This window comes from Xiphophorus maculatus, chromosome 3 (assembly GCF_002775205.1).
Source record: "Xiphophorus maculatus strain JP 163 A chromosome 3, X_maculatus-5.0-male, whole genome shotgun sequence".
NCBI classification, from domain to species: Eukaryota; Metazoa; Chordata; class Actinopteri; order Cyprinodontiformes; family Poeciliidae; genus Xiphophorus; species Xiphophorus maculatus.
In genome coordinates this window covers 4,213,402-4,265,104 of record NC_036445.1, presented here as the reverse complement: position 1 = coordinate 4,265,104, position 51,703 = coordinate 4,213,402, and the positions used below count along the sequence as shown (strand labels likewise).

The 51,703-nt window shown below is 37.5% G+C and overlaps 2 protein-coding genes across 4 annotated transcripts in view; one reads left to right on the top strand and one right to left on the bottom strand.

Moving 5' to 3' along the window:
• The first annotated feature begins 3,111 nt into the window (after positions 1 to 3,111).
• Positions 3,112 to 36,774, top strand: LOC102231083 (protein argonaute-3). Of its 3 annotated transcripts, none has more exons than XM_005806480.2 (19): positions 3,112 to 3,891; positions 15,443 to 15,614; positions 18,203 to 18,323; positions 18,430 to 18,638; positions 19,543 to 19,679; positions 22,783 to 22,917; positions 23,089 to 23,176; positions 23,568 to 23,715; positions 23,876 to 23,995; positions 25,732 to 25,854; positions 26,870 to 27,003; positions 27,160 to 27,344; positions 28,085 to 28,244; positions 28,335 to 28,425; positions 28,536 to 28,730; positions 29,642 to 29,776; positions 30,447 to 30,548; positions 31,630 to 31,829; positions 31,928 to 36,774. In XM_005806480.2, exons 1-19 carry the CDS (start codon positions 3,873 to 3,875, stop codon positions 32,034 to 32,036), a joined length of 2,583 nt encoding a protein of 860 aa, XP_005806537.1. In that variant the 5' UTR covers positions 3,112 to 3,872; the 3' UTR covers positions 32,037 to 36,774. The 3 variants fall into 3 exon arrangements, with proteins under 3 accessions (XP_005806537.1, XP_023186694.1, XP_023186695.1); XM_023330926.1 differs by having other exon boundaries at positions 25,732 to 25,875; XM_023330927.1 differs by lacking the exon at positions 31,928 to 36,774 and having other exon boundaries at positions 25,732 to 25,875; positions 31,630 to 31,833.
• Positions 36,775 to 49,547: 12,773 nt separating this feature from the next.
• LOC111608021 overlaps positions 49,548 to 51,703 on the bottom strand; it is a 6,045-nt gene continuing 3,889 nt past the window's right edge. The window contains exons 5-6 of the mRNA XM_023330182.1: positions 51,036 to 51,135; positions 49,548 to 50,734 (exon numbers count right to left, since the gene is read on the bottom strand). Of these exons, the coding sequence (XP_023185950.1) occupies positions 50,674 to 50,734; positions 51,036 to 51,135 (161 nt within the window). The 3' untranslated portion in view covers positions 49,548 to 50,673. The remainder of the gene's footprint in view (positions 50,735 to 51,035; positions 51,136 to 51,703) is intronic.

Below are 51,703 nucleotides of genomic sequence, written 5' to 3'. Positions count from 1 at the left end.
AGAAATGTATCGTGGACACAGGAGAGTCCGTTCCTCTCTACACAGCCTCACGGTCTGTCAAAGCAATATTGAAGCCACTGATCAAGAACAGTCCTTCTCATAGACTTCCCAATAGATATGAATGAAATGACATGGAAGCATATTATGTTGGCTCTGTGTGTGATAGTATTGGAACTCTGTTGGGGAGGGTTATTTTTTAATGAAAATAAAATTTGTTTTTTTAATTTTTTGTGATTTTATGTCTTTATTTTAATTTAGACTAAAAGGTAAATAGATTTCTTCATTTTGCTGGGAAAGTTTTAGTTTTATTCTATTGTATTGCAGTTGTCATTATCACTCTTCTGGAGTGAGACTCAAACGTTTTCCTCAATTTCTTACTCTAGTCCAGGGGTATCAAACTCCAGTCCTCGAGGGCCACAGTCCTGCAACTTTTAGATGTGCCTCTACTGCACCACGCCTGAATAGAATAAATAGGTCATTAGCAAGGCTCGGAGAACTGATCCACACAAGGAGGAGGTAATTAAGCCATTTCATTCCAGTGTTTTGTACCTGTGGCACATCTAAAAACTGTAGGTCTGCTGCCCTCGAGGACTGGAGTTTGAGACCCCTGCTAGCCAATTGAATCTCAATCCACTCTTTCACCCCCACACATTTTCCCCACATTAGTCCAAAATAAATCTCCTTGGTTTCAATGTTTCAGCAAAAGAAGTTTCACACATGCTTCCATTTGGGATCAGAAGAGTCACTTCAGTTACACCTAAATTTTCCTGGATGATTTTGTCAGACAACTGTCTGATTGGACATGTATTTTATTTTAGTAATTCAGTTAAAAAATGGGAGATTTATATTTTTGAAGACTTGGCACACAAGCTGAAATATTTCTGGTGTTAATTTTTATGAATTATCGCTAACGAAATAAGAAATTCAGTCACTCAAAAAAATTAAAATATTAGATGAATTGGAAGCTGTCATTTTTAGAACAGAAATGTCAGCCAGTGAAAGGTTTGTTCATGTATGCACTGAAAACAAAGTTGGTGCTCCTCTTTGAATTAATTACTGCATACCCTTTAAAATAAGAACGGTTGCTGGACAATTAAACAAGCATTTGTATTTTTGACAGTGTGGACAGCTGCCACATTGTCCTGGAAAATAAAATCAGCATTTCCATAAAGTTTGTCAAGAGAGGGAAACGGCAAATGTATTAAAATGTCCTAGTACACAACAGTACTGACTGAACCTGATATCGCAGCAACTCAGCTCCAGTGAAATCTTTTCTATAGACTGTGGGAGTTTGATTTCCAAGACACTTGCAAAATATGGACCACTGACCAATAATCTCTTTAATACTTGGTGCATGCAAATGATATAATTTGTTGGCTGCCCATGTTATGATATAAGTTAGTTTGGTGATTATTGAAGTACTGGCTCTATCCATGCTTTGTGAAGCTTCTTCAAGTCTCTTGAATGGGAGAGATATTAGGTACACCCTTCAATCAAAATTTATGACAGGTTATGAATATAAATATTAAAAATAGGGGATGGAAGGGGTTATATGTTAATGAATTTCACACCTCTCATTGCAGCGGGTGGTAGCTATTGATGTCATTGATGAGATAGAGCCGATGTTAATGGCTTATTGTAATTCTTTATCACTGCCCTGTACTGTTCTTGGTGAGTCTGAAAGGCACCCCCCTTTTGTTTGTTCGTGGGATAAACAATCTGCTTCCTCTCCCCCCATTCTTTGTACTTGGTCTAAAAGATGGCTGTCCTAGTGGTCTGAACGACTTGCCTCCTGTCTCTGTTTGTACTCAGTCTGAAAGACACCTCTCTTTGTTTGTATGTGGTCCAAAACATGGCTGTCCTAGTGGTCTAGACCAGTGGTCCCCAACCTTTTTAGTACCGCGGACCGGTTAAGACTTCGCAAATTTGCTGCGGCCCGGGGGTGGGTGGGTGGGGGGGGGTTGATAAGATTAAAGTAACTCTGCAAATAAAACCTTGTTTTTCAGGTTGAGTACAGACAAATGGAGCTGAGGAGATGAGTCTAAACGATTAGACATTTAGACTCGTTTATCCCACGAAAGAGCAGGAGATAGGTGTCTTTCAGGTTGAGTACAGACAAAGGGAGCTGAGGAGAGAAGTTGTCTAGACCACTAGGACAGCCATGTTTTAGACCAAATACAAACAAAGAGAGGTGTCTTTCAGACTGAGTACAAGCAGAGACAGGAGGCAAGTCGTTCAGACCACTAGTACAGCCATCTTTTAGACCAAGTACAAAGTTTGGGGGGAGAGGATGCAGATTGAGGAACGAATAGTAGGGGTGTGTCTTTCAGACTCACCAAGAACAGTACAGGGCAGTGATAAAGAATTACAGTAAGTCATTAACATCTGCTCTATCTCATGACATACAGTATATAGCTACCACCTGCTGTGAAATTCCTTAACATATAACCCCCCTCACCCTATTTTTAATATTCATATTCATAAATTTTGATTGAAGGGTGTACCTAATATCTCTAATGGGCTTTGCTTCACAATCCGCTTAATGTTGAAGTTATTCTTGCTACTTGTGCACCTTTTTCGACTACATTTTTATCCTTTCCAATTAACCTTTCATTAATTTTATTGGATGCTGCATTCAGTGAACAAGCAGACCTTTCAATGGTGTATACATCCTCTGTGTAGTGGCATAAGGTGACATTTGCCTCAATTATAAATGCCTTAAAATTGTTTCCTACTTTAGAAATCCTTGTGAATCTCTTTCAGTCTTTTTGAATGGACTTTGCTTCACAATCCTCTCAAGGTTGTAGTGCCCTCCCTTTTCATTAGCTATAATTTTCTCTACTAAATTTCCTATGAAAATGCTTGGAGAAAGCATTTAGTGAAGAGTTTGTGTGGCTTATGTTGACTTTATTTAGTGGTTTTCACTATGTGTAATAAAGCTATACATTTCGAGTTTTCCTTTTTAAATTGTGTTGGTAAAATAGAATTTAAACTCGATATTCAAATGCACCTGTAATGTTCCACTGATTTATTCATAAACGTAGGATTACCTCTAGCTGAAGGCGGAGTTTCTTGGTTCTGACGTCTGGCAACACTGAGCCCACCTCTTCCTGTCGGTGTCAGAAAGGCAACTTCACCATATTTAGCTGGCTTGCCGAAGCCCTGCAGAGTTGTTCTGTCAACCAGCCTGGAAATCCCGACACTTATCGGCGGATACACAGCGGGGTTGACAGCTTCGTTTCGACGCTTGGACACTACTTCCAGACGACGACGTCTGCGGAAGACCGAGACTGGGATAAGCGACCCGCCTGAAAGCAGCTGTTTTTAACGCGACAAAAAGTGGCCGTCGTCTGTCAGAATTCCAACTATTAGTAGAGCTAGCCTGCGAGCTAACCACTTTAGCTGCTCCTACGACTCCTTGTCCCGTGGTTAAATATTTATGTCGTCCCTGGGGACGGCCATACATCGGTGGGGATTTAGTTGGACTCAATGACCCCGCTGTGATGATCTCCTGACAGCTCCTCTAGTCTGCTCCAGCCACTTTCCCCCAAAGCCTGGCTAGCAAGCTAACTTGGCTAACTAGCAGATTTTCATTCCCCACAGTAGCCACTATCCTTCGCCGTGGCAGTGAGATCCGATTTTAGTAGTCGGCGTGCGGAGAAGGTGGTTTGTGGAGCCAACGGAAAACCATAGCGAGGGTTGCCTTTTCAAAGTGGGAGTGAAAGAGGAGGATATCGGGGGTTAGGACACGCTGTTACTCAGCGGAGGAGGCAGAGGCGCTGCACTCCCGAAGGAGACACCGGACTTAACGGAGGAGTCCCGAACGTTTGACGTCTGTGATCCGGGAAGCGAACCGGGCAGAGACCTCATGAATGGAAATCGGAACTACAGGTGATTAATCTTGCAACATTTCTTTTCTTGGCTGTTTCGCAAGTAGGGGTGAGATGGAACTTAGGTGTAATAGATTCATTATTCTCGATCGTAGGTTTTCGATCACTAGAATGACTCGCACCACAGGATCATACATTGTGTAGAAGGAGTGGATGGACAAGATGTGTATTTTGGATCTCATGGGGAAATAATTTAGCTATTCTCTATTTCGTATTCCTTTGATGATACTGAGGAAGTGGTTCTGCTGATTTTACATCATCAGGCAGGTCAAGTGTGGGCTTCAAACACAAGCCTGGTATTCCCCTTGCTGGTCATCTCAGAACATGTGACCCTAGCTGAACTCTGTCAGGAACTGACCCCTCCTAACTGACCTCAACATATTTAGCAGCTGCCTTTCAGCCTAACATCTTTACTATGGTACATATGTTTGGTGCTCAAAACTGTTAGGCAGCACAGTTAAACAATAATAAATAAATAAAAAGAATGTAGTGACCAGACTTGGAATTTGATGTTTTTGTAAAAAGGTTATAAAGAGGTGTGATAGGAAAATGGATTTATATGTAAAAACATTTTTATCTGAAATGACTGTAAAGTAACTTAAATGATATCAAGATCATGTATGTAGGTGAATAAATAAGATAAGTATTTTGGATATTTTGGATTAATTCTGGTCCCTCATATTGGAAAGATGTGATCCAAAATCACAAAAAGTGCTTAATTTCAAAAAATGTTTGAGAATTTGCTTTGAAATATTTGACTAACGACCTCAGATCAATATTTTGCCTATTTAGTTGCAAAAATAAATGTGTGTGTGGGGGATTTCCAGTCCAGAGGTTACTTTTAATAGTATAGAAAACTGTCACATAATCTGACTGGAAACAAGTTAAATTCTTGCATTATTTCCAAAATAAATCCTGAAATTATATAAAATGCATATATATAAAAATGTCATGATATTCGAACATTGTGCGGGATAATCAAGCATGTGTACACGCATCAAATCAGTACATTTTTGATAAAGAACATTAAGACTATTTTGGTAATTCTTCCAACAAAATTTTGCTGGACCAAAAAATACACAATAACCACTGATTGTGTCTTGAACAGAAATTTATAGTAATAACAATAGTAATAAGTATAATAAATTCTTTCATTTTTTTACTTTATAATCAGAAATTCTCTACTTATAAAATATTTTGTCCCAGAAACTGAAATAGATTGCTTCTAACTTAAAAAACCCCAAAAAACTTCTATTTTTAAAAAAAAAGTCATTTTAGTTACCGTAATGTTTAATTTAGATTTTTACTCATCTCTGTCCAGACCTGGTGAGAACCAAACAGCGGCCACCTTGATCATGGTAGCCGTTAAACAGTTCTGAACCACCTGGCTTTGTCTCAATGTAACGGAAGCTTTCCTCTTATGTGACCATAAACTGAATGCAAGGTTCTCTTGATTAGCCAGTGATACATGATACTGGAGCTGGTCCGTTGCCCACTCCCGCCTCCTTCGAGAGGAGATCCCTCTCTGTTGCCTGTTCTCCTGTTAGTGCCTCAGCCTCCTTCAGCTTCCCAGCATTAACAGCAAAAGGGACTGCAAGGTGTTTTCCCACCAACATATGGTTTACAGACTGATGCCTCAAACAAATGCAGAAGTGAATGAATGTTATCCAAATCCTAGAAACAACTTGGTGTCTCATATTGAAATTCTGTTACTTTTATCTAAGTTTTAACATTCTGGCAGGCGCACTAAAAGCCTTACACAGTAGAATGCTTGAAAACGATTACTGGGAAAATTTTAACCCAATATCCTAATAAACTCCTGGCTTGTTTATTGTAGTTTACCCCTCCAGCTCTACTATCAGCATGGTTGCCATAAAAGTAGACCTGGAGACCTGCCAGTAGTGGATGTGTTTGCTCAGGGCTCTGAGAACACAACACATGGAGTTTCACTAACTATACCACTATCCAACTTGACATTTAGTTAGTTAAAAACATTGCTGGTGTTTTCATTTTGAAATACATTAATACAGATGCAAGTTTGTGTTGATAATATGCTGTGTGTTTGTTAATTGGTCATCTTGTGTTTCTGCATGCTGACCGTTGAGGTCTGTTATTGGGTGAATGATTAAAAGGGGGGCCTTCTACTGGTCAGTCTGTGGTCTGGAGAATGGTGTGAGGAAAATGCTTATTGATCACTTTGCCCGTTTAGATGCTTCTCAATGGTACCAAACATATTTACCATGGGGGCCATCGTTCCCAAGAACTTAGCATGATGGCTGTATGAAGTAAAGGCTATTGAAGCTTTAAAAAAATGAAATTAATTTAACAGCATTGATGTTAACACAGCGCGTCAGATGGTGAACATTATTTTGCCATGGCATAAAACAAGCCCTGTCATATTAAGAAAAGTGTGAAGGCCCATCCCTTTTTGTTTTGTATTTTCTGTAAACCTTCTAATTTATATAATCCTCTTACTTGAAACAAGATGTGAAAAGGAAATACCTTAATCCTACTTTTGCTGTAATTAATTGAAATTTGGCACATTTCTGGTGGGGCTGTTTTAATAATTGTTCCAAGTTTGAAAGAAATTTCTGTTTCAGATGATCACAAAGAATATAATCTACAAAATTATACTACAGTAACTGTCATATTTCAACTTCAGCAACACATGACTGAATCCTGTTTAAAATGCAAATATTTTGGCACTATATTCAGTAGGGATTCAGTAGGGAATCGGTAAGCAGTGTTTCCCAACTTTGGTCCTCAGGGCCCACTGTCCTGCATGTTTTAGGCATTTTCCTGCTTCCACACAACTGGCTTCATTAAGAGGCTCATGCACACCAGGGTTGAGAACCACCAATAATGAATCTGTCTCACCCCCAACAAAACACTTTTCCAACCTTTGCTATGATAATCGTATTTGGGGGGGAAAGATAGCATTAGATGCTTTGGTTTTATTCTTCTGCTTTGTTTGGAAGGACAGCTATTTGTTCCTGAAAAAAACAATGTGTGAAGCAAAGCTGTTAAATTTATGAGGTGGGGGAAACAAATTGTGACAAATAACCTTGATTTAATTTTTGACTAAATCAAGGTTATTTGATTGGGATATTTAGCCCTTACTCTCAGATATGCAAAATTACAAAAACCCAATTTTGACTCTGGTCTGGCAGAATAATATTTAACCAAAGAAATGAATTTGATTTGTTGATGTTTATCAGTCAAAAACCTCATGAGGTAAGATATCTTGCCTAGAAATTATCTTCCATCTAAAGATTTCTGTCTGATTCTTCTGGCTGGTTGTTTGTACTGAACAGAATCCATTCGCAAGTCTTCAAAGTTAAGATGGAAACTATCTTGCTTCTGGTTAAAACCTTTGATTCCATATTATTTTTCATTTACTGGAAAGACAATGAGATGGCTTTTCACAGCACAGCAGGCAGAGGGGGGGATCCCCACCTTCAACTATCCACCTGTCACATTTTACCCAGGTGGGATTTGAGTTGGCTAGAGATGACTCAGCTCAATATGAGCTGAAGCTTGAGGTGGACTTTGTAGAAAACACCGAAGTGAAATGTATTTATTGGACGCCTAAAATAAGAAATCTGTTGATGTTTTTAAGCATGCTCTCATTTTCCTGCAACTTTCTTTTCCTGTTTTATAGCTGCCTTTGTTCAGTCCTCTCATTCCCGCTCTTTTTTTTTTTTTCTTTTTTTCACAGACGGTTCCGACCCCCCACCCCCAACCCAACTCCTCTTTCTCTTCCTTGGTTACTGCTTCTGTTTCCCTCTCTGTGCCCCAGTGGGAAACTCTGCCTTCCCTGTCATTCTCCTTGTAGGTCGATTCTCTGTGGATTTTGTACAGACAGTAGGGTCGGCTTTGAGGGAGGGCTTAGCACTTGATTTGCAGTCTCTCCTCATAATACTCAGTTCATTCAAGCTGCCTGTTGACAATGGGCTACCCCCTCCCCTCATCTGCGGTCCCAACCACCCATAAGGCTAACTATCGGCATATTGTTGTTGGTTTCTATGGAGAAAGCAGTTAAACCTTATAGTCTTTAAGGGGGGTGTTCATTGCTGTGCTAAACAAAAATGTATCATTGATAATAAAGACATTGGATCTAACCAATTCTTTTTAATAAGGGTAACTGCTGTTGGATGTTTTTCATTCAGATTAACGGTTTTGCATAAGATTGGTAAAAACTCAAATAGTGCTTACTTAAATGCTTAATCTATTTTTTAAAGAGTTTTTTCATTATCCTTTTCATATAAAATTGGGGTTAAAACATAACATTTTTGTATTGCATTGCTAGCATAATTTTTTCAAAATATTTACAAATAATTAGATTAGCTTTATTACAAAATCTAATTACATTTATATGAAAAGAGAAAAGTAACAATTACTCATACTGTTTCTACACTAACAGAATGCATAGAAAAGTTATGGACAGGAAAATTGGACCTTGAAGTGAAAGCCTGCATTTTCTGCTTTGAGCCTCACTGAATGATAGAAATCACTCTGTTGATCATTTGAATTTATTCAGTGCATCAGACGTTAGTTGACATGTTGATTAGAAACCACTCTCTTAAATTCTGTTAAATGTTAACTTAGGCTCCTTCTGCAATATGTTAATGTATTCAATATGGTGTAAAGAATGCAAATAAAAACTTCATGGAAGTAAAATTCATGCAGGTAATTCATGCACATTTTTATTTTCAGATACAAAACATGTTCAAAGTTAATTATTCAAGGAATGGCTCAGACTACTTGTTACTCCAAATGTAGTTTTTTTCCCTCCTCACTAACAAGAATCTTGCAATTTTTTAATGTGCCTCTTAAAATGTTAAGATGATTATTAGCATCTTAGCATCCACATGTTGCCTAGGTTTAATTTGACTTTTATTAATCACAAAAACCTTTGTGATACTGTTGCTAAATTATCTGTTATCATAAAGCAACAGTTTCCTGTTATTTACAATTTTCTGTCCATTTTCTTGCCGGCATCTCAGGCGTTACAGATGAATATATTTTTGTCAATCATAATGGTTCTGCTTTAAACTGTAATTCAGTTTAAAGCCATAACTGAATTACAGATTCAAATAATTCCCCTGGTGTAGTACCTATGTACTTTAATCACACATAAGTCAAGATTATAAGTAAACGAGCCCTGACCTGTGTCTGCTCAGCCTGTCAGGTTGGAACAGCAATACAGAAGGCCTCATTTAGGCCACTGGTTATTGAAGGTCTCAAAATGGGTCTCAAATATTTGCCTTAATAAATATAAATAACAAAAATATTCAATTTAAGATGACATACGAAGCGGTCATCTGCAGCAACTCCATTTCCTGGAGGACCTAATTTGTTTCATTCTTCATCTGTGGTTTGGAGCCAAACTAAATTTTGCCATTGCCACAATAGACCCTGTGTCACACTTTTAATATCCCTCATTTATTTATTTTTTGTCAGTTTTCACCTATTACTGTCAAACTGTCACAAATTCCCTTTTGGGACCTTCTCAGGTCTGGCAGTAGGCTCACTAACTCCTCCCTCACACACTTTCTGAAAATATTTGTGTAAAATACTTGTTTGCACTCTTTAAGCCCAGGTTTTGCCTTGAAGGTGGTGGAGAAGGGATTTCAACATATTTGCATGTTGTTGTGACCGAGTATACCCTTCTCAGCCTGTCGGTACGTGACGGCCGACTGGTGTTTATCTGTAGCTAAGAGTGGCAGTGACTCCCCCGGGTGCGAGATGCAGCACGCTCTCTCTCTGAGGTTGATGGAGGGAGCGAGAAGGAGGAGTAGTGATGTGTAGGACAGGCATCAGTCCTCCCAGAAGCTTTCAGTCTTTCTATGAGCAAGCGCGTCTCTAGGTTCGGCCGGCTGTGACTGACGCCATTGTGCCTGGTTACTGAGCTCTCGTCCTGTTCCTAACGTTCAGGCCTCTCAGGATTAGAAGTACAACAGCTGTATTGTGTGTGTGTGTGTGTTGCGTTGTGGACTTGCGTGTTGGTGTCAGCAGTGTGAGAGTGGCCGTTTGTGTACGGGAGGGACGTGGCGGAGGGGGTTTGCAGTGAGTGGATGTCAGCCTGGCTTCTCACCATGCAGTTTCCCTGGCTCCTGGCCCACTGTTTACAGTGTGACTGTGTTGTGTTACAAGGCAACCAAGTGGAATGAGTTCACATTGCTGAGATGTTTCTGCAACATTTTTCAAGGAAAAATGTGTCTCGATTACTGCTACACTATAAAGTTGAGAACTGAATTATTTTTGCCACATGCGTGCAATTTTTAGTTTCGTTGTTGTTCTTGCTACATGATAATCATTTGATAAAACCTAAAGTAATTATTTGGTAGTGTTGAAGGTAACTTTTTATTCAGTGCGTCTTGACGTTTCTACTAAAGAATTTATTCCGTCAGGTTAACTTTTGGTGTTAAGTGGGCACTTGTGTTGCAGCCAGACTCGGCTCATGTTCAACACAATTAGTTTGATGAGCTATCTCATTGACTTGCACCAAACAGAAGTTTGAGAAATACATCGAGATTACGCGTTGTGTATGAAAATACTGAGATTTAATACATTAAAGATACTATTAAAGTGCATTCACACCTGCTTTGTTAAACTTGCTTTAATAAAACTAGTTTTTTTGCCTAGAAAGTCTGGTTCATTTGCATACGTAAGAATGTGTACTCTAACTATAATGCGTACCAAAAAGGTGAACTAGTCCAACTAAAAACTGTGGTCTCTGTTTGATGAAAGTGAACTCTAGTGTGGTTCGAATGCATATATGAATGTCAAACGGACTGGTGTTCACTCCAAAACCAGGAAAGGAACAATATTGCAAGGTATCTTGGATAATTTCAACCAAAACAAACACATGAGTCTAGAACTAGCAGGAGAAATGGCTTGAGATCTTCTGCCAAAGACAAAAGAGAAATCCTACAACCTGTGTTTACATTTTGTGGAGAAGGAAGTAGCTCTGTGTCGTCTTCAGAGGTTTTTGCGTTGTTTCTTTAGTGGTTCTTGGCTCAGCGCCACCACAGGCGAGGGGATGAACAAGTTGCTTTAAGGTTTTGTTGGTTTGACACAGTGCAGTGTGAAAACAAATTGTACCAGCTGAATATGTAACAAATGCTGCAACATTGGTCCCCAATAGAACAGAGTAGCCTGAATATCAGGTGTGAAAACTCCCTTAAAAGCTTTGGAATCAGTATAGTTGTTGTAAGAGCACAAAATGATCGCATAATGCCAGCTGACTATATTAAACAGCAGCATGAAACTTTACATGCTGATTGTGGTTAAATGTTCTCTCACTTTTTTGTATGCATGTCTAAATGCACAGACCCAGGAAATGAAACCACACTGATGTACAGTAGGAAGATCTGATCTACCTCGACCTATGCCTTTGTTTATTAAGTCATATCCTTCTGGTAATTAACCTAAAGTACATCTGAGTTTTCACAGTTGATTTCTAAAGCAGAAACATGGGGTGTAGCATTTTTGGTTAAACTTCTGATTTCTCTAAAGTCATTCATGGAGATTACTAATAATCAGTAGGAGTAAAGGAGTGAATTTGTGGCTGAAACTTAACATTTGTTCTAGGAAACTGCATCATGTCACAAACAATAGGTCTTTTTTCTTTTCTTTTTATTTTTTGTAATCAAAATATGCCTGATTTTGTAATATAAGCATGGAGATTTGGTAACCTTATGATGGCATGTTTGGATGTCTTCATAGGTGTGCAGCATCTTGTTCACTAATGTTCCATCATATTGATCATAATGAGATGCTTTAGAAACTACCATAGTTTTCTCTGGCTTTTTGAAGCATTGTGCAATGCAACATCTGTTGCTGCACACTGTCTGTCAACTGACTGCACTTTTTTGTTGCTTACAAGTAAGACAAATTTCCAGTTGCCAAAATCACATCGTTGAACACTGCTGGACTTGCATAAATTAACAAACGCTTTCATCAAAAGTGAACTTTCCTATTGCTGGGGTAGACATAATTCCTCCTTTCAGAGCAACTAGTCTTGCTGTTTATTTTACTTTTAGAAGATCACGTTGTTATGTCTCCCTGAAGGAAGACTTGAAGCTGTACATAGCAATCCTGTTATCAACTTTGTTTTGTTGAGTCACTACTGCCAGGTTCATAAATGCTTCAATAAACATCTGTGTGACATGCTTGTTAGATTTTCAGGCTCTCAGCTTGTTGCCTCTCATATGTGTATTATTAAGCACTTCTGTGTGTTCACAGGTGAATGAGTGCTTTGACTAAAATGGGTTTTCTCAAGCTCTTGGTATTTTGGAACAGTGTGAACTACTGTGCTGCTTGTTCTCTGTAGAGATTTGGGTTTTAAATAATAACCCCTCTGCAGGATAGAAGCTCACTATTTTTAGACAACAGCAACTCACAGGAAAAAAAAATCTTTCCCCCCCCAAAAAAGAGAAAATAAGTTACAATTAAATAAGTAAAAGTCAAATATTTGTCTTTGCTGTAGTCGGGTGAAACGGAAGTCAAATTCCTTGGTGGTTGTTTCTTTGTTCACAAACCTGGCCAATAGAGCTGACTCTGATTATTACTCAAGAACACATGAAAATGCTTGACTACAAAAGTAAGCCCACTACTATAAATTGGGTTTCTTAGATGTAAAAGGGAAATAAGAATGAATAAAATTACAAAGCTGATACACAAAAATGGGGGGTGCAAATTGGTTAAAGAGATTTTGTTTTGAATCTGATCACGTCACCTCAGCTTGTAGTAAGTTTCCATTTACAAATAGGCAAGTTTTTGAACATTTAATGAGTAATTCTGCAATATAAAAAGGAGTTTGTTTGAAGCTGAAAATCATGTGGTTGAGTTTGTGTAAAATGCCCAAAAAGTACCACTCTGACTGTATCATTCTCTGTAAAAACAAAAACTGAATTTCCTGCAGTCTTGCTGTTTAATACCACTTCTATAAATTACTGTATGTGTGGGTTTCAGGCTGAAGACAAACCAACTGGTGGCAGTAGGAGGAGATTTCTAAAGATTTAAGATGCTATCATTACTTCTTGGGCAAATCTATTGATGAGTTCAAAAGCTGGGTGCTTTAGCGCATTTCTTCTTCTGTGGTGGCCCTGTGACTCACATCGAGTAGAGGCCAGTTCCAAGACGCCGATAAAAACCACAGAACATCAACCCCGCCTCTTCTATAATCATGCCACTCCCAACTATACTGGGAGAACATTTTTAGTGAGCTAGAAAATCAAGAACAGCATCTTATTTCTATAAATACCTCTTAATAGATGCCTGTTTTCAGAGGTTTTGTGTGGGCTCACTACACAAGTTTCACAAATTACCAAACAGTTAAACTGCACTTAGTTGTGAGTAACAGATTTTCCAGCCTTCCCCCATGCTTTTTTTTTGCACATTTTATTCAAGTAATTTTAAGTCTTTACCCTTTCATCAACCTAGTCATTTTTCACAGGAAAAATAAAACGCGTACGTCTCGACTGTAAATAAACAATCTCATGTTGTGTGCTGTTACCTCACTTCAGGTTTCTTTTTTGTTGTGGGGAGATTTTCTATGAACTTCCCCCTGAGAGCAGCTTTCAACTGCAGCCTACACATGTGGGACCCGTGAGTCAAATCGGAGATGAGTCACATGCTCAAACATGACTCTTATTTTTCAATGACACATAACAGGCAGCTTTTTTTGGTCAGGAGCGCTGAAGCTGTGGGGAAAGTTGAAATGAAAGCACCATAGGTTGATGGGGAGGGAGAGTAAACAAAGCAGCACCAGCCAGGCAAATAAGCGAGCCTTCAATGAGTTCCTGTACAAAGATGTACGTTTCATAACAATAGCAGAATGAGACAATCGTTGGAGCAGTACAAACAGTACAGTAAGTTGTGATGTCAGCAAAAAGCTAGTGTTCTCAGCTTTGATGAGGCTTTGCAAGCCTCAGCAGAGCCTAAATATCCTCAACAAGATTGTTGCGGATTAAAGTGGAAAATAACAGTTTAAGGATCAAAGTGACTCATGCCTCAGACATTCACGTCTCTTTTTCTATTGCTCTGAAAGCAGCCATGTGTCATGTTTTTGTTTTTAGTCATTATGTGCTTGAATTCTGTTCTTTAGAGCTTAGAAGTTTTAAAACCTTTTACACACTTTAATCATATATTTACATCTTTGAGGCATATACTTTCTGTCTGCATAACTGTCTGAAATGGCAGAGGGAAGAGCTCTTTGCAAACATTTTGATTGTGTCTCTTACTGCTGATTCATCCAAGTCTCGATTAGCATATTCAAATAAACCAAAGCTGGAAGTTGACAGGGTTTCCTTCAGGGTTGATGTGCCTAGAAATGCCAGAATTTCTCCTCTTTGTTTTCAATTTTCAGCATTGATCATGTTTGATATTAAAGTTGCAAAGATGTGGTTTTGTGAAGGGTGCAGTGTGTTTGTGTGTGTTTTGTGATTAGAAATGTCAGCATGTGATGTGTCGGATTTGTTGGCATTTCCCCCATACACATAACCTTATGGTGACATTTTCAGTTTCTCTGCTTTAGTTTGTCATTACAGCAAGATAGTCATTCAGTTTTAATTGAAATTTTAAAATACTTCATTTCTTTTTTAAAAAGTATTTTATTAAATCATCGGTAACCTCGTTAATATATAATGTCTTCCAACCAGTGCAGTATTTCTGTTTTTAATAATTTGGTATGTTATTGTATTTTGGTTTTTTTTCTAGTAACTTTTCATTATTTTAATGTGATTTTATTAATGCACATTTATTTGATTTTCAGCAAAAAACTGTAGAATTGAATATTAACTGAACATCTACACAGTCAACGAAAGGAACTAATACGCCTAAAAATGTTACAGTTTTCATTAAAATCACAAACCGCAGCAAATTATTTTGTAATTTTTTAAAAGATAAACCAACACATAGTACCTCCTTAAAAAGTGGAAGAAAAAAACTATATTTTTACAAACAAAACCCTAAAAGTTATTATTTTCCAGTCAGCTTTAGTCTGATACCGAGAAGTAAAATCCAGGGCAGCCCGTTGTATTCAGTCACCAAATTAGAAAATAGTCCACTGGTGTGTAATTTAATCCGAGTCTAAATACAGATGTTTACATTTGTTTCTATATTAAGGCCTCAGTGGTTTGCTAGAAAACATTGTTGGGCAAATGGCTCATTCAATTCAACAACCACACCAGACACCCGAGTGTCTGGTGTGGTTGTTGTGAAGAGGAGCATCAGATTATAAAAATAATATCTATAGTCAGTAGATGGATGGATCAATAGATACACAATGCTTCTTTGCTTCTCTTCATGAAGAACAGGGATGGTTAGAGTTGATTTTTTAAAAAAAGCAATTCTGGAAGAAAATCTTTTGGAGACTGCAAGAAAAACATAAAATTGAGGCAGCCGCTCACCAGTTTCAATTGGTCGGATGTTTTATGAGTTATGTTTTTTATGTTTCTGGCCTGAGTGATTTGAATCTGATCCACACAAAGACTTTTTATTAAGACGTTTTTATTATATTCCTTATATTTTTGTTCTCCTCTCAGGAGCCGTTGGGCCCCAGGCCCTGTTCTCCATGCCTCGGCGGCCTGGCTATGGCACCATGGGGAAGCCAATCAAGCTGCTGGCCAATTGCTTCCAGGTGGAAATCCCAAAGATGGATGTCTACCTCTACGAGGTCGACATCAAGCCTGACAAGTGCCCACGTCGAGTGAACAGGTAAGATCTGGCTCTGCTAATTTAAATCACTTCACATCTGTTTAAAACAAGGCATTTTACTGATGTCTAATGCTGCACAGCTGGCAGTAAGTGGGTACATTTGTTTGTATTATCTAGTTAACATATAAATCTAGGTACTGGTGACCTCTTCTTGTCAGAAACGTCTTTAGAGCTAGAGTCCAACTCAAAATCACTTCCAGCTAAACAGATGTTCCTGAACATGACTCACATCATTGGTTTGTTCTTCTCTGAGTGATGAACATTAGAAACATCCACCACTGTTCCAGAGCCAGAAGGTTTGTCTATTCTTCAATTCAGCTTTCAACTTGTCAACTACTTGTTTGACCCTCTGCCCTGTTAAAGGCGCCACATGCCGGTTAAAATGTGTGACTACTAGACGCATGAATAGCTTTTTCCAAAAGCCATCAACACTCTGAGTCAGTGCACACCATGACACACACCACATCCTGCATTTTAAATTTGCAGTATTTTTATTATATATTTGTTGCAATGACTAAAGCGGCACTAAAAAAAACAAGGCGTCCCGACCTGGATTCAGCTAAGCAGAAATGGGTTAGTCTGCTTTTGGCAAAGTAGCGCCATGATTCATCAAGGGATTTAACCTTAACTGCTGCTAGGAGTAGCTTTTTTTCTCAAGTACTCTTTTAACTCCACTTACATTTGTGGAAAATTTGTCCTGAGGGTTCAGTTATTAGTGAAGCAACAAACACTAAAGAAGAGATTGCTGGAATGACTAAAACTGTGAACCGCATTAGTAAATCTGGAAGGATATTGGTGAACAATAATTTTTGAAGAAACCAAAAAAAGAAGAAAATGTTCTAATTGTTTGTGACAATCACTTTCAGGGAAATACATTTAAACTATATGTTTTTTGTGAACCTTGGCAGATTTTCTAATACAAAAATGTGTGTTTAAAGTTTTTCTTTCTTGATGGCGGAAGTTGGATTGGAGAGTAGCCAAGATACAAATTGTGAGAGTAGCCCAGATGTTTTCACACATTAACTGACTTCTTTAAAGACGATTGCAAACTTTTCATCTCAAAATGTTTTCATAATTTCTGTGAACCACAGGGTCCTTGTAATATCTTGTCCGCTGTCATTTTTTTTCATTGACTTACCTTCCATTAATTTGTTCTTATTGTTGAAATCTAGCTTACCTAAACTTTTTCCTGCCGGGCTTTAGTTCAGCCAGTGACGGCATCCTTTTCCTCTTCACCAGACTTAAATATTTCCACCTTCCAAGTAGAGCACTAAGTGTAGATACAAGAAAGCAGGTGTTGTCACAGTCCGTCTGTCACAGGCTCTCTGGAATATTCAGAACATATTACTGCTAATACTACTATGTCCTCTACTTTTTTGTCCTTTTGCCTTTCCCACGTTAGTATTTTAATGCTGAGGCTGTCGGTTTTACTTCAAGTTTATCTTGTTCTGGTCTCCTCTTCTTTTTTTTTGACATCTGCTCATTTTTTATGCAGTAATGTTTTATTGCCTTGTTTATTTTGAGTTTTACGACTTAATGGAGTTATTTAAAAAAAGCAAATAAAAAATTGTTACTGAATCAATGTATTGAGTCGGCCTGAAGCGATAAGTCAGATTAATTATGATGAATTGAATATTGAAATAATCAGTTAAGTATATACAGTATACAGATTCTAGTCAATGGAAAAATGGCTAATTGCTGAGATATCTACATATCCAGAGCAGTAACAAAATTAAAACTGTGCCAAAAATACACAGTTCATGTTCATAACATAAAAAAATATTTTTTTGTCGATAAATATGTTCTACCCAGAATTCAAGTGGAATAGTCGTAGCTAAAGGTATGCTGTCATTGCACTTTAGACAAACATTTTTTGTCGAAAGTGAATTGAATTGTTAGCATTTTTAACTTATTTCTAGTATTATCCAAAATATGCTTAAGTGGAAGAATAAAAAAAATATCTGCAGAATGTGCAAACTTTTTTTATCCGATTAATAATCGGAATAATTTATAGTTTAATCAATTACTAAAATAGTTGTTGGTTGCAGTGTTACATTGGAGCAAGTTGCACCTTTATTAGGCCTCTGTTTTGTAGAGAGTGAGTCCCACACAGCAATGCATTTCAGAAAATACCACTATGCAGCAATAATGGCTGTAGAACTAACAGGAACGAATGAAGGCTGTCATGTTTAAACTTGGATTTGCACGACACACCATATTTGCAGCAGCTTTAAATAATTGCATTTAAATCAATAGTTACTAATTTTAGATACCTGGGTAAACCTTAATACCACATATCACCCAACTGCTGTGGTCTGTCCTTTAAATTATCAATACAAGAAGCAACTGGGGAGAAATAAGTGCTGTAGTTTCTTATGTGCTTCTCAAAATTATGTTCCAAGCATATCCAATAAACCAAATCTAACATTAGATTATTATACAACAGTAAATTATAAAAAAATGTATCTTTAATTTTTTAGTGTGCTTTTTGCATCTGAAGCAGCCTGTGTTTGTGTTGTTCATTGTTTGAGGATCTCCCATCTTGCTGAAAACAGCGATAAAACCTTGCGTTTTTTCATGCCATGCAGGGAGGTGGTCGACTCCATGGTGCAGCACTTCAAGGTCACAATTTTTGGAGATCGGAGGCCGGTCTATGATGGAAAGAAGAGCTTGTACACAGCCAACCCACTGCCTGTGGCACCGACGGGGGTGAGCCAAAATATAATCATACAAATGTTCATTGAATGAAAACAATCGATTGAATATCCACACTTTTTTTTTGGTCTTTCTTGACTGTTTTTGCTTCGTCCCACAGGTGGACCTTGATGTCACCCTTCCAGGCGAGGGAGGCAAAGACCGTCCCTTTAAAGTTTCCATCAAGTTCGTGTCTCTGGTCAGTTGGCACATGCTGCATGAGGTGCTGACGGGCCGCAGCATGCCTGAACCGCTTGAGCTGGACAAGCCCATCAGCACCAACCCTGTGCATGCCGTGGATGTAGTCCTGCGACACCTGCCCTCCATGAAGTGAGCTGCTACAGTTTTTTTTTGGTTAAATTAATATTATAATTTTTTTACCTGTATTTTTCTGGAAAGATCTATTTCCCCTACTGACTTTTTTCCTAATTAAGGTTTTAATCTTCAATAACTTACAAGCAGTCTTAGATAATTAACTTTTATTGAAGAATTTACCCTCAAGGGACTAGAGCATCTATCCCAAGTTTTCTCCACTGAACTTCTTCTATCACAACTTCTTAAAATAGAAAATGTAATAAAACCTGTCCCCTTAGATATTCTTAGTAAATGGCATGTGTTTGTGTCGCCATAGTGGCTCTAGTATCAGCACTCTGATCCAAACGGAAATCAAACACATCTTTTATGAACGCTCACAAAACAACATACTATCTTCCAGTCAATACCTTTTTCCTGAGGCTCAGCACAAGACGGAGTCCTACACAATATTGCCAAAGCTGTAATAAAAAACTCTTTCAAAGGGTTATTAAAAGGTTGTTTTTATCAGCACCTTTCATTTAGCTCTGCTCACAGGTGCTGGAGGCTGAAGGTATTACTTTGGCATCTCCACACACCATCAGTGCAGGAGTCACAGAATAAAATGTGGCCTACATGCAGTATTTAATGTGTCTTTTGTGCAAAGTAATGAGAGGTGGATGCGCTGAGGCTGTGTCATCAGCTTCTCATTTCACTGATGCTGTCTGAGATTATATTCAAGATAAGGTGAATGTGACACCGTAACAAAACATTCTGATGTATGCTCTCAAATTAGGATGTCATTTTCCTCTTACCTCCTGATTGTATTTATAGTCTGCTGATTAGTTCACTTTCTCGTCTGTGTTAAGATTCCTTCAACATTTTCTAAGCCGTCTTCAATCTTTTTGCTCTTTTCTAATAATTCTTCCCTCTCTTTGTTCAGGTACACTCCAGTTGGCCGATCTTTCTTCTCAGCCCCAGAGGGCTATGACCATCCTCTGGGAGGAGGAAGGGAAGTTTGGTTTGGCTTTCACCAGTCTGTGCGCCCTGCCATGTGGAAGATGATGCTAAACATTGATGGTGAGAGATCACTTCTACTTTTCGTTTTGTTTACTTACCCAGATTTCATAAAACACATCCATGCTTATGTGAAGTCATGTAAATATTGATTTTTTTTTATTCCATTTCTTCTGTTATTGGGAATTGAGATTCTAATAAACAAGATCACTTTCAAGCAACTTTTGCTATCCAATTTTTAATCACTTGCCTGGAAAAATAGTCAACATCATCACAGTGTAGGTCTAATCTGTTAAGTCAAGCAGAAAGACCGGTCCTTTTTACATGTCGATAAAGTATTTATTTAGCTGCAGAAGCATATTTGCTGCAAATGTTTAAACTTGCACTAAGAGAATGCTGTTATTTCATTTTAGGCAGAAAAATGCATTCAATTCATTTTTGAAAAAAAATTATTTTAATTATTTTATGTATTTTTATATTGTATAAAATAATTTTATGTGGTTAAATGAAAAATCTGCAGAATGCCAATGTTTGTATCAAATTAAAAACATTGGTAATAAAATAAAATTATCAATAAAATAATAATTTACTAAAACAATTCTTAGCTGGCTCCCCTTTTTGCCCTAAAACCCTATTTATAAGCACAATTCTTATGTGAGTAATTTCATAAAACGGAGAGAAATTGGCTCGTACTGTTCATAGTAATAGGCATCATACAATATTGTAATTTCTTTTAGCAAAACACACTTAACTTGTGTGTGATATCGTTCCAGCACCCAAAGTCTAACTTTCCAAAAAATGCAACTTGAACTCTTATTCTTCTTTCTTTGTATTTATACTGTTTGATGCTTGCAGGATTAGTACCTCCTAGATTTGCACAAGTTCCCATAGAGTTTTTAGTTAACACCTGAACAAAGCCTTTTATCATTAAAGAAGAAAATATATTAGTTCAATACAATATCCTAAGGAATCTAGCATTAGTTACAGCTTTCTTTGTTTAGCTTTTCATCTCAGAAATTTACTTTTCGGGTTAAAGACTCTGCTAGGGGCAAATAACCAGTTACTTTAGGGAATTAAGTTAGTTTTATGGAGTCCCTGAAAATGCTAAATTTAAAATGTGGTTTTTGCACCTGCTGCTTTGGTCAGAGAGCTCGGAAAAGGAACGGTGGTTTTCAAGATGGTTGCCGTGACAGTTGATGGAAACTGAGGGAAGCTTGTGTATAAAATGTGTTGGTGTTCGCTTCAGTTGCTGAGACTTGTGGGTGGTCGTGGGTTGTTGGAGTTTAGCTATGTGCGGTATTTCCTTAACACAACTTTTGTATTGATGTGAGTGCCTAAAACCCCTGGTTGAATTTAGGTCTTTGCCTCTTATCGCTGGATCCCCTCTTTGCCCTATTTTTGTACTCTAACAACATTTATAAAACAGCTGCCTGACCCAAGACTTGTCTAATCTCCATCTGCAACAAGAACTTTGTTTGCAAATCATTCAGTGTTGCAATATGTACTGGAAACATCGTTTGACAATTGGGCAATTTTTCCTTTTCAGCTCTTTACCAAATCTGCCCTCCTACACACTGTCATAAAAAGCCCATATATCAGATACGTGGAGCTGCAGTGAAGTTAGATTAGATAATTCATCATAACTGCTAAAGTAAAAGGTTATTGCATGGGAGGTCAGTTGCAGTGTTGTCACCTCCTATTTTTGAAAATCGGAGGTTTGGTGCATTGGTTGCATTCTTTTTGGATCATAACATTTGTATCATTTTTAGAAAAGCTGTTTATGCATTTTATTTTACAGCAAAACACACCCCATTGTATTTTGCATTTAGTCTTTGTTTTTCTCCCTGAGCTTTGTTTAAACCTTAACGAGGCAATTGTGAAAATTGTGTATTTGTAAATATTAAGCATACAGTAGAAGTTATAAAAGATTTCTGTATAAATTCAGGAACTTTTATTCTGTATCTCTGTTGCAAATGATTTGATATCTACTTATCACCTCCTGATTTAGCTTGTTAGCCTGTGACTCAAAACCAAGTCACCATGAACATATGGTCCTGCAGAATGGTGAACCATGTAGTTGGAGTTGTCATGCCAACAAGAGATGCACCAATTAAAACGTGGCAAACTACTGATCTGTTTTTTTTTTTTAGCTTTAACCTGCCAATGTAATTTTCATGCGGCTCCAATTTCCCTTTAGAACCTTGAATTAAGGACAGCATTGAGACTGTTTATCTTGTCTTTCTGCCTCGACATGTCATTAATTATTTGCACTTGGAGCAAAGGCAATGTTACTGTGTATGTGTGCGTGTGCCTGGCTACTGGTTGTTGAACAGGATTTTACACTGATTTTAAAACGAGGACAAAATGTTGAAATTTTAATGTGGCTATTAGTACTGTTAGTATGGCTAGCGTTTCTAAAACAGAGGTGTCTGTGTTTTTTCTAGAGATTGCATGACTTCATGTCTTAGATTTCAAAAACTGCAACATTTCAGTTCCTCTTATCAACTGGACGACTTGCTATCTCTCTTGCAGCATCAATTCCCTGTAAACTCATCATAGGAAATAGTTTTCCTTATTAGCTTTTTGCATCACTGTTTGTCAATTTAAAACACCTCACTGATACTGTGACAGTCAGAAATGTTAAATGCATTAGGTTTTCACAATTTTCTTTTCAGATATAGTTTTTGTCTGTCCTAAGTAATAAGCATGTCACAACAAATCAGTTAATTGAATGATGAATTAAAATGAGCTAGATGGTCACAAAAGTTTTGTAAAAGGCAGTTTTACCTGCTTTTCCTGCACCAATCTAATGTTTAATGTTTTCTGAAGGGACAAGACTTCATAATCATATTTATGGTTTTTGTTATATTTGGTTATTCCAATTTTATTTTTTGTTTTTGGTTGTTTAGTTTTTTTATTGTTTATGTTTAGTTAAATATCTTCTAATTCCAGTGTAAGTTGTTCTTTGTAAATTAAAGTTTATTGATCTTTGAGAGGACAAACCTGCATTATTATACCGTTAACATGATCATTCTTAAAAATTGCCTCAAAACAACAATATTCTCAATTTTTGCAGTAACTTTTGGGAGAATTTATCATGCAGCAAAGTTTTTAATTGTGACAAATCTATTTAATAATCAATAATTGTTCTTTCTTTGTCTTTCAGTCTCTGCCACCGCCTTTTACAAAGCCCAGCCAGTTATCCAGTTTATGTGTGAAGTGCTGGATATCCACAACATAGATGAGCAGCCTCGCCCCCTGACAGACTCTCACAGGGTCAAATTCACCAAAGAAATCAAAGGTGATGCAGGGGATTTGAGATCTGCCTGCATGTCAAAAATTGAGTTTTAACTCAGTTTGAAGCATGTGTGTTTGCTTGGCGAGAGGTTGAGCAAGATTAGCTTTAGCACATGACATAGCCGTTCACACAGGAACATTTGTTTTTAATTGACACCTTTGTGATGTCCCCCAGGTTTAAAGGTGGAAGTGACACACTGTGGAACGATGCGGAGGAAGTACCGTGTTTGCAACGTGACCCGTCGGCCCGCCAGCCATCAAACGTGAGTCAGCGTGTTGGCATGCAGTAGGGCATGAAAAGAGGAGGGGAGGACAGGGGACAGGGCTCAAACTGGGAAGTCATCATCACCTCACCAAACACTGCAGATAGAAGCAGATTCCTTCGATCGTTTATTTTATTATTTTATTTATGGCTGAACAGACTATCAACACCCAGCTTTGATTTCTATTGGCTAAAAACATAAAAATGGATCAGCAAACGCTTAAACTCAGGAGTCATAATTCATTGTTTTGCTACCATTGCTATAGCATATCTATGAGTTTGTATAATTTGAAGTCTATAAATATATGAAATTGAGAGTTTCCACTCATGGATAGCACCGTGTGAAAATGGATCTGTGGTTTATACTGATTTAAGTGTTTTACTTTCCTTAGGTTCCCTCTGCAGTTGGAGAATGGTCAGACAGTAGAACGCACAGTAGCCCAGTACTTCAGGGAGAAGTACAACCTGCAGCTCAAGTATCCGCATCTGCCCTGTCTACAGGTGGGCCAGGAGCAAAAGCACACCTACCTGCCCCTGGAGGTAAGAGAAAACCAGCTTTTTTTAAAAATCATTTAATCAAATCTGGGTCACCTGCATTAGAAAAATAAATTAAGCAACTGTAAAAATTGGTTAGATAAAAAAATGTCCTTTACTGGCTAAATATAGAGAAATAAACTTAGCTATTTTTGTTTTCTGTCAGGTGTGTAACATTGTAGCGGGTCAGCGGTGCATCAAGAAGCTGACAGATAATCAGACCTCCACTATGATTAAAGCCACAGCTCGCTCTGCGCCCGACAGGCAGGAGGAGATCAGCAGGCTGGTGAGTTCTGGAAAACTGTTCATAAACTACTGCAGCAGACCATTTCTGATATGAGAATTTTTAAATATAAAATATATATAAAAATCTATCTGCTCCAAAATACAATTCAAAGCATTTAAATTTAATGGAGCTAAATGTAGATGTGCATAGTTGTGATGATGCAGCAATCAGTTGGCCAGAGAATTTAATCAGCCAATTCCTATTCATAAAATGACAACAAATAAACTCACAAGAGCATGAAAAAACAGAACCTTCTGTAATGTATTTGTTTTATTTTGAATGTGGTAGAAATATGATGGTGTATAGAATGGGAATAATCTTTTACTTACTTAATTTTATATTTGATTCAAACTGATTCAAATTTTTAACAAAAAAAAATGCAGAAATGTGTTTTCTCTTTCATATGGTTTAGTCTCTAAGAAATAAAAAGGAGGAATCTGCCAACATCTGAATCTTCAGAGGAGACATCAAGAAAATTTGGCTATTGGTATTGGCCAGATGAGGCCTAATTTATATCAATTGATCTGGCTTTTATGGCTGCTGGGCTATAATGCAGACTCAATGATTTGTGCTCATTTTATTTTAATTCAGCAAATAAATAAAACAAAAACTGATTACAGCAAACATTTGATAAAGGTACAAGTTTGACTACCAAAGAAAGTGAAGGAATTAAAAAATTATCTTCATTTGACACTAACGTCTACATCAATAATTTCAGATTGTTTTTTGCCATGTTTTAGTTATGAGGAGGGATTATTGTGTGTAGGAACTAAAATAGTGGTAGTTCTTAGCTTTGATATGTATAATTAGTACAACACTTTTTGTGTTTTTGTTATTTGTTTGCTTTGGTTAGAAGAAATTAAAAGAAAATTGGCAGCTTCTAATTATTGGACAATTGATTAGCATGACAATAAATCCAATAGAATACAAAGCCTCTATCACGGTGAGCCATATGAAAAGATTTTATAGAGAAGATTCGTCTAATTTGACAATAATTAGACGAAATCGTTAACATGTTTTCTCTCTGCAGTAAGTCTTAGCACCATCTAGTTCTACTATAGAATATTTGAACAAAAGCTAAATAACGGAAGGTCCACATCTTCGGCTGCATAATACTCTCTTCCCATCTCTGTGGTAAATTACTGGTTTTATAATCACCTCACTCTCCCTTGTTCTCATTTTGTGTTATTACTAGAGGCATGTCTCTGTGCTTCTCCATCACATTTGGCAATTACAGCACAGATCTGCCCAAGGTCAAAACAATGCCCCAGCCTAAATGGCTTCAATGTGAATCTGCGACTGTCTCAACAGCATGTTGTTTATAAGAGAGGCTGAAAAACTGCACTGATTGCCCAAGGCTTCCACTAGATTAGCAATCCGCATTGTAAATGCGCCGTTACCTTATTACACTTCCCAGCTGTTCTCTGAAAATAAAAATGACTAGGTTAGAGCGGAGGAGATCGTTTCAAACAGGACGACGTGTTTTCATGCTCTACTGACTGAAACTTACAGGATGAAAAAGAGGTTCAGTCTGATAAGATGTGTCTGTGAGAACTGCATAATGAATCCTATAGAAGATGAAGATATAATCTTAAAGACTCGACATTTTTCACAACAATAGTGAAAATGGTTAGATTGAGTTCTCTTTCTGCCAGTCTCCAGGTATTTTTATGCAGTGATTACCTGCCCAGCATCAACCTTGCTTACCATTAATCCCTTGCCTCCTTTTCCTGCAGGTGCGAAGTGCCAACTACGAGGCGGACCCATTTGTGCAGGAGTTCCAGTTCAAAGTGCGCGACGAGATGGCTCATGTGACGGGGCGAGTGCTACCCGCCCCCATGCTGCAGTACGGCGGCAGGGTGAGCACTGAGCACTTTATGGTACCCTTCTTTTAAATCACGCCCATTCTCTCTGTTTGTCTGACACGCTCTGCCCCTCTGTGTCTGTGGGGAACTAATCACTGGCTTCTGTTTGTATTTGATGTCCTTTTTTTTTGCCCTGGTTGAGTCTCAATAGTGTAACCTTTAATCCAATTTATATAATTTAAAAAAAGGGTTTCTAGATCTAAAGCATTCCTTAAAGACTTAAATTATGAAACTAAGCATCAGAAAAATTGTTTTTTAATTCCCAAATTATGTTTGACTGGTGTATTTCCCAGCATCTTGGTATTAATGGTTGTCTACATAGATGACATGGAACAGATTTATTTAGTTAGGATAAACTGAAAAGGCAGCCTATTGAGACTGAACTATGTTCTGGATTAACATTTGTTTATCCTACTGGAGGAAACGCACCTTTTTTTTTTTATTCATTCAAATCAGTCACGCACACCCAAAATTTGCTTCTCACGCACTATATTGCATCACACTAGCAATATACCAACATTTAGAGTACTTTGCAATAATTTATTATGACATTTGAATTTAAAATCTTATTATAGAATATTTTAAGGCTTTTATTTATTTCATTTTTGTCAAGTTACAGTGACAAATTTCTGTGTTTCCTGGGATTATATGTTATGGACCAACACAAATCAAATGTGAAGTCGGAAAAAAAATTAAACCATTTTCAAAATTATTTTTCCAAAGAAAAATCTAAAAAGTTTCCATTCATAAAATCCCTAAGAATAGAAGTTTACTGTTGTAATGAGATACAATGTGGTAAAGTTCAAGCTATTTGACAACTTTTACCAGCTGCTGTTTGTCTCAGTGTAAGCTCCAGTGAATAAGTGATGTAGTTGGTGGGTGCATGTGTTTTGTGCTTTTTTTTTTCCTCAGTGTTGTCACTTTTGTTTGTCTGTTCAAGTGAGTCTTCTGAACATTTTTTGCTCACTTAATCTTCAGTCCATGTGTTGAGTTTGTGATGTCGTTTCAGAACCGCACGGTAGCCACGCCCAGCCATGGGGTTTGGGACATGAGGGGGAAGCAGTTCCACACTGGAGTGGAGATAAAGATGTGGGCCATTGCCTGCTTCGCCACACAAAGACAGTGCCGGGAAGAAATTCTCAAGTAAGGCTGCTTCCTCAGTCTGATATCTAAGGAAGAAAAGCGCATCACTTTAAACATCACAGGAGTAGATGTTAATTGTTTTTTTGGCCTTGATGAGCTGATATTTTTAGATGCATGTTGCTCGGTGATTTTTGAATCGTTCAATCTTACTTGCAGGGGTTTCACGGACCAGCTACGTAAAATCTCAAAGGATGCTGGGATGCCTATCCAAGGCCAGCCGTGCTTCTGTAAGTACGCCCAGGGGGCCGACAGCGTGGAGCCGATGTTCAGACACCTGAAGAACACCTACGCTGGACTGCAGCTCATCATTGTCATCCTGCCTGGAAAGACTCCGGTCTATGGTTAGAAAACTACTAAAATAGAAGTATTTTTTTATTTAAATGCAAATAACTCATAGTTCCTACAAAGCTGTGAGCAGTCTACACTTCGCCTGATATTTCACTTTGAGTCTCCGTTTAAACTTGAGTTCATTAAACAGTTGTCATTTCTAGTTTTCAACTTTTCTTCATTTTTTCCAGTTGTTTGACAGCTAAATTTCAAATTATGTTACTATGAAATTTTAGGTTCAACACTATGAAAGGCAATGATGGATGTTCATTTATCAGTAAAACAAAAACTCTAAACATGTGGCCTGATTTACATATTTATGTGCAAGAATAGAATAGAATTACTTTATTCATCCCAGCAGGGAAATTATTTATTTATTTATTTTTTTTTTAGAATAGACCCAATCAAAGTACAGACGTAACTCCAAATCTGCATTTGTCTTCAGACAATCTAACTGAAATTGGGCTCTTTTTCAGGGCAACATTTTTCAGTCTGTAGATATGGAAAGCTGGTAGAGGCATAACCTGAAAGACTACGACTGCAGCAAAATTGTACAAAGTATTGACATAATTGTTTTTTCTTCCCTTTCGTGATGCACTATACTGTGTTCCTCTCTTACAAAAATTCCCAATCAAATACCTGGAATATGTGGTTGTAATTGGAAAATAAAGTTGAATACTTTTATGTGATAAACCAGCAATAAAAACTGTACAAGATCATTTAAAGTGCATTTTTTTTGTTCTATCATCCAAAGCTGAAGTGAAGCGAGTGGGAGACACCCTCCTGGGCATGGCGACTCAGTGCGTTCAGGTGAAGAATGTAGTGAAAACGTCGCCTCAGACTCTCTCCAACCTCTGCCTGAAGATCAACGTGAAGCTGGGAGGAATAAACAACATCCTGGTTCCTCACCAACGGTTGGTCATGACGAATTTTCACACCCTTCCTTCACAGTTTGTTTAAAATATCTCTGATTAATCTGAGCATTGTGTTGTTTTTATTTTCAGGCCATCAGTGTTTCAGCAGCCAGTTATCTTCTTGGGGGCAGACGTTACACATCCGCCAGCTGGTGATGGGAAGAAGCCTTCGATTGCAGCGGTTAGTTTCATGTCTATTTGGACATTTTTCTGTTTGTTTCTCTTGATCTCTCTTTTTTTTCCTTCCTGTGATTTATCATCACTACTCCTCTCTCAAATGTTCCTTCTCAGGTGGTTGGTAGTATGGACGCCCACCCCAGCAGGTACTGTGCCACGGTGCGTGTCCAGAGACCCCGGCAGGAGGTCATCCAGGATCTGGCCTCCATGGTGCGGGAGCTGCTCATCCAGTTCTACAAGTCGACCCGCTACAAGCCTACCAGGATCATTTTCTACAGGGATGGGGTTTCAGAAGGCCAGTTCAGACAGGTGCGCTCCCTCTGACAAACTTTATTTCTTCAAACTGTTTTTAATTTTTCTTAGAAGAATAACAAACGTAACAGGAAAAAAAATCTGTTGCTCCAGGCTTTTGGATTTATCCCGCTATAATCTGGTATAGCTGAAAGGATTTTCTTGGTTTGTTTTTGCCTTTAATCTTGCTGATTATGAATTAAAAACTGTTTAGTAGCTTTTTCCTATTGTTTATTTTTTATGACATATTTGTACATTGGAACATTTTAATCTTGACTGGGTTCTTTTGTTTGTTTTAGAACATGTATTGTTAAACAAGCAAATTTCTGTTTTATGTAATGTTAATTGCTAATATTACCAACAGTCACATAGAAGATTTAACATTTTAAACTTTTCATGTGACAACATTTTAAATCTAAAAACAATGAACTCAAATTAAATGTTTTCTACCAAGTCATCCATTTTTGGGTAAGATGGCTGTTAAGTGACTGTGGAAGCTGCATGTACCAAAAACAATAATAATAATAAATAAAAATGGGAGAACTTCGTTATATAAAATGTGTTTAGATTATTGCAGTTGCTTTACCGGACCTCTGGATTTTTAAATATCCCACTGAACGCATCACTGTGTGGAGGTAGCAGCTGCTAGTTGTGCTTTGCTGATCAGTGCTGCAGCTGCTGCAGCCTTGTGATTAGTTTATACTTGGCTTGTCTGTAATATTGTTGGCTGTTTGCTCTGTTAGAACCAAAACTCACAATAAAGACTAACAGCGACCCATAGTGTTGCATTTCTATCATCTGCGGGAAACATTTGATGCACATTGAGAATTTATCTTGATTTGAGCTTAATTTTGTGATTTGAAAGTACTTCTGTACGTTTTTGTTCCTCTTACTGAAAGTCATTAAGAAGGATACCTCTTATTCATCAGGTGCTGTACTATGAGCTGCTGGCCATCCGGGAGGCCTGCATCAGCCTGGAGAAGGAGTACCAGCCAGGCATCACCTACATTGTTGTGCAAAAACGCCACCATACTCGCCTCTTCTGTGCCGACCGCAATGAGAGAGTAAGTCCCAACCTAAAACTATTATCATATTATGTCCTTTAATTTATTTGCTCCCACAGCAGCAATAATAAGTGAGACGCATTGTGTTTACCAGGTTATTCTTTTTCAATGATTAGTCTAGGAAGTGCAATCTCTGCAGGATAGAGAAAGAAGAGTATCTATGTAGTTTAACTTGAAAACAAACCTCAACCTCGCTGGTTCTCGATGCATTTTAACTATTAGGATGTAATTCTGGTTTACTCTGTTAATTAGGATGGTGAGGGTAAGTACTGAAAACATGCTTCTTTATTTGTCCCTTTTTTTAAATGACTGGGTTATTAACCCTCCTGACCTGAGTAATTGCGTTCGATTAAAGCATTAGAGCCCTCACCAATAGCTCTGGAGTGGTACTCAAGGTCTCCTGACTGAGCTGAAGCCAGTAATAACCTTATTTTATCCATAGACTCTCATACGGAGCATTAGGCTCTCAAGGGCCCTGGGATTTTAATTGGTTGTTTTTGTTGTCTGCCTTTGTTGCTCCATGAACTGTCTCTGTTTTTAACTTTTACTATTTGAGATACGTCAGCGTATTGAGTGCCTTTTAGATGTGCTGTTGATTTTTGTTTAGTTTTTCTCCTAATAGTAAAATTCTTAGCATAGAATAACTGAGAGTGACTAAATTCTTTTCTAGGTTGGACGCAGTGGAAACATTCCTGCTGGTACTACTGTGGATACAGACATCACACATCCCTACGAGTTTGATTTTTACCTCTGCAGTCACGCTGGAATACAGGTTAGTGCAGTTTTTGCACTCATTTATCAATATGTGTAGAATCAATTTAAACGCTCTGATTAAAAATCACATTGCTTTTAATTTTTGATTTGATGATGTAGATAAAATGACTCGCGTATCATGTTTTGGACAATTTGAAGTTTGAGTTGTGGTTGACATTATGACACACTATGAAGTTGTGTTAAAAAATGATGCTTTCAGTTTTCAATATATAATGTGGGTCTGGAACTTATTATTATTTTATTACTGATTAATCTATCAATTATTCTGACAATCGATTAGTTGGATAAAAAAAAATTGCACATTCTGCAGATTTTTCATTTACCACTTAAGATTTTTATACAACATTAGAAATGCATAGAAATGCAAATCAGAAAATGATTCAGTACATTTTTAAAATAAGAAAAGTAATATTTTTTTGGCTAAAATGCAATAACATGTCATTCCTTTAGCTTATACTTAATCATTTGGAGCAAAAGCTACATCTTCAGCTAACAAAAATACTTCTGATATCAACATGTAAAAAGTTCAGCCCTTTCTGCTCAAATTAACATAAATACAGTGTAGGGCTGATCTGTTGACCATTTTTTGATTAACTGATTAACAATTGAACAGCCAAAAGTAGCTTAATATAAAGGGGTTTTTGTTTGGAAGAACTTGAACCATGTGAGACTAAAACTTTGCTACTTGTTGAGTTCTGGGTAGAACATATTTACAGACAAATGCCAAATATGAATATTTTTTTGCACAGTTTCAACTTAATTACTGTTCTTAGTGTGTTGTTTTTTCAGCAAATGACCTTTTTTGAGTCTGCATACTCCAGTTAACGATTAATCAATATTCAGTATCAGTAATCAATAATATTAATCCAGTACTACTTTTAAAAATCATAGCTAAACCTTGGTTGTCTTCTTAATGCAGATGTTTAACCTTCTGTCTTTGTAATCTACTAAAATCACAATCTCAGAGTCGTTATCTAACCAATATTGGACTGAAAATCTTTCTAGTTCCTTTGAGAGTTTTTTATTGTGGTTGAAAGCTAGTAATTACACATCTCTACCATTTAATTGTCCCCTCTCAGGGCACCAGCCGACCCTCCCACTACCATGTATTGTGGGATGACAATTGTTTTACTGCTGACGAGTTCCAGCTGCTCACCTACCAGTTGTGCCACACCTACGTGCGCTGTACCCGTTCTGTCTCCATCCCTGCACCTGCCTATTACGCCCACCTGGTGGCCTTCCGCGCCCGCTACCATTTGGTGGACAAAGAGCATGACAGGTAAGACGAGCAAGCAACTTCTAAAAACGCTGGTTTTTGCCCCATATTCAGACATATTTTTTCAGACAAACACAAATGGTTTGTTCTTCTCTCCTCAGTGCTGAAGGCAGCCATGTATCGGGTCAGAGTAACGGTCGCGACCCCCAGGCGCTGGCCAAAGCTGTTCAGATCCATCACGATACCCTGAGGACCATGTACTTCGCCTGAGCAAACATCCCTCCCCTAACCATGATCACCTTTATCACACAAACACAAAAACAACCATGCACGCCTGGTTTGCCAGTTGAGGAGTCCTCATAGGTGCATGCCCAGCTCCCCCACCCCCAACATGCCGAGTCAATGCGGACCTGACACTGTGCAGAAGAGAGAGCAGGGAGGAGGGAGGGGAGGAGGCACCCCTACACTGGACTGAGGATTCAAACGCTGCTTTAAAGACAAACAAGACAGAAACTCAGCACTATTATGCAATATTAAACCAGCCAACTAGTTTATTCCCACCCTTTTCAGGCCCCTCCTATCTTTTCTTTCCTTGTTTGTGACCTTGTGGGTGTTTTTGTTTCTTTTCTTTTCCCCTCCTTCGGCACAGACCTTCCTAATGGTCTCATCCTGCACCATCTCTAGTACCTCAAGTCAGTTTGAGCAGCAGCACTTTTACATTCTTTCAGTTTTACTGTAGTTTGTCGATACTCCCTGAGGTTTGAAACAAGAGAGATGATTTTTGTACTTTTATGGACCACAGGTCCGTTACATTGCCACTTTTTCCCCCTTTTCTTTCACTTCTCCCCAGTTTATTACTTTAATGAAGACATATGTTTTTTGAGCACACTGCCATCTGTTGGCGACGAGGTAAAAATGCCCTCTAAAAGTCACAATGAGAAGTCGTCTTGAAACGTTTTAGATGATTTATGATTTATTGTAACGGTCAGTTGTCAGGTTTGAAGTGGGGCAGTTTTTATTGGCTGATCTAAAGGAAAAAATGCTGAAATGCAGCCATGTATCTTTAAGTATAACACTGTTTTTAATCCAGTCATTTCATCTGCATGCAGCGGAAAACTATTGTTTTATCCTTTTTAATGAATTATGTAAGTGTTGTTCGCATTCTTAGCAATCATCGTGCATTCGTTTTCCTCAGTGCTTTATCTTGCATTTTCCCTGTTCAAGATGGTGGATAATTTGATTGTGACAATGGTTTCCTTTAGTGCAATAATCAGCTAAACGAAGGGAAGAGGATTTTAGGGGATTTAAATGACTCATGAATTTAATATTTCAATGAAAAGTTTGCCCACTTCTAAGGCACTTATTTTGTTGCTCCTCTGACTTAAAAAGGCAGTAATTATTTTTATTTGAGGCACCTGTTGCTGTTGGGTAAAAATGGTGCATCCACAGTTATGGTGATTATTATGTTTCAACTTGAACTGAAGGAATTTATGCACCACTATAGCTTCAGAGTATAATTGATTTTAAAACTCCCAAACATGATTGTGTTTGAGATTTTTTTTTTCAAAGATTCTCTACAGATGGCAGCAAAGTGGAGTGTAAAGGCCATATAGAAGAAGTATTTTAAGTGCCTAGCAGAAATGTTTAATTAAAAAAAAAACTGTAAGAATCTCATTTCAGTCAGTTAAAGAAGTCACAAGCAGAAACTTTCACCTGATGCCTGTCATTTTTGTCCACAGCCATCTGACTTGTCTATACATCTCATTTAAAACTACTATAGCTCAAAATATTTATTCCCTTTTTTTTTCTTTTGTTAGCTGTTAGCTTTCCTTTAGAGCTGACTTTTTTACTTAGTATTCAAAAGACATGAATCCAGCTGCTACAGTGGGCTTTTAAAATAATGGACTGGATTTATGGGTATGGAGTTAAACTTGTGATGAAACGAGAGACTTTCAGGAAACTTTTTTTGGAAGACGTCAGCCAGGTGTAATTCCTGCCCATTTAACTGGCCCTGAATAGGAGATGGCCTCAAAACGGAGCAGAGGAGTTATGTAGGGGATTTGCGGCTATTTGGTCACCGAAGACTTTTCACATCAGATGTGCCTTATTGGTGCAAACAACGTCTCCAATATGGCAGCATTAGTGTTGTCATCCAATTTTAAATGTGTAGTCTGTGGCTCCCTCTGTTGCTGCCTCAGAGGCATTTCAGCAATGAAAAAACTTTGATCCCACTGTACACCTCTGGGCTTGGGTTGATGATTATGATTTTCCTTGGAAGTGTTTACAGTGCGGTCCCCACATTACTCCTCCACTCCGTTGAAGACCTGAAGCTTGTTCAGGAACATGTTTTTAAAAAGTTATCTGCACTAAAAGAAGCATGTGTTTCTAAATGTAACACAGGCACGGTGCTACTCTAAGAGTTTGAATCTGAGCCTCTGTGCATGAGACTCTAAATAAGCAGGTTAGGGTGAAAAAAAAAAGAAAACCTCAGAATGGAAGGACAGGATAAGGTGCTTTTGCTATGGTTGATGCAAAGAGTAGATTTACAAATAATTTAGAGTTAGATTTTTGGGGTTTGAGATCTTGTGAACGGTACAACGGCAGACGTTCCTTTGAACAGTGAGGTATAATGTAGAGTCCTGCCTCTACTGTCGCAGCCTTGCAGTCTGGAGGCCAGTGTGTTTTGAGCCTTCATTATTTCACTAGTACCTTTTTAAAAAGCCAGATTATGAAATATATTTGTACATTTTAAGTTCTGTAATGCACACCACTTATTTTTGCTAACAGAAAAGATGTAGTCTAATTATTAATCTTAGTAATTAATGTATCATAAATAAAAGTCTAATGTATCATAAGTAAAGGTTAAAAAGATATAACACAGTTGAATTATTGCAGCTGACTGTTGACTCGTTCCTGTGTCGGTGTGTAGACGTTTAGTACCTGTATGAACAGCGGTGGGGTTGTTGGACCTAGTGACGTGTTTGGACTGTTGTCGGTAGGGATGTGGACCTCAGCCACCGCTTTCTTTGATGTTTGGATAAAAGAAAAAAAAAAGCTTGCTTGATGCTCTTCTAATTTTTTTTCTCACAGCTGGAAAATTAAATGAAATGATGTTGGCATGCTCTGAGAAGATTTTATTTCAGGACAGAAGAGTCAGTAGTCAATAGTTTGCTGTTGATGCCTTTGAATGTGTTGACTGCTCCTTGTAAATACGGGGTAGAGCAGTTTTTGTGATCCATTTCAAATCCACATGATCAAGGAAATAACTTGACAATTGAGCCATAGTTCTCAGTTCCTTTGAGTTAAATCCTCTAAGGATTTGCGTCGCACTGCAACCTCTGTTCCAAAAGCTGGCCTCAAGCCCTTACCATGACCAGAGCGTCGGCCTACTGGCAAATCAGCGTGACAAAGCCTGTAATCTCGTTTTTTACACCTAAATAAAGGTTCTCCTTTATGCCAGAGGACTACATTCAGTGGCCGTACAATCCCCCCCACTCGGAAAATGAAAGGTTGAAACCGAAGGACAATTTAGTGGGCTTTCCGGAGATTTCAAGTGTTTGTGTTTTTGGAAGGACTTTTAAATGATCAGTGAAAGCTTTATGCGGTAGGTTATGTTGGAAGTTGAACAAATGAGTGCATGGCAGAAGAAGGAGGAGGATTGTTTCTCGTTAGGCTGAAAAGCATGTTGAGGGCAGTTGAACACATGTTTACATGGCTGTTATGTGTTTGCCTGTCTTATGTTTTTAATGCCATCAGTTGCTTCTTGCAAATACAACTAGAACATTTCAGGCCTGCCGATGTAAACGCTCAATTGTATTTTTTTTTTTTTCTGAAACTGACATTTCCTTTTTACTCTTTTTTAAAAAATGTTATTTGATTTGAAATAGTTTGGTGCGCAGAATAAAGAATAAAACACCTAATTCTCTTAGATTTCTCTGTAGAAGATAAGGTTTTCCATTTTTTGTGTTGTAGAAGTAGCTACATTGAACCTTTTTGTAGTAATCGATAGGTCCACCTGCTTTGGTCGCTATGCTTGTTTCAGGGAGGTAGCAAAGGAGTGAGAAGAAGTCCACTGAAAGTGCCTTTCCTCTCGATGGTGCTGTTATGTGAAAATGTAAAACTGAACTTATAAAATCTCCTCAGCAGTGGCCACTTTACTACTCTCCAAGTGTTTGTTGGCAATCCAAACAGGAAGTCAATGTACCGAGACAGTGAGTCTGTAGAATAGGAGAATATAATGCCAAGTAGATCTTTGTAGGATGTTTGGTGTCTTGGACCAGAGATTCGTTGGGACAGTTGGATGTGGTTCAGGTTCGGTTTGCGTGGAGCATGGGTGGCGGCGGGGATCGTTTCTTTTACGGCCCCCTGATCACGAGCGATGAACTTAGCACAGCACTTTAGAGACTGCCACTCTCACTCAGACATATAGCCAAGAGGTTTCAGTCCCTGTTCCTCCATTTTTCCATCCGGCTTGGAGAAGATCCAACCCGTTGCTCGGTTATTTGAAGTGTGCCTCGTTTTCTCATGGCTTCGTTTGGCTTGGATGAGTCTGCCTTCTCTCTTGTGTCTGTTTCCTCTCAGAAACTGCCACTCGATACATCGCTGTAGCCACAGCTGGGCATCAGTTAACAATTTGTTGGGCCTAAAATGTTGAAGCCAATTTTGCACTGACAAACATCATGTTCTCAAATGGTTTTTCTCAGACTGAAGAAAGCAAGACGAATAAGATCTCAATATGCTTGAATAAGCAGGGAAAAAAATAGTTAAGTGTCCTTTTAGCTAACTGTGAGAAAAGCAGGTTCTGTGTCAGTATTGAGATTTTACACTTGATGCCCAGCCCTAGTAGCAGCAGCAACAACCTGTGGCATTTTTTCATCGCGATGCAACACCCTGCCTGTGTGTGTCGTCTCTGATGGAGGGAACGTGTGCCCAACACAGTCCCCCTCGTCTCAAGCCGCTATGGCAACAACTAAGAACCGAGGGACGTCTCTTTCCGAGGGGGTGGAAGGGAACGGGGGGGGGGGGGGGGGGGGGGTCAAATCTTTTTATTACAATAAATCTCAAAACACTGCACCTCATTTACCTTGGTATGCTGCATATGTTATACTACATGAAAGAAAACTGCAAATGGCTTTTATTATGACATATAATGCTTGAGTAATGCCTGATTGCGATATTCTTATACAGTAACTGTTTTAGAGTCAGAATAGTTATAACTGTAAAAAATATTAAAAGAAAAACAAAATATTCTGTTTTGTCTTAACACTTATTTGATTTAAAAAAAAAAGATTGTTCTTGAGCCGACTTTTGTTCTATTTAAATGTGTTGTTCTTTCAATATATATATATAAATATATACATATATGAAATATATATGCGGAATATTTTATGGTGTATTTATTGAGAGCGCGTTGAAGCGGCTGGAGTCTCCGCATCGTTTTCGCAGTGTGGTGGAGGGCGGAGCTAAGAGGAAGATGCCCTTTTTCTTTTCTTTAAGCCCCTCCCCTTAAATGTTGATGCCTTATTCTCTTAGACAAGCAAGCACAACGATATGTCAGGGGGTATGAGGTTAACGAAAGATTTCCCTTGTTACAGTCGTGCATCGGGCTCACTCTTCTAGTTATTCATTATCTTCCGCTTTGACTTTTTCTTTTACCACCTGAGAGGGCGATTTCCCCCTCCCCCACATATAGCTAATCTCTGACGAAGGGAACCATTTCTCAACCACACTGACCAGAGTGTCAAAAGCTGACTTTTATTTTCATCCCAAGCTGCTAATTGGTACGTTAGCCATGTATGGGACAAGTGGAGTCGGGGGTAGGAAGGAAAGTTATCTGAATGGCAATATTTTTGGGGTCATGTTGAATTTTTTATTATTTCTTTCTTTTATGTAGGCTTAGCTTCTATTCTCTTAAAATTGTCTCCTTTCTGGTGCCAGAATATTTTACAGCAGGAACAGGTCTCATTCCACAAGAGAAGACATGCCTGAGCCTTAAATGCATTCTTACAGAGTTGACCTTGCAAAGCCTTTTCCTGGGCGGCCTACCAAGTAATCTAGCCTGCGTACTTGATCTGTCATGACTTCCGAACCGGTGTCCTCATCTCTGCTCACACAGAAACCACTAACATGCCTTTTCTTTTTCTTTGGAGAACTCTGAAGTGTAAGCTTTTTACATAATACTTTTGGCAGAATAGAAACCAAGTCTGGGTCAAACGGCATTTGGAAACCCTTTTTAGCATTTGTTTTCACCTGATGATCAGCACTCTGGTTCAGGATAATAATATAATCATTTAATTTGATTTTTTTCTTTTTTACAACCAATTATTGTCTCATCACTGATGGCAAATCCAAAGAACAGTATTTTCAGATACAGTTTGACCTTGGCCTTAGAGAACCATGAGGTTCCCCCAGCCTACTGGATTACAGAGACCTGTGCCTGTACTATAAACCAAGGATGAATTGTGTTGTGATGAACTGATTTTTTTTCTCTTTTTTTATTGGTTACTCCTGAGCCTGCAGGAGGATCAGACATGGACCTTTTCAAGTTTTGTCAAACATATTCCAAAGCAAATAGGCCCTTTTGTCCTTTAAACCAAATTATCGTTGGTATAATAAGTGTTTACCATGTTTACTCCCTCAGCCCACATTTCACCTTTTTCTTTTCTTTTTTTTTTTTTTTGCATTTTGCATTCCAGCAGATTTCAAACCAAATATTGCAGATGAGATTAGGCTCCTGATGCCGTTTACCTTGTACACACTTGATGGTTTGATGACAGAGGAATAACAGTGGCCAAGGATTTGAAAAACATTGTATACTCTGATTGCTTGAATATTCTTACTTTTGTCTTCACTGTAGCAAATTAGAGATCCTGGGCTCTGATACTTCTGAGAGAGGCACCAGCAAACAGACATACATGTTGAGCAGTCACAAAAAAAACGGACGATCCATGTCTCAGTATTTTGCAAAGGCTCTGTTGTACCAACAGCTCTATTCCTTTGAGTTTTAAATGTCTTTCTTTTGTAATTCTCATATAGTTTGTTGGCCTTTTTAGTGTTGCTTTGCTTCAGTTTGAAGTGTATCTTTGACTAATACTTGCAATAAAATGCTTTGCTTAACTTCAGTTGTCATTGTTGGATGTTTTTTAGACTAAGGCTAGAATTTTTTTAAATGAGAATTAAAGTATTAATTAATGTCATTAAACAAACTTAAATAAGAATTTAGGCCACTTTTTTGATAAAGTAAATGTGTTAAATAGAAACACTAAATCATATACATTAAATAGATTTAATATAAATAGAGGATAACCCAAGTTTAAACTCTGGCAGACCAAGCACCTGACCTAAATGGAAAGAACATTTCCATTGTGGAGACTTGGCATATTTTCATGTACAGGTTGAGGAAGGTTATGCTTGGACCACTTTTTTTCACCAGACAGGAAATGTAATGTCAATGGTCTAATGGGCCAAAAAAAATCAAATTAAATCTTTTATATCTGAGGAAAAACTGATAATCACCTAATAGACATTGTTCTTTTGGGGGTTTTAAATAGTGTTTTTGACTACTGATTCATAGCATGCAAAAACTGACAACTGGATCCTTTCAGAAAACTTACATTCAAGAATAATAAAGAGCAAATATGATTTTCTTGGAATAACGTTACTGAAATGGAGTTAAACACGATCTGATTATGGTTAGAAAAGTAAGATTTCTAACTGCTTCCATTCACTGTTGCTATAAACAGCTACTACACAACTCACTACCATAAGTACACAGTTGAAGTTATGTCTACATGTTTCTTTGATATAATTTTTTGTCACAAATGCACATGCTGACTGTGGCATATTGTAGCTAGAGAGCAATTTTAGATCCTGTGGTCTGTTGGGGCTCGAAGCTATTCTCTCTCTGACAACATTTATTACTTCCTCCTCTACGCTGAACAAATTGGCACATAAATCTTCATCATATTCACATTCAAACTCTAGCAATTACTGCTTTGTTTTTGGATGGGAATTGTATGTTTTTAAAATATTAATTTCAAACAAGCTATTCATTTTCAAACTGAGCAACAGGCCCTAGCACAACTGTAAATGAAAAGATGTGTAAAAAAAAACATGCAACATGGCCTATACACCGCGATCAGCATCCCTTAACACCCTTAGCTGGCATTTTGATCCACTTCCAAGCTACAATATTTACTGGTGTCTTTCATTGATTACATAAAAAGAAGCAATAATAGGTAGGATTGTTCACGTTAATCTTAGTTAAACCCCACAGCTGCAGGTAGCTTCACTCCTCCCACCCCTAGTTTCTGTGCACATGTGCATAAAACTGACATTGATCCACATCCTTCCTTCCCCTGACACTGATTAGGTTGTTGTTGGCAGTACATAGGTTTAGATCACACATAATTCCCCATGCAACAAACCTGAGTGTAGGGTATTAACAAGTCAAAGTAGTTGAAAACACCTATGCCTTTTTGAAAATGCTTGAAATCTGTTTTTTGTTTTTTTTATACATTGACATGTATTTTTCAAAGGTGCAGTTAGCTTAGTCGCAAAAAGATTATATTGGTTTAAACAAGCGCTGTTATATGGTCATTGGGTACAATCATCCACCCATTGTCTTAACCCATTTATCCCATTAAAGGGCAACACAGAGACAAACAACCATGCACACATGTACACTCATAAGGGCAATTTTAGAGTGACCAATTTAACTAATAATTATCTTTTTGAACTGTGGGAGGAAGCAGGAGTGCCTGGAGAGAACCCATTCATATAAACCTGTTGAAGAAATGACCCAGGCCCATCTTCTGAAATGCATTTGTTTTATTTTAACCCCTATTTGTTTAATTGTAGGCTTTTACCTGACTTTTATTGTATCATAATTAGATTAAATTAGATAAAATTATTGTTTTTGACATTTTTTTTCTTTTACTAAAAAGCCAATTTTGTTAAACGCATTTTCTGCACCAATTTTTACAGGCTCATTTAATTTGTAAAAATGTGAATGAATTAGTGGTTCGTCATGTCTGGTGCAGTTTCGCAGCACAGCCTCTGAGTGTCGCCAAAACGGGCAAGGTTCATTTATACATTTATATTTATGATCATACACGTATATAGACTTATATTTTTGTATTTGTATTTCTAGTTAGCTTGTATGGTGTTTCTTCACTATGCTGTTTTTTTTACTCTGTTGTATTTTTATTTCTCTTACTTTTGCCATGAAGCTTAAATTTTCCACTTTTGGGACTAATAAAGGATTATGTTATCTTGTCTTACGTGTAGAAACATATCTACCAGAATGTTTTATATGGGTACCCAAGTCCAGTTCTCTAAAGTGACTGTACTGCAACTTTCAGGGCACACAACACTCTATGAATGGCTCGTTGCCATGTTGCCGCAGAGCTGAATAACATGCTGATGCTGAAATTCAGCCTTAAGATTTAGGACTTGGTCACCCTGACTTACTTTGGAGTTGCTGTGGGCCTGCACACATTTCTACCGTCACTACATTACTGATATAGTTAAGATTTTTGCATACAAAAGGTTATAAATTACTTTTTTGTGTATCTCTTGTACTTGAGACCCCTGGACTTCTTGAATAATCCTCTTTGGGCAAGTAGTATAAATTTGAAATATTTGAACACTAACATAAGACATGTTAAATTTGAAGAAGAACTGAACCCTGAAATATAACATTATCTCAGAACACATAATTAAATCCACCAGTGACTGGCTTAGAATTAAGAAATGTAAACTTCTGGGTGCAAACAAAGGACAGACTTTGATCTGAGATAATGAACGCAGCAAACATCTCATAGTTGCAAAGTGATGGGTGGGACCTCAAACAGATGTCAGAGAACTACAATTATCTCACTGAATTTATTTCATCTAACAAGCTGACACCAGCTATTAGGTATGAAGTTTTACCAACAAAATTTTATGTTGTGTAGCACACAGAATCGAGCTTTCATTTTGTTTCCCCTTTCCTTCGTTTCGTTCGCTCATTGAAACTAAATAAAACTGTTTCCACAGATTTATATTAGAAAACCCAGAAATCTGTGGAGCCATTTGGCTTCTAGCAGCATGATGAGAGAACAATAACCAACTGACAAGACAGCAGTGCTGAGCTTCAGCATCATTAAAAATGTGGCAAAGTGGGTTTTGTAATACCAGATGCTCCGTAGGGTGGGACTGAACAGTGATTATGTTCTCACCCTGACTGTCAGTCTCTGCATGCCAAGACGTTACATCCATTTGACAAAAATGATGGTGTTTGCTTCTTTGCTTTGTTTAAATAAGATAGAAATGTGAGCAACCAGATGTCCCACTATAAGCCTAAATACTCTTGTCACAGCTTCATCCACAGAAAAAAAAAAAAAAAAACAGATATTAAACTAATTTGTGAGTTTGTTCATTTAATGAATCCTTATTTTTCACAATTACCCTCTTATCAGTGATAGGGTCATGCTTAGTGAAAAAGCAACCTGACATGGACCTTTTGTTAGGTGAACACACATAAATGTCTCAGTTTTGCAGATTTTGGTGTGTTATTGTTATTATCATTATTAAAAAGCCCACCATGCCTTCACTGACTAAATTATTTTGCAAACAGTGGTAGTTCTTACATGTGGTGCAAGACATGTAAGTGCCCTAGGCAAGTCCCTCATTGTGCTTTGAAATGAAAAAAAAAAAACTCATTGACTTTTGCAATTTTATAATAACTATTACAGAATAAAAATGTGCTTTTGAAGAAACAGCCTGACCAATCTTAATAGCAAAAAAATAAAAAATGCAACAAGCTTAAAATGCATTTTCATTTGGTTTTTCAAAAACTACAAAACATTTGAAACTCTCAAACTGTGTTTTGAAGAATTAAAAAGAAATAGTCTTTTGAAGGAGGGTTCATTGCTCTAATTTGTTCCTAAATATTTTTTTCCCATTTAAATATATTGTCAAATTCGGTTTCATGACTGTTCAGTGTCAAGAAATAATGTTTAATTCTAAATCCATGGTCCTCAAAGAGTAGTGCAAGTGGTACTTGGCAAACTTTGAGACTGACAACTCATTCCACCGCCATCTTGTTACAATCCTGCAGTTCCACGTCTCGCCAGAAGAGGGAACAGTTCACCCAGAGAACTTTGTGAGAAGCTTAATCAGCTGGAGACTAGGTGGAGCTCTGAGATGCTTCTGACTTACCTCATGTGAACTAAAGCACAGCAGGATGTAAAAACGTGCTACCTGAAATTACACACTTACATTGAGGTTTAAGTTGAGATACTTAACAAATACCTAACAACTGTTTAGGTATTAGGAATAATTAACCATATGTGTAATTGTTAGGTATTCTTTTGATGGTTTAAATGAACAATCTGACAAATTTCTTTGACTTTAGAGCCCCTTCACAGCTTCTGTCAGGACTGTGGATGATATAGAGACGACATTACTTAAATCTCCTGCTGCACACCTCCTGTCTCCTGTCCTGTAAAATGACAAATCATCTTATTGCAGATATAATTATCAGATGTCAGGCTGTGGTAGAAAGTCTTCCAGCTGCATAAGAAATACTCAGATACAACTTGGCACCTGCTGGCTGCTGTCAGACAGAAACATTGACTTGATGTTACTTTATCAATTTTGTTGGCATGACTTGGGATTCACAGACTAAGTCATTTTTTTGCTTTCAAGACCTCTGATTACCTCAAAATCTGCCGTACAAAACCTTTACAAAAATTCATTTGTTTTCTCTGTAAGTATTTGTAAGTGTGAGTCCAAATCCATTGCTGCAGTGAAAATAAATGAGGAAAGCAGATCAGTGTCTGAAAGAAGGGTCAAATCTAAAACCAATATTATTTTTGCAACACCAAATCCTTAAAGGAACAGTACAACTGCGTAAATGTGATCAATGGTATTAAATGTGAATTTAAGATCTGGCAAAGCCAGATTGAGTTTATCAGTAATCTTAACTCACTTGACGTTAAACACAGGTTAATTTCAGTAGAGGCAGAAAATAAATATAAATTCAAGCAGCTACTTTGTCCAATTCCATCATTTTTAGATACAAGGTTGTATAGATGTAGGACTATTCCCTGTTGGCTGTGATGGTGGTTAGCTGGGTTCTTAGGAGGTCACTGGAGAAACAAATATAAAGAAATAAGAGATAACTGAAGACTTTAATAGGTCCTATTTAAATTACATTATTATATGCTAATGTAGTAGCTCATTGAAGAACTTTACTCCATGACATTTAAATTACTAAAATACAATCTTACCCATTTATTAGCAGCATAAAAAACCTTTAAATAATGAATCATCTATTGCAGAAGCATAGCAGTGCATTAAAATGCAAATAGTAATAATAATAATAAATCAATCATTATCTTAAAAATTAAAGGTTTTCAACAAATCACCAGTGCCATAATGTTCTGTTTTATTACATGAAACACAATATTTTTTAAAACATTCAGTAAAACCAAGGATATTATCCAACAAACATTAGTGATCTGCAGGCTTTTCTGCTTTTTTAAAATGTTTTTAATGTGTATAGTACTTTCTTATAGTACTATACACATGCTAATGAGGCTATTTTTAATCCATGACTTCCGGCTTCCCCCAAGTTATAAATATAATGGGATTTCTCTTAGATACTTCTCAGAATCAGAAAACAAGGGAGAATGCCATTCAAGTGGGAGATAGTGTAAAAATGACTCTCATTGTCTTAGTTAGCATATCCAAACAGTTTTATCTCCTCTGCTTAACATACTGACGCAAAATAATTCCTGTAGCATTACCAACTCAGGTGTTATAATCCTTTAGTGTTTGTTTTTCTGTTTTGATCATTTGAGTTTTTTATTATTGCTTAAAAGATCTTTTGATGTACAATTAATTTCTCTGTGCTCTTTAATGTTTGAAAGGTGTTGCCATGCTATTTCAATCTGGAGAGACTCAGATGGAGAAAGACAGCGATTAAAAGGGTTTATTGACATACATGAATTAAAGTTCTTTGGCGCTGGGGCCCCGGATGAGGACATCGAACTGTGAATTGCAATAAGCTGGGATGAGCATTCCCGATGCTGGTTAGGAATGTCATCCTCCGGGACCCGACACTGGTGGTGGAGGTCGGTGAAGAATGCGTACCTGGAGAGCCAGGAGAGTGGAGGTGGAGAAGGGGCGGAGGTGGGTTGAGCGCAGCTGGAAAGCGGAGGATGCCATGGATGATGGAGGTCCTTTTCAACTGGGGCTTGGTCGGTGATTGGCCATGAAGTGGCTTGGTCAAGCGTTGATAGGTCATCGATGATGAGTGGGACCCGCCGATTGGATGATGCAGGTGGGGCTAGAGAGTCTTCCCGTTTGAATTTACGCCGGGGCTTCATTTTTAGTTTAGTTTCTATTTTTTTGTGTGTGTCCTGTTCTTTGTGCATTTAGATTTATTTATCTTTGTTTGGTGTTAATCTTTTCCCCCTTGTAGTTTATTTGTGTCCAGTTCAGTTTCCTTTGTGTTAATTATTAATGTTCCCTCAGTGTTGCTCTCCTCACCTGCACTCAGTGTCATTCTCCTTTCTTCCCTCAGTATATAAATCACTGGTTGTAACAGTTTTTTTTTCTGTTATTTCTCCCCATAGCCCACTTCATGACATCAGGCACCCTCTAAGCAACATAGACTAGGTGAGAATGAAAAAAGGTGTCAGGGATCAACAAAAGGTCCAAGAGAGGTGATGGCAACTCTGCAAACGGTACGTATGAAGGTGAAGGACTAAATCAAGTTTGGAAATAATTGTTTGAGTTTCTCGGAGGAGCTTAGAAGTCAAATATTCTGCAGCTTCAGAGATATGTTATCCTCAAACTTCAATGATCTGTCAATATGATGCCGGCAGAGAATATTTACTGGAACAGCTTGCAGATTACATGCAGGTTATAGACTACACACATACAGAGTCAACTATCTCTGACACATCTCCAAAATGATGTTATTAAGCTCTTTGATTCTTAATTCTCATATTTTCATATTGAGGGAGTTTTATATGAGTCAGAAGTTCTAGCTTGTATTAAAAAAAGACCAATATGTCTTACCAATACCTGATGTTTATATTTTGAGATAAATTAAAGCTTTGGACTTGAATTAACTGAGCAGACATGACACCTTTTCATGAAACACTTAGCAGCCCATCAATGAACCTCCAAAATATTTCAAAGTGTCTGCAAATGTTAAGACATTCTTAACACAAATTAGAAAATGAGTGTCTTTGAGCCTGTGATTATAAATATTCAGTCACATTTCTCTCTAATCACACCAGACCAGTCATTCACCTTTTGTCAGGTCTTTACCATCACCTTTGTATGGACACGGTTCTGGGGAACAAATCCAGCAGCAAATAACTGGAGTCACAGTTCAAGATATTTAAAAATCAGTGAACCAGTCCTCATGATATAAACAGAAACCTGAATGTCTGAGTCCATGTGTATCTGCGAGATAACAGAAAGCTGTCAGCATGCAGTCCTGTTTTATTAACGCATTAATGCATCTGTTCCTCGTTGCTATTCCAAAATTCCTCACAACTCAGTCAGGGCCCTGAGCGTGGCAATGCCTCTCTGATTAATCTGATTACTGAGAAAATTATTTGATGAAAACTCTATTGATTAGGATCACACTCAGAAGAAACTTTGATTGTTTCTTCTGTATTTAGACCTGAGCAGCAAAAGTGCTACAAAGCCTTATTGTAATTGTTGGATGTGTTATTACTCTGTCTCCAAAAACGGAAATTTGGGACCTAAACATATGTGAAAACTGAACAAACTTTCCCAAAACTGTGAAATCAAATGTTTTTAATGAAATCAAAAACGGGGACGGCAAAACGGCTCTACAGTGCCCCCTAAACTGAAATAGGCCATATAGAGATCTGGTTCAAACTAAAGATATATTCCTATCAAGCCAAGAAAGTACAGGAAGGCAGCCAATTTGGATTAAAGGCTACTTTTGATGTTTACCCACCTTGAACTTCAACAAACTCTTCATAGGGTTTTTGAGATATTGGCTTCAAATTTGGTCATTAAGCAGTTGGTATTGTTTTTTAATGTTATCAAAAATAATTTTAATATTTTAAATGTTTCTATTTGTAGTTTTACTTCACTGCGCAATATATTTTTTTATTTCACTGTAATTGTTTTTTTTTTTTTTAAATGTCTAGTATTGTCATTTTTCACGTTCAATGCAAATCACTTTGTTTTACTCTATTCTGTACGAATCAGGCTCTCCAAATAAAGATTAAGTGATTTTTAGCGAGGGTAATTTTTCATGCGTCTTTAGAGAAATTAATTTCACAAAGAGAATGAATCCAAACCCTTACTCCCTTCACAGTGACAGCTTTATGACTAAAATCTTGCAAACATAATTACTTTCCTGTCAGCTGAAGTGCTGATTAGACACTGTTATCCTTCTTCACAAGTAGTGATGATGAACAGTTTATATATCCTACAAAACTCAGCATGTTAGCATCATTAAGTCCATGTAAGCATGATGTTATTGTCTGTGGCTCACGGTTTTTCTTCTGTTGAAGATTTCATGGGAAGCTGCTAAAAATACAAAATGTTTTTATTGCCAGAAAAAACTGAAACAGTTTATTCTTCAAAATGATTTGCATTGTCCCAATATAATTACATTTTTTCCTTCAAAACTTTCCAATTCATCTTCAGGAAAATGAGACGAACAAATCTAAATACATATTAATCACATTTCTATTTTCAGTGTGCTGACAGAAAGTTTGGGAGTAAACAGGAGCACAATATAGCAATTTGTCATCTTCAAACTAGCACTATGGTATAACATGTTGTGGCTCTGTGCTGATTTCTTACTCTGTGGTGTGACTGTCTGTGACATTAGCTCAATGTTTGCAGACTGGCTGAAAATATTTCGTTAGGCTCTACAGTCTCCAGGGGAAACATGTCTGGTCTTTAAAGCTGCCAAATATGGGTCCTATGTCTGAGATAGACAGACTTTATTGTCATTCATACATTTATAACATACATACTGAGTGAAATTTTGTTGCAAGACTCAATTAAAATAAATTAAAAAAAACTAATAACCAAGAAAGGAAGACAATAAAAAATATTTATTTTTTTTGTATAAATTATCTCCAGCTTGGGTTATGCAACTTTTAGGTTCACCTTCACCTGATATGTGAGCTTCCCCTGCAGCTCCATCCGTAGCCTGCTGGGAAGCAAAAGAAAGGCAAAGAAACAAACAAGCAAAAAAATATATAATAATAAGACATCCAGAAATGGGAAAATAGATTTGTAGCAAAATGGGATTTAACAAAAAGCTGAAGTGTGCATTAGAGAAACAATTTACTGTTTCTTTGACTGGACATTGTTGCAGATAGGAAGCAGACTAACATTCTGAAGCTAAGATTGGTATTAAACACATTTTCTTCTGATTTTCAGAATATTTCATCACTTTCTGCTCAGCACCAGGATACGCCCTCAGGGACCTGAAGATCTTATCTATCACATCAGTTTAAAGTTTGGCAATATTATAGAGTTTTTACTGAAAATGCAGCAGCTTTTCTGTTAAATTATAAAACATTTTTTTCATAAAACATGACTCAGCTTCAGAAAACTCCAAAGTTATTTCAAAACTTTGATGACAGTTGTTTTGTTCCACTTTTCTCTCACACCCAAGAAAGCGTGTCCCGCACTTGACCTGTCTGGTTCCACTTCCTTCATGTGGCTTGTTGGAGCTCACCAGAAACAATGCTGGAGGTTAAAAGGTTTAAGTGCAATGAGTGGACTGTCAAAATAAGGTAGAGCACGATGTGTCCAGTTTTATTTTTGGACACAACTCTGCCATTTCTGGATCTACACCAAGAATGCTTTGTTCAGTTTGTAGAGCAAAAACCAAAACTGACAGAAAACAAAATGAAAACTGAATTCACAGTGTGATTATAAAATATTGAGCTGCAGCCAATGGTGGGTTGGACGCAAAAAATAAACTCAGATTCCTGCCATAAAGTTTGAAAATAACTTTTACCATAAACGTTTTCTGCATGGAAGTCTGTCACAACCCCTATAATGCACTTCTAATTTGTATATTCATTCACAAACTACAAAATACCCTACAAAATAGCCATTCACTGCAAAAACATAATATCTCACCAGGTATTTTTGATCTAGTTTCACTTTATTATTATTTCACTTATAATAAAGCATTATTCCCTTGTTATAAATGTAATAATCTGACATTAGAACAAGTACTTTCACCAATATTAAGGAATTTTTAAAACAACTCCTGAAAAGTTACTTGTAAGTTAGTTTTGTCTTATTTCAAGTGTACTAAGATATATGGACTAGAAACAAAAACAAAAATACTTGGTAAGATTTTATGCTTTCTCAGTTTTGAACCTTTTCACATTTTGTCAATTATTTTTTTATTTATTGCATATATTATGTATTCAATTTATATGTGCCATCACAAAGACATATTTTTTTTATTATTTAAAGGTGCATTGTGTTCCTTGTAGTTTGAACTTTGCTTACATACATCCTCATTTTGTCCAATACAGATGAAACCAGTTTGCCTTGTAGAGCTTTTGTGGCATTTCTTCTTTTGAAGCTTTAAGGCAGGAACAGCTGAGGTGTTGGCAAACAGGCCCCTGGTTGCTTCAACAAGAAATTGCATCAGAAACTTATGATTTAATCAAGTCTGAATAGAGATAATGTTTTATCTCTATTGATATGTTTACTCAGCTTATAAACATATCAAGGATCCGTTTTTTATGGTTGCTCGTGAAAACAGCATCAAACCTGACCCCTGATGTGGAATATAAGATGTAAAACAAAACAAAAAACTAAATCAAGCAATGGATGTTTTAAAAGTCAGGTCAGTGGTGCAGTGGTAGATGGTGGCCCCAAATTAACATTTGTTAACAGGATTTCTAAAAAAAATTCCATTTTGAAATTTGCACATTTTTCTTGACTCAGATAGCAATATTTTTTGAAATAATAAAAACACAAATACAAAAAACCTCCAAACATTTGAGACGTTTGAGGACAAAGCATTTACCTCAGATTTCACAAATCTTTAATAACACATGTTGGAGTCCTAGTAAGGCTATTTCACAGCTTTTTTAGGCATCTAGTCTTAACATTTTAAATCTGTAACACACACACAGTTTCTTTGAAGCACAATTTGTGATCCTTTACTCTGATAATTTGTGTTGATTTGCTTTGTTTTTGAATCTCTTCCTGCCCCTCTGCCCTGTATTTTGAGCATAAAATATTCTAAAAAGCACTTCATTTTACAAAATATATTTTCATCTCTTAGATAACGCAATAAGTGTTTAAATTTAACTACTTTTTCATAGTTATCTAGACTTAAAAAAAGATCAAATAAATTTCCAGACTTCTCCAGACTTTTCATAAATGTGTAAGAGCCCGGCATTGGGCTAGATCCGCTTTTAATCAAGTCTTCTTCAATTGTTTTTGCTGCTTAGCTCTAAATGTGTGTGCATGTAAGCTGAAAAGTGAACCCTGGAAATGAAAGCAAATGAGAGGAAATCTCACCTAAGCATAGATGAATATCCAAGCATCCTATTCTTTCAGACTTAAATTTTGTTAAACTTCATGTAATACATTTTTTATGCAATTTACTGACAGCAAAACATAAAGAAATAAAATTAAACATGGCTAAAAAAAACAAAACATTTTCAGGCAGAGCAGGAGGCACTGGGAGCCGAATATCCACTTGTACATATTTTCTATATTTGTCTGAAAGCAGTTCACAGTTCACTCTTCACATTGTTTCCATGCAGTGTGAGGTCATACTGCTCACAGGACAGGAAGTTTCCACCCTCGTTGTGCGGCCCGTCCACTGTTCTCCTCTGAGACTTTTTAGCAACAGCTCAGATCTTTTTTAGATTGTGTCGTCTGTGTGTTCGTACAACCTCTCTCCCATGTTATTCTCCCTGCGCCTCCTGGAAAAAAGTGTTCAATTTAGATCAAACAGCAGTGACAAACTGTGAACAGACTCAAGTAAAAAATGACAATTGTTTTGTCAGCAGATGCAACCTGGCCTGTCATGTTGCATAGTGTGTGGGAGGATGCCATGTCGTATTTTTTCTGTTTCACTCTGCGCGTGCTATTATTGTTTTTTTTTCTCTCTCTCTCTCCTTCTCTCTCTCTCTCTCTCTCTCTCTCGCAGCATTGGCTTTATCTTCAGAGCATAGCCTGAAATAAGATTTGTGTCTGACATAATGTTTGTGTTTGGTACTCTACCTCCACAAGAGAAATGCCAGCACTCCTCCACACACCAGCAGCAGGAGGACAAGACAAACCACAGCCGCCGTCGTCCCTCTGCCCCCACTTTCACAAGGTGCTATGAGCCATAGGAAGAAAGACAAAAACACCATGAAAAGGGAAAGCAAAACAAGACATCTGACATGTCTCCTCTAAAACACATGAAAGGTTCACTGTAACAAGTCTGTAGACTCGGTAAAACAGAAGAAGATAACAGAAAGTGCCCAGACAGCCTTTGGATCATCATGCTCTTTGGAAGACAATTGCATTTGTCTCGCCTGTTTAGCGGCTTTGCAAGCGGCAGCAGCTCAAGCAGCGACAGTGATTTATTGATCACACTGTGGAAAATCCTTTATCAGAAAAACAGCACAGGAGATACAATACGCAAGAACAAAGTGCAACCAGGATGCTCAGACAGACACAAGGTAGGGAGTCAGATGTCGGAAAATCCATGAAGCAAAAAGAGAGGCCGACTTTAAATAAGACAACAAACACATTTATATTTTCTGTGATCTTCCTGTTTAGGTAATAAAAGTAAAAGTAACACTTTGTAAAGCAACTTCTACTGTATTAATATGATTTCAGCCTTTTTACATTTGGTCCCTTTAAAACCACCAGGTGGTATTTTATGTGCCAGACCAACACAA

Coding starts and splice junctions, on each gene's coding strand:
- LOC102231083 (XM_023330926.1), top strand. Junction 23,996..25,731: donor AGGAGGAGATCAGCAGGCTG/GTGAGTTCTGGA, acceptor CTTTTCCTGCAG/GTGCGAAGTGCCAACTACGA. Junction 28,731..29,641: donor CAGAAGGCCAGTTCAGACAG/GTGCGCTCCCTC, acceptor CTTATTCATCAG/GTGCTGTACTATGAGCTGCT.